The sequence below is a fragment of the Lolium perenne genome, chromosome 4 (genome assembly GCF_019359855.2).
Source record: "Lolium perenne isolate Kyuss_39 chromosome 4, Kyuss_2.0, whole genome shotgun sequence".
Lineage (NCBI taxonomy): Eukaryota > Viridiplantae > Streptophyta > Magnoliopsida > Poales > Poaceae > Lolium > Lolium perenne.
In genome coordinates, this window is record NC_067247.2 from 170,074,363 (window position 1) to 170,146,451 (window position 72,089).

The 72,089-nt window shown below is 43.8% G+C and overlaps 1 protein-coding gene and 2 long non-coding RNA genes across 7 annotated transcripts; 1 reads left to right on the plus strand and 2 right to left on the minus strand.

The window, feature by feature from the left end:
• Nucleotides 1-2,236: 2,236 nt before the first annotated feature.
• On the minus strand, nucleotides 2,237-3,994 carry LOC127294732 (cytochrome P450 94C1-like). Its single transcript, XM_051324611.2, has one exon. The coding sequence runs from the start codon at nucleotides 3,927-3,929 to the stop codon at nucleotides 2,373-2,375; it is 1,557 nt and encodes a 518-aa protein (XP_051180571.1). The 5' UTR covers nucleotides 3,930-3,994; the 3' UTR covers nucleotides 2,237-2,372.
• Nucleotides 3,995-28,161: 24,167 nt separating this feature from the next.
• On the plus strand, nucleotides 28,162-34,719 carry LOC127294731 (uncharacterized). Of its 5 annotated transcripts, none has more exons than XR_011743040.1 (7): nucleotides 28,162-28,819; nucleotides 28,936-29,157; nucleotides 29,370-30,735; nucleotides 30,906-31,037; nucleotides 31,808-31,897; nucleotides 32,243-33,072; nucleotides 33,888-34,719. It is a non-coding gene; the product is annotated as an uncharacterized lncRNA (long non-coding RNA). The 5 variants fall into 5 exon arrangements; XR_011743039.1 differs by having other exon boundaries at nucleotides 28,168-28,819; nucleotides 29,370-29,524; nucleotides 30,614-30,735; nucleotides 31,808-33,072; nucleotides 33,888-34,714; XR_011743038.1 differs by having other exon boundaries at nucleotides 30,906-31,041; nucleotides 31,808-33,072.
• A 7,771-nt stretch (nucleotides 34,720-42,490) lies between these two features.
• LOC127294730 (uncharacterized) lies at nucleotides 42,491-45,910 on the minus strand. The gene is made up of 3 exons (XR_007846963.2): nucleotides 45,060-45,910; nucleotides 44,020-44,880; nucleotides 42,491-43,435 (listed from the first exon to the last, which is right to left on the minus strand). It is a non-coding gene; the product is annotated as an uncharacterized lncRNA (long non-coding RNA).
• Nucleotides 45,911-72,089: the final 26,179 nt, after the last annotated feature.

The window sequence follows — 72,089 nt, forward strand, 5'->3', positions numbered from 1 at the left end:
CCATATTATTGTGTTTCCACCAAAGTTTGTTTACAATAGTAAAAAAATTCTAAGAGGCTCAAGCAGATGCAAAATTTTCTAATCCTATAAAACAAACAACTCACGAAGTAAAAATACCAATCCTCTAAAATTTCTATAAAAATCCTTTTGAATCAAAATGCATTATGAACTTATGTTCGAGGGGTGAGGACTTCCGGAGATGTAGAGAATTGATGGGCGGTGTGGGTTGCAGGGTTGGTGTTGGATTTCAACCTCTTATTTTGGTATTTTCTTTTATCAATATTGCGTCAACATTTTGACATTGGAGTTGTTGTATCTAGAAGCTAGGTGACAAAAACGCCAATGATGACATTCACGAGAAGGCTTCAGTTGGTTGCACGCTTGGTAGTAGGATGGACTCCACCCCACGCTAGGCTTCCGTGGTGCTTCTCTCTCCATCATGACAAAAGGCGCCGAAATAAGAGCGGCAATTCCGATGCATGTGTCTTTTATTGGATACCCTAGGTTCCGTACAAGTGTTACGGCGATCGATGTGGTGACGTGTGTTAAAGTATGAGTCATCAATTGGCGAGACGATGGGTGATGACGATAGCAACTATAAGACGGTTTTGAGGGATGAATCTTCTCAACGTCAGCGTGTTTGTGTGTAACGTTGTGACCTAGTAAGCTGGTTGTGTCATGGCTTGGGACTAGCCGTCATAATTTGTGGGTGAGTATGTAATTTTGGTTTTCGTGGGGTTTTAGCAACTACGTGATTAAGATTTTTTTTGCTGCACAGCTCAATCTGTTGACATGCAGCTCGTTAGCCACACCTGCGTGATGACCGTGTCTTAACTCTTAAGGAGACACTAGCGCGCAACTAAGCCTGACGCCCTGACGTTCTGTAATCCTTATATTTAGCACATGATGCAAAATGCAATGCAAGAGCAAGCAGGGTCCATGCTTCCTTCTGCGCCGCCTCGCATACAGACTTGGTAGCTGCATGCGGGTCCCATCCCCAGTAGCAGCAACAGCTACCTTGTTCCTTCCCGGCAAAACAACCAGGCAGGCAGAGACCCTCTGGTCTGTTCGAAACTTCGAATCAATGTTTTATAGTTTTGTTCAGTTTTAAGTGGACTAATAATTAACTCAATTCTCAATTAGATGATGTAATTAAATTTTAGTTGGTCACGTTACAACTCATGACAAACGGAAATCACAAAACAAATCTAATCGGCAGATCATTTTTTTTTAGTTTAGTTGCATCTTCATTTACAGCTGATAAAAATCTCAGCTGCATCCTATGTATAACTAAAATAATAGATGCAATCTAACATGCAATTCTTACGTGCATGGTGTAGGATTTCACTAAAAGCTAACTTAGTTCTCAACTTAGCCAAGAACAGGCAAATCCGATGTTTTATTGCGCTCAGTTCAAAAGAAAAGTTTTATTGCGACTCAGTTTACTCGTCCAATGTACTCGCAGGCTGAAGCCGCCAGCTCATGTTTGCGTCTAGATTAACCACCAAATCACTTATGCATATCATACACATATGGCGATTTTTTTAAAGAAACATAGTACAAAGGCAGACGTTTACATACACGCGTATACACTCATCCGTATGAACGCACACACGCACACCCTACTTTTATGAGCACCTTCGAAAGACTAAGCTAGCGGATGGGATCTTGGAATTAACAAAGTCACCATAGGCGGCTCGCTGTCGACGGGAACATCGTCTCCCACTAAATGAATATACCGCATTTATGAGACACACATATGTCAAACATATGGTTTGAACTCTGGTGGGCTTGGGTACAACCACCTTCCTAACCATCTAACCTCAGATTGGTTCTCTGTGAATTGATTTGCAAGACCTAGCGACGAGAAGTATTGATAGTCGTAGCTGCTACATTGCCACTCGTGTCATCTGACACCAGTGATTTTGGAAGTAAATCTTTCACTAGCTACACCATTTTCTAGACAAGGAAGAAACAATCTTTGCAGTCATTGTTGGATTCCCTGGAGGCATGGAGCTAACTCAAGCTGTGTTTAAATTTCGGTTGATTCTTTGGAATGAGATCAAAATTCCAAATGCCATTGTGCTAAAATCTGCAGTTCTTCACCTCCTCATGCATGGTAGACCTGTTACAAAATGTAAAGTAGAGTAATTTCCGGTTTTCGAGTCTTAATTACCTGCATCAATTCGCACAGTAACTAATCTCACATTTTTTGGAATCAATTACGAGCAGAATATTATACGGAAGAAACTTCTATTCCTTTGGTTTATTGCCAGAAACAACTTCACTTTCCATTGATTTCTGCTCTTAGTTCCCCTATGTACAGTACAGGAACAGAGTCTCCCTACTACTCCTAGACGCGCCTAGCTAGACTAGACGCGCCTGACCCTCACCGGCAGCCCGCCGCTGATGGACGCCGTCAGCCCCGGCGCGAACCTGGGCGCGACGGCGCCGGCGCCATTTTCCCCGACAACCTCCACGTCGAACATCCTCACCACCGCCACGCTCACCGCCTTCATCTCCATCACGGCCAGCTCCTTTCCGAGGCACACGCGGAGCCCGGCCTGGAACACCGGGTACCTGTACAGGCTCTCCGGCGCGAATGCCCCGCCGGCACCAGTCAGCCACCGCTCCGGACGGAACTTGTCGTAGTCGGCGCCCCAAATGCGCGGCATGCGTCCCATGGCATAGGGGTGGTACATGACGCGCTGGCTTGCGGACACGTACGTGCCGTCCGGTAGCACGTCGGCGGCGGCGCAGAACTTGGAGTCGAACTGCACCGGCGGGAACAGCCGCATGTTCTCGTACAGCACCGCGTGGGTGTAGTTGAGGGACTTGAGGTGCTCGTACGTGGTTCTCGACGTCGGAGTCGTGTTGTCCCTGGCCGCGTCCTCCGCGCGCATGGCGGCCGCCACCGCGGGGTTCTTGGAGAGCAGCATAAAGATGGTGGTGAGCGCGGAGGCGACCGTGTCGCGGCCGGCGAGGAGGAAGCTGACGACGATGTCGCGGAGGTACTTGTCGTCCACGGCGCCGGCGCCGTGCGCCTCCGAGGCCATGAACCGGGACATGAGGTCGTGGCTGCCAGCGACGCCCAGCTTCCGGCGCTGCCTTATCATTGCCGCCGCGAGCTCGTCGACGAGGCGGATGGACTTCCTGAGCTCCCTCTCGGACCCGACGTTGAGCAGGCGCTTGACCTTCCAGACCAGCGGCGACGAGGCCGCGCCGCGCATGGCGGAGAGCCGCGACGCGGCGTCGAAGGCGGCGGCGAGCTTGGACATGGGCATGTCGAGCTCGAGGCAGCCCGGGTCGAGGCCGAAGGAGATCTTGCAGATGGTGTCGAAGGCGAAGCGGCGGAAGACGTCCTGGAGGTCGAGCACCCTGGCATTATCGGCGGCGTCGGCGAGCACGGGCAGGAGGCGCGCCTCGACCTCCCCGGCGACGATCCCGTAGGCGTAGGAGCGGACGGCGACGCTGCCGAGCTCGAGGCTGGCCATCTTGCGCTGGTGGCGCCAGGCGTCGCCGTCGACGTTGAAGATGCCGCCGCCGAGGAGGTCGCCGAGGACGGCGGCGAAGGGCTTGCCCTTGGGGTAGTTGTCGAAGCGGGTGCGGAGCATGTGCTCGACGTTGGCCGGGTTGGCGGTGACGGTGCAGCCGAGGACGTGGACGGTGACGGTGCCGGTGGGCGAGTCGCGGAGCAGGTGCGCGTACCAGTCACCGAGGTTGGTGAAGTCCCGCGCCCAGGAGCCGGTGAGGTAGGAGCGGCAGACGTGGCAGCTGCACCAGGGCCAGCGGCGCGCCAGCAGGAGCACCGCGCCGAGCGCCACCACGCAGAGGGAGAAGCCGAGGAACGCTAGCCCGGCGCACTGCGTGCACCATGGCAGCTCCTCCATGGCCGTGGGTGTGGCCGTGGACGAGGTGACGGCGTCCATGGCTCTCCCTTGAATTGGAGGAGGCCGGAGCAGGGGAAGACAACGGAAAATGAGCGATATCCTTGTTTTCGGGTGTGGGGGAGTCGAGGGAGGCGTGCGCGTATATAATGGGCGCGCGAGTGGACGGGGAAGTACTGGCACATGCCGCACGTGCGCCAAATCTTAAACTACGCATTTCTCGCCATTTAATTTTGAGTGTAGACAGCGCATGCCCTCCCGTCATTGAGCATGGCGCCGCGTCAGTATGGCGCCCAAGTCCAAACTTAGGGCGAATTACTATCCACGGTTATTACCACCTGTTTTATTACTAGTAGAAAAAATAGGCACTTATCAAATGAACAAATATAGTTACTACTCCTTATAAGTGGTACAATGAGATTAGTTACTACTCCTTATAAGTGGTACAATGAGATTAAAGTTGATCCAAAAAAAACGAAAGTAAACCATTTTGTGCCAATGTTACACTTTTTAAGAACCCGGTAATGTCAATGTTACACTTTTTTTGCCGTCATAAGATATATACCGCTTTCCTTCTAATATCAAGGCATTCTATGGCGGCAATGGGAAGAGAAGATCAACAAATATATAGAGGAAGGGGGTCTCATCATGTTATGAGGCTTACGGAAAGATCAGTGCCAATTTGAGACTACTGAAGGAGAGACCTGCACGATCTTAGTGATGGAAATAGGAGAAAAGAAGTCGGAAGATCAAGGATGCCACCTAGAGGGGGTGGATAGGCGGTTTAAAGCCTTCTTATGTTGGAGGCTTGAGCAAGTGCGGAATAAAAGTAAAGTTTAACTTATCAAGAACAAAGCCTATAAACAAGGTTTGCCTATGTGCATCAACAACCTATGCTAACCAAGATAAGCAACAAGGTGATAGCAAGCTATAGAGCATGAACCACGAAGGCTATCACAAAGTAAAGTGCCTAAGTAAAGAAGCTCGGGTTGAGGAGTAACCGAGTCACACAGAGACGACGCTGTATCTAGAAGGTCAGACCCTTGCGGGTGCTACTCTCTGCTAGAGCGGTGTGGAGGCCCAAGGCACTCCAAATGCCACAATGGCGCACTGTATTCTCCTCGAGCCTTCCCAACAATAGAAAAAAAAAAGACTCAATCCACTAAGGGACCCTTAAGGGTGGTCATTGAACCCGTACAAGCTTGCGGTAAGCTCCACAACTTAATTGAAGACTCGCAAGTAAATGCCACGAAGGTCACAAAGCTTGAGGCGAACTCCACAATAATTGGACGCTCCCAAGTAATTTCCAAAGACTAAACTGCCACAAAATGCCACAACGCGACAAAGGACACAATCCGTTTAGGATCAAAGGATCCAAGAGGAACAAGCTCCGGGTACAAGCACCCGAAGAAAGTTAACTCACGAACTCTGACTTCCACATATCATCATGGAGAACTCAAACACATGCACCATATGCAATGGCAAGTCCTTCCCTCTCAAATTCCACCAAAGTGACAAAATCTATTGGAGAATCAGAGAGGAAGAACAAAGGAGGATAACTCCAAATTTCTCCGAGATATAGATCTAGAGGATTCCCTCATAAAGAGGGGATTGTGATTGTTAGTATAGTAGATCTAGATCTCCTCTCTCTTTTCCTCAAACGAGAGTAAAAATCATGGAGGGAATAGAGAGATTCCAAGCTAATGAAAGATCAATAATGGGGGCAAGGACGAGCTGTGCAAGACTAGGTACCATTGGGAAAGAAAACCCCTTAAATAGGTACCTCGAAAATCCAACTGTTAGGTGCAGAAATCATAGGACCGGAAGTTCTGTCCTTTTGGGGGTAGAAATCATAGTACCGGACAAGCCAAAAGGAAGTACAAAGGTCAAAAAGATGCAAGTGTTGGGCGTAAGGAGGATGGCACTACCGGTGGCCGGTACTGATGACCCACAAGTATAGGGGATCGCAGCAGTCTTCGCGGGTAGTATAACCCAATTTATTGATTCGACACAAGGGGAGACAAAGAACACTTGGAAGCCTTAACAGCGGAGTTGTCAATTCAGCTGCACCTGGAAACGGACTTGCTCGCAAGAGTTTATCAGTAGTAACAGTTTTATAGCGATAGCGATAGTGAAATAACAAGCAGAGTAACAAAGACAGTAGTGATTATAGTAAACAGCAGGATTAAAATACTGTAGGCACGGGGACGGATAACGGGCGTTGCATGGATGAGAGAAACTCATGTAACAATCATAGCAGGGCATTTGCAGATAATAATAAAACGGTGTCCAAGTACAAAGCAATCAATAGGCATGTGTTCCAATTATAGTCGTACGTGCTCGCAATGAGAAACTTGCACAACATCTTTTGTCCTACCAGCCGGTGGCAGCCGGGCCTCAAGGGAAACTACTGGATATTAAGGTACTCCTTTTAATAGAGTACCGGAGCAAAGCATTAACACTCCGTGAACACATGTGATCCTCACATCACTACCATCCCCTCCGGTTGTCCCGATTCTTGTCACTTCGGGGCCATTGGTTCCGGACAGCGACATGTGTATACAACTTGCAGGTAAGACCATAAACAATGAATATCATGATGAAATAATAACATGTTCAGATCTGAGATCATGGCACTCGGGCCCTAGTGACAAGCATTAAGCATAACAAGTTGCAACAATATCATCAAAGTACCAATTACGGACACTAGGCACTATGTCCTAACAATCTTATGCTATTACATGACCAATCTCATCCAATCCCTACCATCCCCTTCGGCCTACAGCGGGGGAATTACTCACACATGGATGGGGGAAACATGGCTGGTTGATGGAGAGGCGTCGGTGGTGATGATGGCGATGATCTCCTCCAATTCCCCGTCCCGGCGGAGTGCCAGAACGGAGACTTCTGGCTCCCGCGATGGAGTTTCGCGATGTGGCGGCGTTCTGGAGGCTTTCTGGCGACTTCGACTTCTCTCCGTGCGTTTTTAGGTCGAAGGCAATATATAGTCCGAAGGAGGGCGTCGGAGGCCGACCGAGGGGGCCACACCATAGGGCCGCGCGGGCCCCCCTAGGCCGCGCCGCCTTATGGTGTGGGGCCCTAGGGCCTCCACCTGACTTGTCCTTCTGGCTCCGTCAGTAATCTGGGAAAATAGGGCCTTCTGCATAAATTCCGAGGATTTTCCCGAAAGTTGGATTTCTGCACAAAAACGAGACACCAGAACAGTTCTGCTGAAAACAGCGTTAGTCCGTGTTAGTTGTATCCAAAATACACAAATTAGAGGCAAAACAATAGCAAAAGTGTTCGAGAAAGTAGATACGTTTTGGACGTATCAACTCCCCCCAAGCTTAGCTTATTGCTTGTCCTCAAGCAATTCATTTAACAACTGAGCGATAAAAGAACTTTCACGAACACATTTGCTCATATGATGTAGATATTCTCATGCTATGGCTAATACTTAAGCAGTTGATAATGAGATACATGCAAATAAGATCATCTAACAGCTATGTCAATCATGGAGAGGTACCAACAATTAATAATAAGCACCATGAATCATGTATATAAGCAGGATTGCAATGTTCATAAGAGAGTATGATAAAGTGGTATCTCGCTTGCCCGTATTTGATCAGCAAAACATAAATGCCCAGGCACCTCTGGAGTTCATAGAAAGACTAGAAGTAGTGATTGTCAAAGATAAAAGCATCAAAGTTATACCACAATCAATCATATTTTGAGACAAGCATATTATACTAAGAATGACAGTTGTGCTCTCAAGATAGTGCTCAAAGAAAGAATGGAGACACAACACAAAAGTAAAAGATTGACCCTTCGCAGAGGGAAGCAGGGATTAACATGCGCTAGAGCTTTTCATTTTTTTAAACAGGAGTAAAATTATTTTGAGAGGTGTTTGTTGTTGTCAACGAATGGTAATGGGTACACTAACTACCTCGCCAACCGGACTCCCAAGAGCGGCTCCCATGAATTATTTTTATGTTTATGCGGCACTCCTTCCAACCTTTCTTTCACAAACCATGGCTAACCGAATCCTCGGGTGCCTACCAACAATCACATACCATGAAGGAGTGCCTTTTTATTTTAGTTTTATTATGATGACACTCCCCCCAACCTTTGCTTACACAAGCCATGGCTAACCGAATCCTTCGGGTGCCATCCAACAATCACATACCATGGAGGAGTGTCTATTTAGATTAATTAATTCGGGACTGGGAATCCCATTGCCAGCTCTTTTTGCAAAATTATTGGATAAGCGGATGTGCCACTAGTCCATATGAGAGTCCGTCAAAAGTAAATGACAAGGTTGAAAGCTAAACACCACATACTTCCTCATGAGCTATGAAACATTAACACAAATTGAGAAGCATTTTGAAGGTTTTAAAGGTAGCGCATGAGAATTTACTTGGAATGGTTTGAAATGCCATGCATAGGTATTTATGGTGGACACTTTGGAACAACTTGGTTTTCAGGTGTTTGGAAGCACGAGCAGCATTCCCGCTCAGTACAAGTGAAGGCTAGCAAAAGACTAGGGAGCGACAAATCAAGAGAGCAGTAACTGTCATAATCATGCTTGCGGTAAAATAAATTAACGGAGGCATAAAAGTGATACAAGAACTCTGAAACAATATAAATCATCGGGGCTTAATTGACTTTTGTTCAGTCATATGCATGCGTGAGCATGTGCCAAGTCGATATAAATGAATTATTCAGAGGAGGATACCACAATGCCATACTTACTTATGAATAAAACAATGCAAGCAAACATCCATGACATGCTACTCATATTAATAAATTGGAGCTAAACATGAGAGATCATGAACTACTAGACTTTCTCAAATAACATATACCTCACATGAACCAACTAAGCATGCTCACATGGATGAGTATATGTACAAAAATGAAAACAAATAGAGTTCATACCAGCCTCTCACCACAATCCAATTGTCGTAGATCGTCATTATTGCCTTTCACTTGTGCAGCTTGGATAATATAAAATGAAAACCACGCTCCAGCCACCGAAGACCATTGAACTCATAATGAACTTTACAAACCAAAGAAGAACAGCAAATATTTTTGGTGTTTTCGAGTTTGAGAACAAGAACAAAAGGAAACAAGCAAACAAAGCAAAATCTTTTTGGGTTTTCTTATAGCAAACTAGCAATAGCAAATAAAGCGAAACAAATGCAAGAAACCAAAGCAAACAAATGATGAAGAGAAACAACAGAAATATTTTTGGTCTTTTTGTGTTTTGGGAAAGAAACAAAGCAAAAACAAGAATTGACAAACTAGAAGACTCACATAAACACAAAGCAGCAGAAATTCGTCAAACTTGACAGCAGTACAGTACCTGATTTTTAATAAATTCTTCCACTGCTCAAATCGAAAAGTGTTCAACTAATGAAAGTTAGATAACAACCTGGGGAACATGCACAAAAATCATCTTCCTCTCATTAGAAAACCACTCAACCCAACAAAACAAGTATATACAAGTATCCAGCAATCATAATATGCAAAGAATGAGTGATGCCGGTATACCTCCCCCCAAGCTTAGGCTTTTGGCCTAAGTGGAGTTCAACCCCAACGAGGGTCGCTGTTCCTCGCCGGTGGATAATTCATGGCGTAGTCATAGTAAAGTTCTTGTGCAGAAGAAAAGCGTGGAGGCTCCACATGCCCAACATGTTGATGCAAGGAACTTGCTGCATCGGATGATGAGTCGAGGTGTTCCTCGTCCCCCTCCGTGTTGTCTCTTGCATGATGGCCTCCTCCCTCTATGTGTGCATTCAGTGCACCTTCTGTGACCGACCAATCCTCCCTGGAATCAAGGTTAAATAGAACAGGCGCAGGCAATCTTACTAGGTTCTCAGTTTTCTTAGTTATTCTCCAGACTTTCTTATAAAATGTCATCTTGTAAAACAGGTTACCCAAATTAGGTGAATCAGAAACAAATTCATGTTTAATCATAGAGGCTATGTCAAGTTTTTCTATGGAAAGTGGAATATCAAGATGATGAGGTTCTACATTATGCAAAGCTAGTAAACGAGAGGCGATGAGACCTCCACAAATTCCACCCTTCTCACGGCTAGTAGTAAGTCTATAAGCTATCAATGCTCCCAAATTATAAGTCCTACTACCTTGCAGTGCCGCAGCTAGAAAAGCCAAATCCGGGATAGATAGTTTACCACCAATCTTTCTAGTAAGAACGCATTTAGTAACGAAATAAGCAAAGTAGCGGATAGCTGGGAGCTGAATGCTAGTGATTTTACCACTATCCTCTGAGTAACTCCTTCCATAGCAAATCATCTCGAAGAGGCTTAAGAGTTCTCGCGGCGATCCCCTTATCTTCTCGCATGATCCCCATTGCGGTACTCTAATTGCTGCACAAAAATCACTGAATGGCAAGTTGACAGCTTTATTATAAATTTTATACTGAACCGTGGGGTTAGATCGCGACCAATTGAACTTAAAGTCCTGCACAACAGACATAGTTAATTTTGCATATTGGCTTGGTTCTCCATCAACAAAATCACTCAGCCCTGCACGAGAAATTAGACTCTGAACATCTTCCAGTATTCCTGCGCTTCTCATGAAATCTGCGCACGGGTAGTAGGAGGGGTATACTCCCTCTTCACGGTTCACTCTCATGACTTGTTGCACCTCCAATTCTTGTTGGTTTAGTTGATATCTATTCCATTCCATTTTCTGAAATTTTTAACCAACAATATAAAATTTGATTTGATGACATATAATCAAGGGGAACTACTATAGGAACTTGCTAGAGTACTAGTCATGCATCAAAACTAGTTTATACAACTTAGAACAAGCATGCAAGCTCACTAAACATGTTACCTAAAGCAGCAAAATATTCAAGATATACTCAACCAAACAAAATTCTACTTGGATAATCAGAGGAGTCACATACCGGAGAGCAAATGTGCCAAATTTCAGACAGAAATCTGGGCTGAGCAAAGAGATCGAAAAATCCTGAGCTCTTGAGCAAAAACGCGAGTGAGAGAAAGCTGGTTCGAGTTTTTTTCGGGAGAGAGAAGATTCTGGGAGAAAGAGATGAAGTAGTGGGGCAAGGAGGGGCCCACACCACAGGGTGGCGCGCCCCCCTCCTTGGCCGCGCCGGCTGGTGGTGTGGCACCCTGGGGTGCCCCACAGGTCATCCTCTGGTGCTCCCAGGTGCCTCTTCGAAAAATAGGACCAACGGTATAATTTTTGTGAATTTTTGAAAACTTTAAAAAATGCACATTTCTGGGTATTAAGTTTATTATTACTGGCCAGCAAATTTTTTGAAAACTCTAATTAACTAAGGAACTTTGCAAATCAAAAGTGCTACAGCAAATAAGAAAAGTGGAGTGAGAAAGAGATGTTGTTTACCTCCTCTATGCATATAAAAGGTATTCGTTAACAAGGTTGATCAAGTCTTGCCACCGAATAATTTTTACATAACATGAGAAGAAATAAACCTCAAATCAATCATGTTACCTTGAATTGTATTGATATGGATCCAATCATAAGATTTTGATAACCTTCTTTAGGCTCATATATAGGACAATCGATAGTTCCAACTTTGATAGTTCTGACATTAGAAATAGTATTGACTCCACATACTTTATCGATCTTCTTGGGGAAATAGACGGTATGCTCCTTATCATCAACATTAAAAGTAACCTTTCCTTTATTGCAATCAATAACAGCCCCTGCGGTGTTAAGAAAAGGTCTCCCAAGAATAATAGACATATTATCATCTTCAGGCATTTCCAACACAACAAAATCAGTTAATATCAAGCAGTTATTAGTAACTTGAACAGGAACATCCTCACATATACCAACAGGAATAGCAGTAGATTTATCAGCCATTTGCAAAGATATATCAGTAGGTATCAACTTATCTAAATAAAGCCTCTTATAAAGAGAAAAAGGCATAACACTAACACCGGCTCCCAAGTCACATAGAGCAGTTTTAACATAATTATTCTTAATAGAACAAGGAATAGTAGGTATACCTGGGTCGCCCAACTTCTTCGGCACTTTGCCATTGAAAGAGTAATTAGCAAGCATAGTGGAAATTTCCTCATTGGGGATTTTCCTTTTGTTAGTAACAATATCTTTCATATACTTTGAATAAGGAGGCAATTTAATAGCATCAGTCAAAGGGATTTGCCAGAATAAAGGTTTCATCCAATCGCAAAATTTATTATAGTGTTCTTCTTCCTTTGATTTTAATTTCTTAGCAGGAAAAGGCATTTGCTTTTGCACCCAAGGTTCTCTTTCATTACCATGTTTCTTAGCAATAAAATCTTCTTTATTATACTTTTTATTTTTAGCATGCTTTTCAGGTTCATCTTCTACCTCTTCTTTATCAGAAGCATCATTCTTATCATTATCATTATCATTATCATTATTATGTTCATTACCACTTTCAGTTTCAGCATCAGAAATAGAAATACTATTAGGATCATTAACAGGCTCAGAGGATTCTACAACATTTTTATGTTTCTTCTTCTTCTTTTTCTTAGAATGAGCACTAGGTTCAATGCGTTGAGAATCTTGTTCAATTCTTTTGGGATGCCCTTCAGGATATAGAGGATCCTGGGTAGAGACACCACCTCTAGTTGTTACTTCATAAGCATGTTTCTCTTTAGAATTATTATTTAGCAAGTCATTTTGCACTTTAGTGAGTTGATCAATTTGAGTTTGAATCATTTGAAAATGTTTAACAAGCATCTTAACATCATTGGAGGTTCTCTCCACAATATCATGCAAATTGCTAATAGCTTGAGAATTTTCCATTAGATGATTCTCTACTCTCATATTAAAATTCTCTTGCTTAACAATATAATTATCAAAATCATCTAAGCATTGTGCAGGAGGTTTCGAATACGGAATATCTTCCCTAGTAAAGCGTTGAAGGGAGTTTACCTCAATCATGGGTGAAGGGGGAATTATCTCACATATATCTTCTATAGGAGGTAGATTCTTCACATCTTCGGATTTAATACCTTTCTCCTTGAGAGACTTCTTAGCTTCCCGCATATCTTCATCATTCAATTCAATTAAACCCCTCTTCTTCAATATTGGCGTTGGAGTTGGTTTAGGTGTATCCCAATCATCATGATTCCGGCTTATTCTAGCCAATAAATCTTGACTTAAATCTGGAGTTCTTTTCCTGAAAATACAACCAGCACAACTATCCAAATATGCTCTAGATTCAATGGTTAGTCCACTATAAAATATATCAAGTAGATCATTCTTTTCTAAATCATGTCCAGGTCGAGCTCTGATAAGAGAATAAAATCTTGCCCATGCCGCAGGCAATTTCTCTTCATCTCCCTGATCAAATCTGTAAATTCTCCTCAGAAGCGACATGTTGAGCACTAGCAGGAAAGTATTCTCGAAAGAAAACATCACGCAAATCAGATGGACTTTTAATAGAACCAGGAGGCAAATTATTATACCAAGTTTTAGCATCATCCTTTAATGAGAAAGGAAAATTTTTAATGACAAAGTAAGTACGCATCTTGATATCATCAGAAAACAAGCTACTCATAGAAGAAAGTTCATTCATGTGTTCTACAGCACTTTCTTTTTCAGTACCACAAAAGGGTGCTTTCTCTACAATAGCTATATGAGATAGATCAAGAGAAAAATCATAACCTTTATCCTTAATGCATATAGGAGATGTGGCAAATTCAGGATCAGGAGATAGCTTATGTCTAACAGTATATTGTGCGAGAAACTTTTTAATGTTTCTTGCATCAGTAATAGAATTGCATTTATCAATAAAATCATCATTAAGCTCCACATAACCTTCATCAGGATCATCACTAGAATAATCAAGTTCAGGTGAATTAACAGGTGTAGTGGCATTTTCATTAGGAGTTTCAGCATTTTCAGTTTGTCTAGACCTAGCAATTGTAGCATCTAGAAAGGATCCCAACGAACCACTATCATCAAGCACAGCAGAAACATTATCAATATGATGAGAGTTTTCAGATTCAGCAGACGTACCACCAAGCGAAGCTTGTGGCGGTGAAACAAGTTGACTTATCACAGATGGTGAATCAAGTGTAGCAGAGGTACTCAGAGTTGTACCTTTTCTTGTAGTGGATGGTAATATGGCGACTTTAGACTCGCGAGCTTTACCCATGATGGAGAATTTGCAGCGAACAATATCAATCCAAGTGAAATTCCAAATAAAGCTATGCTCCCCGGTAACGGCGCCAGAAAACAGTCTTGATGACCCACAAGTATAGGGGATCGCAGCAGTCTTCGCGGGAAGTATAACCCAATTTATTGATTCGACACAAGGGGAGACAAAGAACACTTGGAAGCCTTAACAGCGGAGTTGTCAATTCAGCTGCACCTGGAAACAGACTTGCTCGCAAGAGTTTATCAGTAGTAACAGTTTTATAGCAGTAGATAGTGAAATAACAAAGAAAGAGAGTAACAAAGACAGCAGTAGTGATTATAGTAAACAGCAGGATTAAAATACTGTAGGCACTGGGACGGATAACGGGCGTTGCATGGATGAGAGAAACTCATGTAACAATCATAGCAAGGCATTTGCAGATAATAATAAAACGGTGTCCAAGTACAAAGCAATCAATAGGCATGTGTTCCAATTATAGTCGTACGTGCTCGCAATGAGAAACTTGCACAACATCTTTTGTCCTACCAGCCGGTGGCAGCCGGGCCTCAAGGGAAACTACTGGATATTAAGGTACTCCTTTTAATAGAGTACCGGAGCAAAGCATTAACACTCCGTGAACACATGTGATCCTCACATCACTACCATCCCCTCCGGTTGTCCCGATTCTTGTCACTTCGGGGCCATTGGTTCCGGACAGCGACATGTGTATACAACTTGCAGGTAAGACCATAAACAATGAATATCATGATGAAATAATAACATGTTCAGATCTGAGATCATGGCACTCGGGCCCTAGTGACAAGCATTAAGCATAACAAGTTGCAACAATATCATCAAAGTACCAATTACGGACACTAGGCACTGATACGTCTCCGACGTATCGATAATTTCTTATGTTCCATGCCACATTATTGATGATATCTACATGTTTTATGCACACTTTATGTCATATTTCTGCGTTTTCCGGAACTAACCTATTGACGAGATGCCGAAAGGCCAGTTGCTATTTTCTGCTGTTTTTGGTTTCAGAAATCCTAGTAAGGAAATATTTTCGGAATCGGACGAAATCAACTCCGGAGATCTTATAATTTCAGGAAGCTTCCAGAGCACCGGAGAAAAGTCAGAGGGGAGCCAGGGGGGCCCACCCCACAGGGTGGCGCGGCCCAAGGGGGGGGCGCGCCCCCCTATCATCTGGGCACCCCGTGGCCCCTCCGACTCCGCCTCTCGGCCTATTTAATCGTCGCTGACCTAAAAACCTCGACCAGTTTGACGAAAACAGAGAAAACCATCCAGAGCCGCCGCCATCGCGAAAGTCCAATTCGTGGGATAGAACTCTCTGTTCCGGCACCCTGCCGGGACGGGGAATTGCCCCCGGAGTCATCTCCACCGCCGTCTCCACCAACATCTTCACCGCCATCGCTGTCTCCATGATGAGGAGGGAGTAATTCACCCCCAGGGCTGAGGGCTCCGCTGTAGCTATGTGGTTCATCTCTCTCTCTTTGTGATCAAGTTGAATATCATCTATGTGCTACTCTAGTGATGTTATTAAAGTAGTGTATTCCTCCTGCACGGTGTAATGTGGACAGTGTGTGCATCGTGTAGTACTTGGTTTATGCTATGATTGTGATCTCTTGTAGATTATGAAGTTAACTATTACTATGATGGTATTGATGCGATCTATTCCTCCTTTCATAGTGTGATGGTAGAAGTGTGCATGCTATGTTAGTACTTGGTTTGGTTGTGTTGATCTATCTTGCACTCTAAGGTTATTTAAATATGAACATTGAATATTGTGGAGCTTGTTAACTCCGGCATTGAGGGTTCGTGTAATCCTACACAATGGTGTTCATCATCCAACAAGAGGGTGTAGAGTAGTCCTATTATGTGACCATTGTTGAGAGTGTCCACTAGTGAAAGCAGGATCCCTGGGCCTTGCTTCCAAGCATCGAATCTCCGTTTGTTTACTGTTTTGTTGAATGTTTACTCGCTGCCATATTTTACTCGGATTTCTATTATCACTCATACTCATCCATATTATTTGTATCTCACTATCTCTTCGCCGAACTAGTGCACCTATTGTATTAGGTGTGTTGGGGACACAAGAGACTTTTGCTTTGTGGCTGCAGGGTTGCTTGAGAGGGATATCTTTGACCTCTTCCTCCCTGAGATCGATAAACCTTGGGTGATCCACTTAAGGGAAATTTGCTGCTGTTCTACAAACCTCTGCTCTTGGAGGCCCAACACTGTCTACAAGAATAGAAGCTCCCGTAGACATCAAGCACTTTTCTGGCGCCGTTGCCGGGGAGGAAAGGTAAAAGGCACTCATACTCCGGCCTGTGTAACAGTACTTTTCTGGCGCCATTGTGTTTGTGCTCGAAGCTATTTCCTTTAGATCCTGCAATTGCATCTTTTTGTTTCTTGTTTTACACTAGTTAGGCATAATGGACAACAATGAGCTTCTTATTTTATTTCCTGAGTTAAGACATGAATTGTGTGATGCGAAAATTAAAGAACCTATGGAACCTCATTTGCATGCTAGTAGCAATGTTATTGGTATGATTGCAATCACTGCTAATGCTATGGATAAGTCTAAGCTTGGGGAAGCTAGTTTAAATAAAAATAATCCTTTTTGCTCCTCAGCTTTGGAAGAAATATTTTGCTCTGATAATGCTTTATCTCCCATATGCAATAACTCTAATGATGCTTCTGATATTTTAAATCCACCTGCTGAAAGGATTCCGTATAAAATACCTATGAAAATTATTGAACGTGTTATTGATAACCGCTATAAAGGGGATGGAACTGTCCATCCTGGATATCATTTACTGTTTTTGCATGAATTATGCGGGTTATTCAAGTGTGCAGGTATCTCTACGGATGAAGTGAGGAAGAAGCTATTCTCTTTTTCGCTGTCTGGTAAAGCGGCACACTGGTATAAATTGTTAAAGAATAGTCATTCTCTTGGTTGGGAGGAAATTGTACCTCTCTTTTATTCTAAATTTTATCCTCCTCATGAAGTGCATATTGATAGGAATTACATTTATAATTTTTATCCTCGTGATGGAGAGAGTATTTCTCAAGCGTGGGGGAGATTGAAGTCACTAATGCTCAAATGTCCCATTCATGAGCTTCCCCGTAATGTTATTGTTAACAATTTTTATGCGAGGCTTTCAGGACAACACAAGGACTATCTGGATGCCTGTTCGGAGGGATCTTTCACAAGCAAGGAGGTTGAAGCTAGGTGGGATCTTCTTGATCGGATTAAGGAGAATGCTGAAGGATGGGAGAACAATGAAGGTAAAGAGTCAGGTATAAATTATGATTATGAATGCATTGAAGCTTTTATGGATACCGATAAATTTCGAAATATGAGTGCTACTTATGGTCTTGACTCTCAAGTTGCTGCAAATCTTTATAAATCCTTTGCTTCTCATTTTGAATTGCCTAAGAAGAATTTTGATAAGTATCATGAACCTTTTAAAGAGGCTTGCATGAAGAATGAAATTGTTGTTAATTATTGCAATAATCATGCTCAAACTCCTAAGAGTTCTATTTCCTATAAGCATGTTAATTTTTGTGGAATGCATAGACCATGTGGAATTAATCAAATCGAAGATGAATATTGTATCCATCATATTAATGAAAAAACTAGAAAGTGGGCTAGGACTCTAGATGATCTTGGTAAAAAAGTTTGTGCCCTCTATCCTTTTATTTGTGAAGTTTGCCATGAAGTGGGTCATTTCAATTTTCAATGCTCCTCCAATGATAATTTGAACCCAATGAGTGCTGCAAATTTGTATTGTGATAATGAAATTACTCCTAATCAGCATGATGAACTCACTTTATTTTTGTGTTGTGAAGAGTTATCAAGGAAAATTTCTTTGTTAGATATTAATGATCTTGATATTGATGATGTCCTGCATGGGTGTTTTTCTTATTGCATTGATAATAGCCATACAAATACTTACATACAAAATATTTTAGAAGATGACACCTTGCCAAAATATGATAGGACCGCTGTGTGTTTTCAACTAATTAATGAAAAGGAGGGATCCTCCCAAGTTTCTTCTATTGTTTCTGAAAGTAAATCAGGTTATGCGGGCAAGCCACCCCTCAAGCCTCTTCATCCTAAAGAAGGGAACAAGGAGAAGGAAGAGAAGAAGGGAACGAAGAAGAAGAAGAAGAAGAAGGAGGTAACGGCATATTCCCGCGTGAATGAGATAACACTAGGTAACCGTAAGTATGTTGCTCCTAATGATTATTGTGATAATGAATCTGAATACGATGATCTTCCTATGCCCTTTACATACATTAGTGATCATGATTTGAATGAGCACACTACTTTTGATATTGCAAATCTCTGGGAAACTAATTCTGAAAATGATGATGATAATAATTGCCATAGTGTCAGTGCTATCCATGCTTCCTCCCATAATGATATAGAAAGCTCTAAGCTTGGGGAAGAGGTGTTTGAAAATCCTTTTGCTACTGATCATTATGTGTTAGATACATCTCCTTCTAATAACAATGATGGTATGGACACAGACAAACCGACTGTGAAAGATAACTATTCTATTTCTTATGATAACACTGTGCCTCCGACCTTTGATGATTATTATAAAGAATGCTATGATATAGGTTATAACTATCCTTATGAAACTTGTCATAGTCATGATTGGATTACCAAAAACAATTCCCTTAATATGCAACTTGTTTACCATGTTCAAATTCTTGATAATAATCTTGCTCCAATTACTGTTAATGAGAAGAACTCTTCTTATGCCAACATTAATGATACTTCTATGCATATGAACCATGATAAGAATGTTTTAAGTGATGGGTATATTGTGGATTTCATCAATGATGCTACTGAAAGTTATTATGAGAGAGGGAAACATGGTTATATGCATCTTAATAATATTAAGTTTCCCCTCTTTATGTTGAGAATCTTGAAGTTACTCGTGTTTTATCCTCTTATGCTTGTCACTTTATTCTTCATGAATTCATTTGTGTACAAGATTCCTCTGCATAGGAAGCATGTTAGGCTTAAATGCGTTTTGAATTTGCCTCTTGAAGCTCTCTTTTGCTTCAAATACTATTTCTTGCGAGTGCATCATTAAAACTGCTGAGCCCATCTTAATGGCTATAAAGAAAGAACTTCTTGGGAGATAACCCATGTGTTTATTTTGCTACAGTAATTTTGTTTTATATTTGTGTCTTGGAAGTTGTTACTACTGTAGCAACCTCTCCTTATCTTATTTTATTGCATTGTTGTGCCAAGTAAAGTCGTTGATAGTAAGGTTCATACTAGATTTGGATTACTGCGCAGAAACAGATTTCTTTGCTGTCACGAATCTGGGCAAAATTCTCTGTAGGTAACTCACAAAATTATGCCAATTTACGTGAGTGATCCTCAGATATGTACGCAACTTTCATTAAATTTGAGCATTTTCATTTGAGCAAGTCTGGTGCCTCGATAAAATTCGTCTTTACGGACTGTTCTGTTTTGACAGATTCTGCCTTTTATTTCGCATTGCCTCTTTTGCTATGTTGGATGGATTTCCTTTTTCCATTAACTTCCAGTAGCTTTGGGCAATGTCCAGAAGTGTTAAGAATGATTGTGTCACCTCTGAACATGTGAATTTTTGATTGTGCACTAACCCTCTAATGAGTTTGTTTCGAGTTTGGTGTGGAGGAAGTTTTCAAGGGTCAAGAGAGGAGGATGATATACTACGATCAAGGAGAGTGAAAGCTCTAAGCTTGGGGATGTCCCGGTGGTTCACCCCTGCATATATCAAGAAGACTCAAGCGTCTAAGCTTGGGGATGCCCAAGGCATCCCCTTCTTCATCGATAAATTATCAGGTTCCTTCTCTTGAAACTATATTTTTATTCGGTCACATCTTATGTACTTTACTTGGAGCGTCTGTGTGCTTTTGTTTTTGTTTTTATTTGAATAAATGATTGTTTGGGAGAGAGACACACTCCGCTGGTTCGTATGAACACATGTGTTCTTAGCTTTTAATGTTCATGGCGAAGGTTGAAACTGCTTCGTTAATTGTTATATGGTTGGAAACGGAAAATGCTACATGTAGTAATTGGTATGATGTCTTGAATAACTTGATACTTGGCAATTGTTGTGCTCTTGTTTAAGCTCTTGCATCATATACTTTGCACCTATTAGTGAAGAAATACATAGAGCTTGTTAAAATTTGGATTGCATGAGTGGTTTCTCTAGAGTCTAGATATTTTCTAGTGAGGTGTTTGAACAACAAGGAAGACGATGTATAGTCTTATAATGCTTGTAATATGTCTTTTATGTAAGTTTTGATGTACTAGTTTATGCTTGTGTTTGCTTCAAACAACCTTGCTAGCCTAAGCCTTGTATCGAGAGGGATTACTTCTCATGCATCCGAAACCCTTGAGCCAACCACTATGCCATTCGAGTCCACCATACCTACCTACTACATGGTATTTCTCCGCCATTCCAAAGTAAATTGCTTGAAGTGCTACCTTTAAATTTCTATCCTCTACCTTTACAATATATAGCTCATGGGACAAATAGCCTAAAAACTATTGTGGTATTGAATATGTACTTATGCACTTTATCTCTTATTAAGTTGCTTGTTGTGCGATAACCATGTTCCCGGGGACGCCATCAACTACTCTTTGTTGAATATCATGTGAGTTGCTATGCATGTTCGTCTTGTCTGAAGTAAGGGAGATTTACCACCTAATGGTTAGAGCATGCATGTTGTTAGAGAAGAACATTGGGCCGCTAACTAAAGCCATGATCCATGGTGGAAGTTTCAGTTTTGGACATATATCCTCAATCTCATATGAGAAAATTAATTGTTGCTACATGCTTATGCATTAAAGAGGAGTCCATTATCTGTTGTCTATGTTGTCCCGGTATGGATGTCTAAGTTGAGAATAATCAATAGCGAGAAATCCAATGCGAGTTTTCTCCTTAGACCTTTGTACAGGCGGCATAGAGGTACCCCTTTGTGACACTTGGTTAAAACATGTGCATTGCGATAATCCCGGTAATCCAAGCTAATTAGGACAAGGTGCGGGCACTATTAGTATACTATGCATGAGGTTTGCAACTTGTAAGATATAATTTACATAACACATATGCTTTATTACTACCGTTGACAAATTGTTTCTTGTTTTCAAAATCAAAGCTCTAGCACAAATATAGCAATCGATGCTTTCCTCTTTGAAGGACCTTTCTTTTACTTTTATTGTTGAGTCAGTTCACATATCTCTCTCCACCTCAAGAAGCAAACACTTGTGTGAACTGTGCATTGATCCCTACATACTTGCATATTGCACTTGTTATATTACTTTGCATTGACAATTATCCATGAGATATACATGTTACAAGTTGAAAGCAACCGCTGAAACTTCATCTTCCTTTGTGTTTCTTCAATGCCTCTACTATGAATTATTGCTTTATGAGTTAACTCTTATGCAAGACTTATTGATGCTTGTCTTGAAAGTACTATTCATGAAAAGTCTTTGCTATATGATTCAGTTGTTTACTCATGTCATTTACATTGTTTTGATCGCTGCATTCATTACATATGCTTACAATAGTATGATCAAGGATATGATGGCATGTCACTCCAGAAATTATCTTTGTTTATCGTTTACCTGCTCGGGAAGAGCAGAAACTAAGCTTGGGGATGCTGATACGTCTCCGACGTATCGATAATTTCTTATGTTCCATGCCACATTATTGATGATATCTACATGTTTTATGCACACTTTATGTCATATTTATGCGTTTTCCGGAACTAACCTATTGACGAGATGCCGAAAGGCCAGTTGCTGTTTTCTGCTGTTTTTGGTTTCAGAAATCCTAGTAAGGAAATATTTTCGGAATCAGACGAAATCAACTCCGGAGATCTTATAATTTCAGGAAGCTTCCAGAGCACCGGAGAAAAGTCAGAGGGGAGCCAGGGGGGCCCCACCCCACAGGGCGGCGCGGCCCAAGGGGGGGGCGCGCCCCCTATCATCTGGGCACCCCGTGGCCCCTCCGACTCCGCCTCTCGGCCTATTTAATTGTCCCTGACCTAAAAACCTCGACCAGTTCGACGAAAACAGAGAAAACCATCCAGAGCCGCCGCCATCGCGAAAGTCCAATTCGGGGGACAGAACTCTCTGTTCCGGCACCCTGCCGGGACGGGGAATTGCCCCCGGAGTCATCTCCACCGCCATCTCCACCGCCATATTCACCGCCATCGCTGTCTCCATGATGAGGAGGGAGTAATTCACTCCCGGGGCTGAGGGCTCCGCTGTAGCTATGTGGTTCATCTCTCTCTCTTTGTGATCAAGTTGAATATCATCTATGTGCTACTCTAGTGATGTTATTAAAGTAGTGTATTCCTCCTGCACGGTGTAATGTGGACAGTGTGTGCATCGTGTAGTACTTGGTTTATGCTATGATTGTGATCTCTTGTAGATTATGAAGTTAACTATTACTATGATGGTATTGATGCGATCTATTCCTCCTTTCATAGTGTGATGGTAGAAGTGTGCACGCTATGTTAGTACTTGGTTTGGTTGTGTTGATCTATCTTGCACTCTAAGGTTATTTAAATATGAACATTGAATATTGTGGAGCTTGTTAACTCCAGCATTGAGGGTTCGTGTAATCCTACACAATGGTGTTCATCATCCAACAAGAGGGTGTAGAGTAGTCCTATTATGTGACCATTGTTGAGAGTGTCCACTAGTGAAAGCAGGATCCCTGGGCCTTGCTTCCAAGCATCGAATCTCCGTTTGTTTACTGTTTTGTTGAATGTTTACTCACTGCCATATTTTACTCGGATTGCTATTATCACTCATACTCATCCATATTATTTGTATCTCACTATCTCTTCGCCGAACTAGTGCACCTATTGTATTAGGTGTGTTGGGGACACAAGAGACTTCTTGCTTTGTGGCTGCAGGGTTGCTTGAGAGGGATATCTTTGACCTCTTCCTCCCTGAGATCGATAAACCTTGGGTGATCCACTTAAGGGAAATTTGCTGCTGTTCTACAAACCTCTGCTCTTGGAGGCCCAACACTGTCTACAAGAATAGAAGCTCCCGTAGACATCAGGCACTATGCCCTAACAATCTTATGCTATTACATGACCAATCTCATCCAATCCCTACCATCCCCTTCGGCCTACAGCGGGGGAATTACTCACACATGGATGGGGGAAACATGGCTGGTTGATGGAGAGGCGTCGGTGGTGATGATGGCGATGATCTCCTCCAATTCCCCGTCCCGGCGGAGTGCCAGAACGGAGACTTCTGGCTCCCGCGACGGAGTTTCGCGATGTGGCGGCGTTCTGGAGGCTTTCTGGCGACTTCGACTTCTCTCCGTGCGTTTTTAGGTCGAAGGCAATATATAGTCCGAAGGAGGACGTCGGAGGCCGACCGAGGGGGCCACACCATAGGGCCGCGCGGGCCCCCCTAGGCCGCGCCGCCTTATGGTGTGGGGCCCTCGGGCCTCCACCTGACTTGTCCTTCTGGCTCCGTCAGTATTCTGGGAAAATAGGGCCTTCTGCATAAATTCCGAGGATTTTCCCGAAAGTTGGATTTCTGCACAAAAACGAGACACCAGAACAGTTCTGCTGAAAACAGCGTTAGTCCGTGTTAGTTGTATCCAAAATACACAAATTAGAGGCAAAACAATAGCAAAAGTGTTCGGGAAAGTAGATACATTTTGGACGTATCAGGTACTACTGGCCAACTTTCGGAAAATTCCAAAATGCTCCCAGCACCCTTTCGGTAACCCCAAAATGTACTTACGGAACTTGATCGGAAGTAGGGTGGTACTACCGAGTACTGACCATACAAGTTGTCCAAAACACTATTTACGAAAGTGAAACCAATTTTGTTGCAAAGATAACGACAAGAACTACCCCACAAAAAGTGGGATAGAGTTTTTCATGAACTCTCCATTTTCAATGAACTAGAGCTTGTCATGAGTAGAAACACAAGCTTTAAAACATCACATGGATAAGAACCAAGAATAGCCAAGAAAGATGATGCAAGGAATGCAAGGGTTTGAGCTCTCTCTCTGAACAATACGATCAAGTTACTCATTCGAGAGCCCTTTTGATAGTACGGCCAACTATCCTAAAACCTAGTTTGCCAAAAACAATGAGACTGGTAAAAGAGGAAGCCTATCAAGAACAAACCTTGACCTTGTGCATTCCACTTGATCTAGATGATTAAGATATTGGCCCTTTCAATATGGAACATCTTTATTGATTGTGCTTGCTTGATGAAGTCTTGCGGATTTCTCCCCCATAATCCATCATGGAAGAGCTTCTTTTTAGGCATATGATCATGTATCCATGATCACCATATGGATGTCAAACTCTGCATTCATACATGTTCTTCAATGCACGCCATTTCTTCTTTCTTCATATTGTCGATGTTTTGAAGATGCACATGACATCTCCCTCTGTCTTCTTCTCCTTCATAGGCTCAACTTCTCATCACCAATCTTCGGATCATTCCTTCAATAACGCCATGTTCATCACTTTATCTTCTTCCATCCTTGAAGCTAACATATGGTTCAAGGAATGGCTGTGGACAAAACCTAGAAGTGAAACTCAATGCAAAAGTTAGTCCATAGAGATTATCATAATTTACTAAAAGCACACATGGGGGCTCCATGATCTTTCAGAAGCACAATACTTCTTGGCATGGTTCACATTGCATGAAGGTGACTTCACATAATTGGAGGGACCCAGGAATATCTGAGAGTGAGAAGTATATTTTTTGCCCTTTGAAGGCTAAAAAGATGCTAGACAACTTTAAAGAATCTCCAAGGTGCAGCCAATATATACAATTATGAAAGCTAGGATGAGAAAAAAAAAGACATGGTAGTATTAACTTAGAAATGGCTATTTTTTATTCATCTAGATATAGCAAAACCGATGTCGATTGCTCGGTAGATAAGATATTTGTGCAGTATATCTTAGCGTACACTCTTATGTCTTGTGGAGTAAAAGTCCTCCCCTTTATTTCTTTATTTCACCTCTTGAATCTAGGATGTTGCCTCTCTTGAATTTCGCATCCCTCATCTCTTGCTCATCTTCATTAAATAAAACTCTTCTCCTGCTCCTTTTTTCTACCTTGTTGACGACACATACATCTTACTAGCATTGGCCCCCAAGATAAATCTAAGGCGTTGGCACCCCGATAAAGCAATTAATCTAAGCCGGTGCCCATTGGCGTTGTCGCTTATTAGCCCTCAGGGTGATGGTCATATATAGTTACTTTGTTGGATTGTCACTCCACTCTCCTTTTCTCTTTCTCATTCTCTCCCCGCCTTCCCCCTCCTCTCTTTTTCCGTAAAATACCCTCCTCCTCTTAGATCATGACAGATGCCTCGGTCATCCGTGGCGAGTTGGTTTTGCCGGTAGGACTAGGAAGCTAACAGGCTTTAGATTTTCTCTTGTAAGATATATTGTTAGACTAATGAAATTCCCATACACTTTTTTTTGCGGGAAAAAAATTCGCATACACTTATCAATTCATTCCACAAGGGAACCGGTCATAGAGAATGTTTCTTTTTTCTGCAAGTGCGGTTGTAGCCTAACGCTGCCTAGAAAGCTTGCGTGTGTCAATGCGGACTTCAGGCCTTAAAATCTGATATGAAAATATTTCTTTCTTAAACGTTGTACACGGACAAATAAGGGGTGCCAACGCGGCTCCCTCCGATTCATAATAGTACAAATTTATATTAAATCTTCGATATTTATTATAAATCGAATGGAGTACTTAGTAACAACCAGTTCACAGGAGTACATACGTAATTGATGTTGACACGAGTTAGATTCCACCAATTAGCACTGGGTTAGATATGGTCGGTTATGCGGCATACGGTTTCAACGCATGACACCTTGCATTTTTGTAATCTTTTGAAATACTAGGCATGATGCGTTTGCTTTTACACATCAGAGATAATTGCTCGCTCTGAAGAAACACATGGCATATGCCAGGTCAAATAAAATTAGCCATGTAAGTTCCATGCTCCAATTAATTAATAGTACTGTATAACTTTTTTATGGAAATTAATACTACAACGTCAGTGGAAGGACAACGCAAAAAGGTCAAATAAAACGGACCATGTCAACAAATAATCCAGTATTCTCTTGCACTGAAAGAAAATGCAGCAGTAGGTATACACAACGTGCGTGGAACATACATCCAGAAACGTTTTGATCCACAACATGGTTCCTAGGGCAAGGAAATGTCCTAATTAAGATGCAAATGACCTTTTCTTTTTGCTGTCAATTGAGCAAGATGGACAGAAAGCTTCAAACTTCCAACTAAATAAATGGAATCGTGGACTTTAAGCTTGATCACTGATGTTGAATTATTCTCACGACAATATTCAACGACCCAATTAAATGTTTATTATATACTATACGCGTCCTTTATGATGACAGAGTATATATGCCGAGGGAAAACAAATACTGACCGATTATTCTCTGTCAATAAACAATTCCTAAATATTTTGCTCGTGCTGAAATGGCACGAGGAGAAAAGGAAGTACAATACTTCCTTGTATGCTGTACTCCTCAACTTCCTAGGTATAGATAGGATAGCTTATGCATTTCTTCTGTAGCTGCTACAGCAGACTGGAACTGCCTGTTCCGAGGATATCCAACTGTTCTTGCAGCCTGTCATGACCCATGAGGGCATCTCCAGCGTCCGTTTGCGCTGCGCGGATAAAAAACGCTCTCCAGCGGGAAGACGCAAAACGTCCGCAGTGTCCGTCCTGACGCAAACATGGACCAAATATGCGCCAGGAATGCGTCTCTGCGGACGCGTCCGCGCGTCCGTTTGTGTCCGGTTGGGCTGCATGCAGCCCTCTCTCCTCCTTTAATCACGCATGCGTTCATTCCTAACCACACAAACAGAATATTTTCCTCTCTCTTCTCTCTAATCACGCATGCGGTTAAATAAATGTGTCTGCCACGGAGAAGGGCAGACGACGCGACATCTGACGTTTTTTGTCCGTGCCCGACGCAAACGGACATAAATATGCGTCGCCCCGCTGAAGATGCCCTAATGCAATACAGAAATTCCATGTTGCTGTGGCAGATCACTGTGCCCAAGATAGTTTACATGTCCTGCGCTTCATCGCTATCGTGTCTTGACTTCAGCCGTGTGGTTCTCAAAATTTCCCCATTGAAAAAACAGAGCATGGACCATCACTGCGCGCAGGAACCGGACGGATCAAACCAAATCGCTCCAGGAGCAGATGGATCAAACCAAATCAAGAGCAAATCTCTGCTAGTTGATGTATACAAATGACGCAAACCCAAGCTCCTTTTGTGCCCCACTCGATCGCCAGTGCACATCTCTGCAACATATAGATAGAACGATCTCAGGCATGCAAAGTGATTGCAAGACAGAACAACTACTACGACAAGAAGATGAAAGGCAGATAGATCACAAGAACATCATGCATAGAGGCTCGTGCATACGACAACAAGATGAAAAAGGCCGAGATCACAAGAACAGATCGCAGTTACCAATCTTGAACTTTCTGACCGTGGTCTGAAAAGATTGCTGCATTTTGCCTTGAGTAGTGGAGGAGGAGATTCGTTTTCCCCAAGTGACTGGACACGCCCAGATACAGGCGCCACTTTACAGCAACTGCTTGATCGCTTGCACATATTTTAATAGCCCCGCCAGTTCCAAGAAGACGATTAGGCACGTTGCCCAAATCTGTGTCAGCAGCAACAGCATCGAGCACTAGTCAAAATAAGATCGGATATATAAGAGTATCAAAAAATCTAAAGGTATAAACGATGCCCCCCATAGGGGGCTTCACAGCGATTCCAGCTTTTAAACCGTCGGATTTTTACTGTTCCTGGTCAACACTCGATCTCAGCCGTCCGTTTCTGGCAGCAGCGCACTAGCAAAAGCCATGAACTGGCCGTTTTCTACCCGCGTCTGGCTGCATTTGGGTCCTACCGTCGGTCGGGCCCACGCGTCAGTCTCTGTGGGTCATTTATGGGTCGCGCTCGCCTCGCCTTTCCTTCGGTGGGAACCCTAGCTGCCGCACACCCAATCCCCGTGTCCGTCCTCTCTCCCCAATCGTCGCCTCGCCTCGCTCATGCCTCTTCCTCTTTGCCCATTTCTCCTCCCCCGCTCGCCGTCCTCGCGCCGCCTCTCCTCCATGGCCGCCATGGCGCCGTTGTATCTCCTCCTCGGGCCAGCAGGAGCGAGTTTTACATGGAGGTCGCGAGCTCGCCGCCTGTCGGTCCAGCTTGAGCCGGCCCTCCCTCGACCCCGCACAGGCGGCGGCCGTCCGTGCGCACGACAGCCTCTTCCTCCAACGGCCGTCGACCTCCCTCTCTCCCCGACCTGCACCTCCACGCTCCTCCCCCGCTCGTCGTCCTCCCGCCGCGCCACTGCCTCCGAAGAAATTGCTGTGTGCAAGGCACAGATGGAGTGGCACGCTCGTCATCTTCATGGGAACACCACTTCTCCTCTTCTTCCTCTGCTCTGGAGCAGTCGGCCGCACGGTAGCCGCCACGAGCTTCTACCGCGCTTCGTCGTCCTCCGCCTCGATCTGGAACACCGACGGCCGGGTGAGACCACCACCTCACACAATCTCTGTCTCAAACCAAATCTGGCGGCAGTGGAAAATCATGGCATGGTAGGCGGCCGTGGTGTGGGATTGAGGTCAACAATGGCGGCAGCAGCTGGCGGACGACGGAGGCTGTATCGGTTTGTTGCCTCCTCTTCTCTCTCCTACCGGCCTAGCACCAGACCCCATCTCACGCGTTCTTGCTCTTTTTTTTTTCCAGTGATCTCACGCGTTCTTGCTGGTCTTTCTTTGCTAGCTAACAGATGCAGAAGATATGTGGAGGCGGTACGGTCGCCCGATCTGCTTATGGCGAAGAAGATCAAGGGGCGGGCCAGCTAGGAGGTGGACAAATGCGAGGCCCCCACGGCTGTATGCTCATCGGCCTGGCGGCATCACCATGAGGACAGATGCGTAGAGGTTGATGTGCAGCCAGGCCACCGTGCTGGCACATCCATCCTCACTGCCCAGGCCAGATAAGGTGCTCTTGGCTTTTCCTCTTCCTCTTCTCCCTTTTTGCTCACATTTTTTCTCTCCCCATCCAATCCTTAGGGATTGATATGTTTTCCCACTGCATATGTTGAGGCTGATTTGGTTTGGATCAATTTTTCATGGCTTCACATTATTTGCGCTTTTCAGGTGTTCGATGAATTGTTTACATGGGATAATAGGTTTTCTCTGGTTATGTTGCAGGCTGAGAGTTCCCACCCAGGCTAGCAGGAACTTAATCTTACTCGAGACGTCAGTCTTGCTATTCCATGGATGAACTCAGTTCCTAATGGTGCTAAATATACCATTCTTTCTACTATGTAGTTTGCAACTTATTTTCGCTCCACTGCCTCATCAAGGTAATACACTAGAGTAAACTGCAGGAAGTGCTGGTTGATATTTTCTATAAAAGTTTACTGGTTAATAATAGCTACAATGGAGTGGAGGAATAAGCTTCATAGTATGAAGAAAAATTGCTATTGTAGATGCCAGCGCTGCTCCTGGCCAGATTGTCCATTATATGGAGCGTAGGAGAGATTAAATAGATTGTAGGTATGGTGTCAGTACCAAATAAATCCTTGAAGTAGTCTGCGAGCATGCATTTTGAAATTTTGGATCAAATTGACTTTCATGTTTCGAGGAGGTTATACAGATCTTTTCTATTTTACTACTCCATGTTAGGAACGGCATTTTTTTTTACATTTCTGCATGGATAGGATTTATATGTTTTCCATTGTTTCTCCTGGATACATGCTCAATCTCTAATACTGCACGATCTAATCATCCTGCCTTCCAGAGTTCAGCAAAATTATGATCCCTAGACTTGAAATATTTGCCTATAAACTTGATGTTTAAGTTAATTCCTTGTAGAGTTCATATCTTTTCTTCAAAGCTTTTCAGTGATTTAAAAGTGGTGGTGCTGAAATAATTAAGCTAGCTTCATAGAGTACTTGAGTGACACAGGTTTTTATTTACATATGGTTTCTTTCTTGTACAGAAAAACTTATCCAAGTCCACATTATTTTGCTGAACCATCAAAATAATCTGTAATTGTAACCACAAATTCCATTTTGCTACATTCATTTATAATAGTATGTATGCTCGTTCCTTATATGATGCAAAAAAAAAAACTACCTGGAAATCAGCGCCATATGTGCCAGAACACCCAAGCTGTGATTCTGTCATAACAATTAATTGTGCAACATTTATATTTTTTTTTGCAGATGTTTTAATCTGTACTCCAACTGGTTAGTCCTCATCTTGCTTACTGCTATTGCTAACTATGTATAACAGGCATTACATGTATACAATTCGGCGAACTAACTTGCATGTATAGTTTGATTTTTTGCCATGTGTACACATTAAGTTAATCCAGTATCTAATTCCTTTTTATTAGAGAACAACTTGAGTGTGTCCTAATTTTTTAGTCCTCTTCTTTCTTGTTCCAGGGAACAACCAGAAAGTGCAGGTTTTTATGCAGCATATAATTGACAAGTACTGTGAAAATGTCGTCGCAAGGGCATGGGGTCAATAATTGTCTTCCAGCATGACTTAAAAAAGTCTTAATGTGGTAGTCTCCTGCCCCCCTGCAACTTTCTTGCTGATGGATTACTACTACTATACGTGCAATATATCTTTTAGCTCTTTTAGGTTATTTGTTTTTTCTATGCCAGATTAATGATTGTTGTCACACATGTTATGTGTCGGGAACTAATGGTTTTATTCTTGGTTGTCGTATAGATCATAGGTTATGTTCGAGCGTCACTAAATTGATGCCTCAAGCGCCAGGTGAATAGCTTGCTTGGAGCTCGAGGATGATCATCAGCAGCCTGGAATGTGTACTATGGATGTTGGATCAGTTACATGTCATACGTGAGTATGTTCAAACAGCTCAACGTAATAATCTGAATTTTTATGGCACTAACTCAAGTATGGTAAACTGATGTTCATTCCTGGTGTATTTGACAAATTTAGCAACATACAACTTTAAGAGGGCTGCCTGAAAAACACATGAGTAGCTTGCCACAGTTGCCATGTTATATGCTCCTCTTCACAACTTGATTAGAAAGATTCAGAATCAACCATGTTATCTATCAGATCATTTCTTTCTGAGTGGTGATAATACTAGCTTGTTTTAATGGCTGAAATGCTTAAAGCCTTTGTCCTACACTCGCTGTAGTTCTTTGACAAATTTAGCAACCTGCATCTGTAAGTTTAAAATGCAGAGAAGTGTATCAACAGATATGAGAAGGCTTATGATCACATTTAGGTAGTTTTACTCTGATTCAGCTAATGTTGCTATCCTAGCTATTTCCATTTATATTCTTTGGGTGGCAAACACATACCGATTTCTAGACTAGATAAAGTGTTTGGTCTACTATACTGGCAAATGATAGGCTATGCCTATGAATGTTTATTAGTCATAATGATTTATGGAGAAGATCTGTTTCTATTGTAGTCCCTTCCTCTAACAGTGTGTCTCTGGAAGTAGGTTATTGTGCATAAAAAGTATTGTTCACCTGTTACTTTTCGTGACTTCTTTGTTTGCATAGAATCTGTATCTGTTTCTTGTGTTGTTTTTCTTGTTCAAGGCGTCTTTAAAAAACTCACTCCTATACCACATGTTGTTGATGGTTCGCTAGGTTGCCCCACTACAGCCTGCAGGAGCATCACACGTCAGGCCAAAAGTCAGGTCTTTTGTCTACTCTTCGTCCCGTCATTGCTTCCATAGGGTAGGCCATCGTGTCCGGTATCTCTATCCACCTTGGCAGGTTCTCCATTGATATGTTCGTTCGATTAATTTTCTGTCTCTTTGGGGTTACAAGAGGTCATGTTAGGCGTGTACAAAACCTAATGTTAAGAGTACACTAATGAGATCGCTAAAATATGACCACTATGATTTATTTGGTTGTGTATATGTGTTGCCTGCACTTCTTCTCCAGCTCACAGGAGGATATTTTCTGAAATCTGTATGCTGTTTCATTTAGATTGCATCTTCTAAACATAGTTGAAGCCTTTGAGTTAAACTAATATGCTCATGACAGGCATATTATTGTGTTTTGTTTGATTTATGCTAGGTTCATTCATGAGATCCAGTTCACAAGGTACGTTGCCTAAACAAATATATGGTGACCATGGCTGTGTGGGGAATCTGAACAAATATTTCTCTGCTTCACACCTTTGTTTCTGTAATAAAAATAACTTTTGTGTAGCAAGTATATTTTCCTTGCATATTGTTTAGATAGTCCTGACCACTGACTGTGCAATTGACCACTTACACAAGTTAGGTTGTTCAGTAAAAAATGTAGCGATGCCCTTGCAGCCAAATATTTATTTCAGTAAATGATGCCTAATTTATGATGTTTATGTTTTGTAGAAGGAATATAGATGGGTAATTGACATGTGTTTTGGATCTTGATTCCTGTATACTACTGCCTACCAATGTGCTTGTCTTTGTTTGCTATAATATCGTTTCTTTTTACTGTAACTACAAGGGAATTTATAGGTGTGTTTGATGTTCTATCTTGGATTATAATTAGGTGAGTAGCTTCAGATGGCATGTTTTTCAATCTTTTGTTTTCTAAATATTACATGGCTGGTCAATTGTTCATGTGCACACAACAGGGTCTTCCGGGCCAAGCTTTTTGATTAGTTTCTAATCGTTTTTGCACATGTGCTACGTTTTTTGATAGTTTTATGGTTTGACCCGCCAATGATCTTTGTTAGCAGCCGATAAAAGACCACAATTTGTTTCCTTATAAACATTGTTTTGCTGTCTAAAATTCAGCCTTCTTGGTACATTGGCTGGCGATGCAAGTCTCGTGTAAAATGTTTGTAGGTTCTGACCGCTGCCACAGAAAGCTCAGGCTAATGGACCGCCCAAGGAGGCAGCGTAAATCTGGAGCAGGTATAATGTCTCAAATGTTTACAGGAAATAAATGTTAGGCATATAATCTTTATCTTCTGCTTGTTATTTTGGAAACGTATGTTATTTCAGAACCATATGATCCATGTAACTCTGTTGGTTACCCGCTATGTACTCTACGTCTGCTTCCAGCTGGGTTTAGTACTTGTGTTCAAAACATCCCCCATATCCAGGTCACACTTTGTTTAGTGCCTTTTCTCTGCTAACCAAAACTACTCTTGCTTAATTACAAATTTATAAGCTGAATGGAATGAAAACGGCTCATGGTTTCTTGGAAAATTACTTTGAATATTCTTATGCTTTTTGTTTTTCTAAACGTGAGTATTTACTTAATCCTCTAGAACTGCCTGCAACTCAGCCTGGTCCATCTAGCTAAGAAACACCCACCTGCACCTGATTGTTCAACTATGTGCTGAAGAACAACTCCTGGCATGCCATTAGCCCTTCTACTATGTATATCAAAGGACATGTTCAATATGCTACTGTTCAATAGGCAACTATGTGCTCAGGAACAACCCCTGGCATGCCATTTCGTCTTTTTTTTAGATAACAGGCAAGATATTGCCCGACTTTAAAATAATAAAGCCATACAGTTTTAAGAATACGATTACACACTGCTGGGCATACATCTTCGTCAAACTAAGGAATAGAACAACCGAGTTTAACAAAGCATAGGGTCGGCTCTCCATTTCGTCTTTCACTAGATTGAAGGGCATGTTTCGTATGATCACTGTTTTCTCACATTCTATGCTCCAAATTTTAAGTCGATGTGCTGATGTGTTTCTTCGTTCTTGCAGCTTTGTGCGACTCCCATGGCTAAAGAGAAAGAAATCACTATTACAAATGTAAATCTCCTCCATTTTTCATACATATCTTAGCTTTACATTTACCAAAAGGTTTACTCCTATTTGCAACAAAAAAAACATAAGTGCGCTGGTGCAAAATTACTCGCTCCATTTGATGCATCTGGTCCTACCCTGATATTATGAGGTATTGTGAAGAAGGTTGGCTAAACTTGAAACCTGAACATGCAATGAATTACTACAGCATCGCTTCCCACCTGGTCCATTCAAAGTTGTACTTACCCACCTGTGCACACTGATTTTCCTACAATACTTGCATGCAATGATTTGTTAATTATTTATGCTATAATGATGAAATCTGTTTCACAGGCATGGATACATAGCCTTCTGTTGCTCTACATGTGAATATAATCCATCAGAACTACTTCCTTGGCCAATATCATTTGTTGCCTGCAGGACTGTGTTATTAAACTTGAATAAAATTCCCATATTGTACCTATGAATTCCATTAGCTATGTTATGTAATAGACTTTCAACATTAAACTTATATGCCCTCCATGAGACGTATTCACAGGATTGTGTCAAATAACCTAACCCCAAAATTGAGATACATGCTATCAACAGGATTGTGTCAAATAACCTAACCCCAAAATTGAGATACATGCGGTCAACGTTTCATTGATTTTTATTATCTTTATACATGTTAGGACTACATTTCGTATCATATGTAGATGTTGCTTTTGCTATTTTTTACTTGTGTTACTCTTCACATAACAAGCAGGTGTTACGTGCTATAAATGTATTCCCTATTGTCCTACTTATATATAAGTTTTTTGTTGCTCCGTTTGTAGTTTCGTGTGATTTGTCGTAATTTCATCTTAGCAACACTTTTGTTAAACTTAAAAAATATATTGTCATATTCAGTTAAATTTTATCACCCTTACAAAAAATGAACATCGGCATGAGCTCCACGGGGTCGTGCGCCAAGGCGCACATCTAAATCTAGTAATGTTTAAGTATTGGCTTGCTTCCCACAGGCCACAGCTGTGTTTCTCTAATCCCATCAGCGGTTCATTGCAACAGTTGTATATACATGTCGGAGCAGCAGCGGGTTTGCGTATGTGGTGACCGAGCTGCGAGTGACGCGGCCGGCAGTCGGCAGAGGGGGAGAAGCTATTAAACTAAGAGCCCAACTAAGGAAACATACGCAGCTCTCCTATGAATTTCTCATGTATGCACATAATATATTGAGAGATGCAGAGAGGTACATGAATGGGTGGCTTTCAGCGTTGTCAGCTGTGCGACTGAAATCACAACTTGCAGTGCTACCATCAACAGGCACTGCACTTGACGTTAATTTTGTGTGCATAGCAACTTGTCGATGCCACGGCCTTTCCAGCTGCCTTTCGGTGTGAGAGCATCACTCGTCTCCCTGACGAGGTCCCAGGACCGCGTTTTGTCATCCGGACGGCGAAATTCGGTCCAGTCGCGCCTCCGGTTTCTCGATTTCGTCCGGATTTGGGCCTAAATTCATCCGGCGATCCCACGCCATCCCCGGCCCCCCCGGGAGCGCTCGGGGAGTCCGGACGAAACGAAAACGCGGGAAACGCCGAGGAAACTTCCCGCGCGTCTGGTGGCCCCAACTTGTCGGCGAGGGACACCGATCGTCGTCCTCATCGCATCGTCTTTCGCGCACTGTAAAAGCCTTCCACGCGGCGAGTTAATGTCGTCGCATCGTCTTCCGCGCACGCATCGTCTTCCATGCGGCATTAATCGCCGGCGCCCGCCGCGCCTATATAAGCCGCTCCACTCGCCGCGACGTCCCTGCTCCACTCTTCCTCCATTCTCCCTCCACTCACCCTCCACCGATGGCGTTCTACGACGACGACGGCGCAGCCAACAACGGCTTCCCCCGCCGATCGCTCCACGCGTGGGAGGGGCACCTCCTCCACCAAGCGGAGTACCCCTGCCCGCCGGACACAAGGCCCCCCGGCGGCGGGTGGCGGCTAAGCGCTGGTGGCGTGCCAATCCCGCCGCCGCCCCAGGGCCACGCCCTCGACGTCGCCATCGAGGAGGCGCGGATGGCGATGACGGAGGAAGAACGCGCCGACCCGCGCCACCACCCCGAGAACTACACTCGGTGGAACTCTTTCTTTCTCCGGCGGTGGGAGCGCGAACTGGCGTCCTACGACGGCCCGCCACCTCCGCCTCCGCGCAACAACGCCGCGGGTCGCCGGCGTTGGTGGAGCGCCCCGAATAGGACGCTCCATAACGTCCTCGAGCACATCGAGGGCGGCAACTCGCCGAGGCTCACGATGCCCCCTCCATCGAGGGCATCGACCAGCCGCCAACGGGGAAACAGGTGGCAGCCACGGCGCATGGCTGCCAGTTCCTCGTCGTCCGGTTCGGCGGCGAGGTCGATCTCCAGGTCGGCGCCATCCTTGGCGCCGGTGAAAAAGGAGCCGGATTCCCCGCCGAGCCACCGCACGCGCGGCGGCGGCATCGTCATCCGCGAGCCATCGACGGCACAAGGACGGCGCCGCCCCAAGCGCGAACATGACACCTCCGGCGAGCGGAAGCGAAAACCGGCGAAGGTGAAGGTGGAGGAGGCCGAAAGCGCCGAGGACGCCGCCATCCTCGAGGCCGTCATCGCGAGGTCCCTCCAGGACCTCGTCCCCGCCGACAACGCCATGCCGCTCGACCAGGCCTGCGCCTGGTCGAGGGAGCAGTGGGAGAAGGAGGAGGCGGAGCGGCAGGCGAGGCTCCTCCAGGACGTCGCTCGCTACCGGCGGCCTGCGACTCCTCCATCCGGCGCCGCCGTCCTCGTCGTCGACCTCGAAGCCTCCGACGATGACTACAAGCCATCGCCGTCCCCGCCTCGCACCAGTGGCCGGTGGGGAGACGCCGGCCAAGGCAGCAGCCAGGCGGCTTCGGCGCCGCCGCAGTTCGACGACGACGATGGCGGCGACTACACGGTGTTCTACCGCCATTTCGGCATGTAGAGCGCCGTGTTTTTATATTTACAGTTGTATTCCCCTAGCCGAATTCGAAATATAGTCGAATTCGGTCTCTATGTATGAACTTCGCCCTCTATATAGTAAATATCATTAAATTTAGTCTAAATTCGACCGTTTTATGCCGTAGTTTGTCAAGTTTCCGTTTTTCAAATTTAGATCGCCGTCTTCGCCTGAGATCGCGGCTGGGAAACTACTCCTCCCCACGCCAAATTTACGTCCAATCCAGACGTAAATTTCCCCGGATTTCGGCGTGGGGAGGGCAAACGAGTGGAGATGCTCTGAGGACATGCTTTCATACCACCCCTTCTAAGTGCCATACCTACCTACGGTGTGTGCTACAGGTTTGCAGTTAGTTGCTTTCAGGTTTCAGGGTAGCTTCGCTACAGGCCTGATGGGACACCCTCCTGTACTTGTTATGCTAAACCATCAAAATCAATCTTTGTAAGATTAATAAGATTGTGCCCAGGCTAGTCAAAGCATGATTGCAATGCCTAAAAGTGCTGATTTAATTCACAGTTTGAACTTTGTTAGAAATGCTACTTGAAGGCCACTTGGATTACTGTTGATGTCGAATGAAATGTGTAACTTCAAATTAACACAAGTTTTTTTCAAGTCGCCGGTATGGTATCTAGTTAATATGCAGACACAAAAAATACAACCCTAACGTGACAAGTGCATTCTTCAAAACATGGATAAGTTACCATGTAAGGTAGACCATTTGTACAATAAAGGGCTATAGTTTCCCTCTACCACAGTTAACACTAAAACAGTTAAGAAAATATTTCCCCTTAATGCTACAAAGAATGGGAACAATGGTGCGTATCTGACAGGTTAATATGTGTGCAAAGATGCCAATCGCAAAATTTCCGATACAAGAACTATCAATTTTACAACTTTTTAACTATTTACCAAGAGAAGACCTAGGGTGTGTTTGGTTGATGCCCACACTAGCCCTACCAAACATTTGGTAAGAGTTGGCTTGCCAATTTTTTGGTCAAGGAATCCTCAGCCCACATTCGGCCAAATATTTGGCAAGATTCTGTGAGTGGGGGAGATGGATATCCATGGGCAGCCAAAATTTTGGCTACAAACCAAACAATGACCAAAATCTGAAGGATACCCAATTTTTTGGCAGGGCTACTTGGGGAACCAAACCAAACACACCCCTACATATTACTGCCAATGGCACAGCCCCAAATTTCTATATCCGTTCACTTCTTGACATGCTAGGTACTCTCTCCACAAAACAAATAAATGTCGTTTGGACATGTCGTAAGTAACAAAAATCTGATATGGAGGGAGTATATGGAATGCATGGTCAACAGAATTTCCTTCATGCCTCATCAAAGAAAATTAATCGGAGCATAATAAATGAACGGAGCATTTTTGTGAGATGGAAAGTCATCCCTACTTCCCAATATACAAACACTTATTCACTTGTAATCTTGGATGTGTTGCTATTAAAGTAATGCTATTAACATTGAAAATGATTGATGCTCTACGCTATGCTCAGCCTAGCCAGGCATAACTACCATAGGATCATAGGAACGTATATGAAGCAGCCCTACCGAGTCTGATTCTGTAATTTCTTTAGATGGAGCTGGCATGATTGATTTCTTGTACCTGGACTGATAAGAAATTAGAGGGATGCTAATTCTGGGTGAATATATGCGCACGTTTTAACCCAATAGGACTTGAACCATTTTATGAATTCATACTTTCGCTTATGCGCATTGCTCTGCCAGAGAACATATCTATACGAGAACGGAACCAAGGAACAGCCGTGACAAAGTTTGAAGTATCAAGAGGGGGACCTGTCTGTGCTTAATATCTGTTTGGAAAGCACCCAGCTTTGCTCAGAGAATGTTGTCTCGGGCTCCATCTGTCATCCGCTGAATTATTTTTACCAGGATACACTGCAAGAAGTGAGAAAGGGAAATAAGGAAAAAAAAAGGACTATAAGAGAAATACGAATACAGGATAAATTTCTAGCATGGACTACTTATGCAAACAAGGCCAATACGAACAACTTTCTCAATGACTTGTCTATGCACCCAAAACAACATTTTTGTCGAGTACTGAATTGCATGGTGCACTTGGCTCTAGCGAATCCCTTAAGCAAGGCATTAAGTGTGCAACAATCTGCACAGATACCTTTCTGATGCATTTCACAATAGAATATTATCGCCTCCACCCAATGGAAAGTACCGCTGATCCCATTTCCATCATGTCATGAAAATGGTGATAAGCGAAGTCAGTTATCCTCATCCTGCACAGATATATCAGCAAATGTTGTGTTGCTTCATTATGTTGTTTGAAGGATTTTTGGCCGCCCGAATACGCATGAGTATACAGCTCTGGTGGTTCGAAAGGACCTAGCATATACATGAACTGAGTCGTCACGTGTACATGTATTCGTACGTATTTCATCGGCCAGGTCCACCTGGGAGCCACGGAATCCAGTTTAGGCTGATGGACTCGTATATTGGGTGGACTCAGCAGCTTCTCGTGCACGCACCTGATCGATCGGCCGGATGGACTCGAGCATGTACGTGACAACTTGGGTTAAGGGGAGTCTCAACGACGCAATACTTTTTCTTGTTCTGTTGTATCAGGTACATGGAGTTTCTAGAAGCAAAGCAGATAAAATTTTAAATAGCTGACGTGCAGCCTACGGATGAGATCAGGGGAATCGATCGGGATGTTTGTTCCGTAAAACAGGGCCACGATCCTTATCTCGTGCCGGCCGGCCGCCTATATATAGAGGCAAGACTCAGACGGCAGAGGACAGAACAAAAGAATACAGAGAAGGGAGGCACGGAGGAGTTGGCCAAGGAGATCGCATCCAGCTCTCAGCCATAGCCAGCTCTCGCACGGCAACCCATCCATCCAGCACTCGGAGCAAGACGTACAGGTTCAAGGAGGAGGACGCACGACCATGGAGGCGAAGCTGAGCTTTGCTAATGGTGAGATTCACGGCTGACATAGCCGACCACTCTTTTTCTTTCTCTCTACAGCACATGTCGCCCGTCGTCGATCTTGGTGACGAAGTACAAGCGTCGGAGCTGCCGGCGCGCAGCCTGCCGCCATCTCCACCACCGCGGACCAGAGCAGGGAGGACGACGCTAAGATGCCACGGGAGTGTGGACCCTCGAGAGTCTGGATGACGACGCTAAGGTGCCACGGGAGCGCGGCCCCTCGAAGCGAACTCCATGGAGCTCACGTGACTGCAGCGGCCATGGTGTTTAGGCGCTCAGCGTGTTGCTCTGGAGCCAAGGCGGCGACGTCGAGGCGCTCCGGGCACGCAGCCCTTTGCCGCCGACTTCATTGGCCCTTGCCGCGGCCACAACGTCCATACCATGATGTACAGGTTCAGCTTCGGCCAGCAGGGGTCAGCTCGACGTACACCTTCAAGTCCTCGGCATCCTGGATTCGACGAATAGCTCAGCGTCGGCGTGCATGCGCAGCTTGGAACACGGCATGCAGGCGGACAGGTGCAGCTCGGCGGTGGCGTACAGGAGCAGCCAGGCGGACAGGTACAGCCCGGCGCACAGGTGCGGCTTCCGGCGGAGGGACGCTGTGCAGCCCGGCGTACAGGTGTAGCTCCCGGCGGACGGTGGCAGCCTGGCCTGGCGTACAAGCGCTTCGCCCGGCCTGGAGTACGGGTGCTACTGGTGGACAAACACAGCCCCAGCGCGGCGTACAGAGCAGCTTGATCATGGACATAAGTCCACGTACAGGTTCATTGGTGGGCAGGTTCTCCCCGACGGAGATGCGAAGGAGTTGGCGCAGTGGCCGAGTTGCTATCGGCATCTCGTGTTGCTGCTGACGCCATACTCTTATCGGTGAACTAATCAGAATAAAGGAAGAGACGAGATAAACACGTGTATGCATGGTTTGGCATGTGCACACTCAGCTAAGCCAAACACACGATCGTGAATACGCCATGCACGTCCCATGCACCTGGGCGATACGTGCGTGGCCAACTCGAGACTGGCCGCTAGGCTCGCGACGTGCAGGTTCCTCACGACGTACAGGTTGTCGCCGCTGGACGGCGCCCCGACACGACTCTACCGTGGCCTCGTGAGACGGCACCCAAGCTGCGCCGACTGCCGTGTACTCGGCGTCGGGCCCAGTCACGGCGCCGACCACACCGGTCATGCCGACATGAGCGTGTGTTGGTTTTACACCGACGCCAGTCTCCCGATAAGTTACTCCCGTGAGGCATACCCCTTGCGCACCCCGACGATGCCGCTAAGTCGTCGAGATGTCCTAGCTAAACGGACTGCATCATGCTACTTCAACAACAATCATCATCGCCGCTCAAGACCGACGAGGCGCGACGGCGAGGGCGGGCGAGGCCGCAGCATAGGCCACGCTTACCGCGGCGCGTGTACCGACGAGGACACGGGCTCTGCCGCTGCCCACACACATTCTTCACCACTATCATGCATGCAGGACGTGAAGCGAAGACGACGAAGACGACCACACGGCTTAATCGGAGGTGTCTCGTGGCGTAACCCGCGGGAGTAATTAACCGGGAGCCTTCCGAGGCCCCGGGAATCAGGAGACTGCAATCGCCCTAGTCAGGCTGGCCGCGCTAGTAGGCCACGGAGCGCAACACATAAATGGGAATTGTATTTGTTATCTCAAAGATTAATGAAATACTGTTCCCGCATCTTTTTGGTTACTTTGTGTATCATTATACACTGGCACGCCCGCATCTTTTTCCTCTACCGATCCCCGGTGCGCATGAGAGAAACCACGCCCTTCCGCCCTACTCGCGGGAGTCGTGTTGTACGTTTTTCTCGTGTCAAACATATGTTCAATGCCTTGCTCCAGCATCTTTCGAAACCAACAGTATGCTGAATAAAGATCTCGTATTCTACACTATGTCTGAATAAAAACAGTATAGCCCACTGCTGAGGGTGCAAAACCACCTGAGAGGCTGAGGCCATGCCAGAAAAAAACATATCTTGCTTCTCTTAGTCGTACCCTCACAATGCGAGTGCATCTTAGCCAGGGATCATCTCTTCTGACTGCTCTTTGTAAATCTGCTCAGCCAGAATCCAAAGATCAACATGCAGACGTAGCTTGGAATGTTGGACCTCCATCGGCCTTTCCTTCGATGCCAATGCTGAAACAAATTCGATTGTGTCAGAGGCCAAGTTAGGTTTCAACAAACCTTTAGTCATGGAAGTCTTGGTCGCTGCACATTGGAACATCTTGAAAAAAGAATACTGTTGGGGCCTTCCCTGTAGTTTTCAGTTTAAGAAAGTGCATGAATCAAGCAAGTGTACGTGACAGTCATGCTGTAACCCATCACTTACCATCTTCATCCACAAACATCATTCAGGTTACCAGTCTTCCAAGCAAATCTCTCCAACTTGATTTATACAAATGACACAAACACATGCTACTTTTTCTGCCTGGCGTTCGATCAAGGAGCTCCACTCGACCGCTGAGTGCACATCTCTGCAACATGAGTAGATAGAACGATCTCAAGATTGTTATGGTGTGCACAGTGACAGCGAGACAGAACAACTACTGTACCTTGCTGAGAACACCATGCGTCCATGCGTGCAGGCTCGTGCATACGACAACAAGATGAAAAAGGCTGAGAGATCATAGGAACATATCTCAATTGCCATGCTCGAGCTTTCTGACCGTGGTGTGAAAAGATGGCTGCATTTTGCCTTGAGCAGTGGAGGAGGTGATTCTTTTTCCTCAAGTGACTGGATACGCAGAGATACAGGTGACACTTTCCAGCAACTGCTTGATCGCTTGCACATATTTTTAGTTTAGTACTGCCAAAGTGCCAGTTCCAAGAAGACGATTAATTAGGCACGTTGTGCAAAATCAGTGTCAGCCGCAGGGCATCGAGGAGTACTAGTCAAACAATACTGTACCAGCTAATGAAGATCAGATAAGAGTATCAGGTATAATGTTTAAGTATTGGTTTTCTTTCCTGGTTTGTGTTTCTCTAATCCCATCGCAGGTCCACTGCAGTAGTTATATACATGTGTGTTGGAGCAGCAGCGGGTTTGCGAGGGTGATGACTGAGTTGCGGGTGACGCAGCGACAGTCGGCAAACGAGGAGAAGCTATTAAATTATGATGAGTCCCACTAACCTTTGCAATGAACCTGTGATACGCGGTATCCTTTCTTCTTCGCTTAAGAAAAGGTATCCAGCTCCTCAAATGTATTTCTCATTTGTGCACATAGTATATTGAGAGATGCAGACAAGCACATGAATCAGCCGCTTTCAGCATTGTCATCTGTACAACTGAAATCAATACTTTGCAGCACTGTAGTGCTGCCATCAACAAGCACTGCCACGGGCTTTCCAACTGCCCTTCAGTGTGAGAGCAAGCTTTCATACCAGCGCTTCAAACTTCTAAGTGCCTTACCTGCTGTGTATGATACAGGTTTGCAGTTGCAGTTGCTTTCCAGGTTTCAGGGTAGCTTCGCTACAGGCCTCATGGGAATAGTATAGTGAGAATTGATCTATCACCTACCCGCAGACTGCAGTTGCTATGTTAAATCATCAAAATCAGTCTTTGTGAGATGAATACGATTGAGCCCTAGTGCAGTCAAAAGATGATGGCAATGCCTAAATTTTTTGATATAATTCACATATTGAGCCTTTGTTAGAAGTATTTCTTGAAGGACACTTGATTACATACGTTGTCAAAAAATATGTGTAACTTTAAATTAACACATCCAGTCTTTTAAGTCGCCAGTATAGCATCTAGTTAATATGGAGATGTACAGTACAATCCTAACATAATACATGCATTCTTCAAAACATGAACAAGTTAGCATACAATTTAGACCCGTTGTTAAAAAATGAAGGGCTACAGTTTCCCTCTACCACAGTTAACACTAAGAAAAAAATTCCTTAATGATACAAAGAATATCTGACAGGGTACATGGCAAGATTCCTATCAGAAAAATTGCTGATATAACCGATTTTACAGAAACTTGGTACATTTTTACAAAGAGAAAACCTACATATTACTATCGACAGCCCAGTCCCAAATTCCTAAATCCATTCACATGTTGACAACCTATGTATATGGAAAGTAAATGGAGCGCAACAGTATTACCATGAGCATTTTTGTCAGATGGAAAGTGATCACCAATTCCCAAATATACAATCGTTGAAAACATATATATACGAGAGCAGATCCAAGGAACAATCATGACGAAATTCGAAGCATGAGAAGGAGGATCAGTCTGCGCTCAATAACTGGTTGGAAAGCATGCTCAGAGAATTATGTCTCGAGCTCCATTTGTCATCCGCTAATTGAAAAACTGAACATAGGATAATTTTCTTGCAGGGACTTGTGCCAAGCAAGGCCAATACGATCATCTTTCTCCAAGACTTATCTATGCAACCATAACAACATTCTCCTAGCACTGAATTTCATGGTACACTTGGCTTCGTCAGATCCCTTAAGAAGGCATTATACGTGCAGTAATCTGCACAGATACCTCTCTGATGCATTTCACTATACAATATTATCACCTCCACCCAATTACATTCTTTATAGTTTCCATCTATCAGGCAAGTGTAAGTCTATTTGTCTGGCACCGATCCCCTATTCATCACCTCATGAAAATGTTGATATGCCAAGCTAGTTCTCCCCATCCCGCAGAGTGCATATCTGAGCACATGATGTGCTACTTCATAAGGTTCAGGCAGCTCCTTGCTCTAGCCTCTAGCATCTTCATTAATCGACAGTATGCTGAATAAAGACCTCTTCTACAGTATGTGTGAATGAAGTCATAAACACAGTATAGGTGACCGCTGAGGCCATCAAAGATGTTCCTTGCTTCTCTTAGGCTTCCCCTCTCACAATGTGCATTAATCATGGAAGTGTATGTGGCACTGTCAGGCTATAAGCAACCACTGACCATCTTCATCCACAACAGATAGGCATGCTTCAGGTTACCAGTCCTGCATCCTGTAAGAACATTTGTATGTGACTGTATCAGAATAAATTCCTCTCAACTGAAAAGCCTAAGAAATAGCGCCTAGAGTCAGCTGTTAACTAAATGCTTGTATTGTAGGCAAAGCAATATGGGCCCGAACATTTGGTCAGCATTTCATCAAAGAATCCCTATGCAATAGAAGGTTCCTCACCTTACATGACCCATTGATGAGAATTGTATATGTACAAAAACCAGGCGCACAACCATGATCTGCTTTGGCATCTGAGTATCTCCTCGTTGATGAATCTAGGCCCCTCTAATTTACCAAATCTGTAATGACCGTCTACAAGAATGTTATAAACTAATGTTTCTGATTAACCCTGCACGACTCAGAAGAACCAGAGTGCCTTCTTCACTAATCAAACTCCCTGCCTTACAATATCCAATGCAGAACTGTATGTAATCAAATCCGGCAGCAATCCCACTGCCATCATTCCTGCCCTCAAATAGCCATTACCATGGGAATGAGGCCCACATTCCCCATCTCCAACTGCAATGCTCCAGCCTTTCTGTCAAAACCTCTTGCAAGCAAACCTGTTGCCCATGACCGAAAGGGGCCACGCCCATCGAATAAGAATGCAGAAAGGCACGGCGTCGAGCAGGTGGTGGGCGCGGGGTCGTGAGGTTGGCATTTGGTCGAGAACTTGGTGGACAGGGTCGTGAGGGTTGAGGGAGAAGGGGCAAGCCGAACCCCAAGAAGGAGGGACATGGGGGGAGCAGGCCGACGCGTAAGGGGACGAGGCCAAGATTGGGGCCAATGCTCCTGCGGTTTCTAAGGATTGGGAGGAATGCGTTGCGTTGCGTTCCTTGTGCTGCGGTAGTGCAGCTGGGGGAATCGCCAGCTAGGGGCTGGGTCACTGGACCATTGGAGATAGCTGCTATGGCAGCGGCTGGAGCTTGAGATTTGCAGAGAGTAGCACGGATCATCAACGTAATTGTCCACCCTGCGGCGGCGGCGCCTCGCAAATTCGCAATGAACGATGGCGTGGCTCAAGGTAGCATCATGCTGCTACAATTCAATCAGCTTACTGATGAATATATTGAATTAATCCAAACTATAAACCATAACTACATAGACGGCAGATGAACTAATCATGCAGATCAACACAATAGACGAACATATAGCATCTACACAAGATAAACCTATCGCATCTATTCCAAACAGCAGTAGTAGAAATTCTAGTAAGATCTGAAACGAGGAGGACAGAAACGTGTACCGTCCAGCGTTGACGGCAGCAGCAGTGGCGGCGATGTTGGCGGCAGCAACATTCTGGTTGTCGCCAATGTTGAGGTTGCTGAAGAGGTTGTCGATGTCCAGGAAGAAGTTGACGTTTGGAAAGTCGTCGTCGGACGACGTCGTGTTGCCAGTAGTCGCGCGTAATTGCTCCCCAAAAACCTGATTGCCCCTCACCCGTACAGGTCTACGAGAGACAGGTTCCAGAGGCTTACTGTTCTGCCGGTCGGTGCATGCTGAAGAACGGGATGAGGAAGATGAAGGCGGCGACGCAATGAACTGGAAAGAGGCGGTCGCATATGGTGTCTCGTGCAGGGTAGGGTTTGCGTCCGCGCAACCCACGTACGAGTCCACGATCCAGAAAAACCGGAACGAATTAACGTGTCCGTTAATGACTCGTAATTGATTACACAATTAATTTTCCGAATAGCAAAAAGATAAGCTCGGCGAGGCGGGCGGCGGAGGAGGAGGAGTGCACGAGGGCTCTCTCTTCTCACTCACTTACTAGGACTAGAACAGCCCACTTTATATATCACTTCAATTCTCTCCCAACTAGCAATGTGGGAGTAAACTTTAGTCCCACCCCTTACCATTCTCACATGGGCTAAGAGAATTTCAGAATTTGTATTGAGATATGGACTAAGGTCCAAGGCAAAATTCGAGCACTTAGGGCATCTCCAGCAGGGCGATGCAAATGAGGCACGCAAAAAACGTCCATATTTTGACCATATTTTGACCGTTTACGTTGCGTTCGTAAATACTAAATTAAAACCGTCTGTTTGCGTCGGAGTGCCTCCAGCGATGTTCTTTTTGCGTCTAGAAGTATGACTAGTGGAACCAGAAAAGTAGTACAAGCAAGCAAAGAGATACAGTTCATGCTGCGCACGTAAGTAGTACTAGGTAGTACCTAGTAGAGATACATATCATTGCCGATTTGCCGGCGCTGGCCCTGCAACCGTTGCGCTGTCGGCGACGGCGACCTCCGACCGGGTCACGCCTTGGAGGCGGAGGCGAGGGAGACATGCGCTGGCCGCTGGCTAGGAGCGGCAGCGGAGCAGTCTCGCCTAGCCTGTCTGGGCTTGCCAGACGCCCAACGGACTACGGCCAAGAGCGCTCGCCGTCGACCTCGGAAGCGCTTTGAATCCTGGTAGTGCATCACCTCCCCTCCGCGTCGAGCCCAACCCTGACGCCCTCAACCGCGACGTGCTCCCGTTCCAGCTCTGTCGTGGCCTCGCCAATACCCGTCATCTTAGTCGGCGCGCTCCCGACCGTCGCCGCCGTGTCTATGGCGAATTCCGACGAGCTCGTCGCGGACCTCCTCGACCTCCTCCCGCTCACGTACTCCTACGGGAGCGGCAACGTCCTCCTCCTCAACGAGGAGTTCTACCATGCCTTCAAGGCTTCAACGAGGAGTTGTACCTGGGCGGCTTCGACGGCGACCAATCGGGCGGCAACAGGTTGCGAGCCTCCTTGGCGGCACGTCGCGCTCCACGCAAGCGACTATGGTGGGCGCGCTCCATGCAGGTTCGTCAAGCCAAGGGCGTGCGCGCGCGGCGTCGACCATCTCGTGGGCGACGGCTTGCCGCCAAAGCGCGTCACCGGGTAGCGCTACCGAGCTTGCCGCAACGGTGACCGTGGATGGCTGTGAACTCGCTGAGGTCCATGAAGCCGTCGCGCTCTGCGTCCAGCTCCACCAGGGTGGTCCGGCCGATCGACGAGGATAGGTGCCGCCAGCGGAGGTCGCCTACCACCGACACCAGCCCAGGAAGCGAAGCATGTGGATAGCTGCCTAGGATTTGGGGAGAGACAGAAGAAAAAGTGAGACGGGAGAGAGAGGAAAGTGAGGTAGGTGGGGAGAAGAGTGACTGACATATGGACCAATTTAGCACACAGCCGCATGCGGATATAAAGCGGTTACGCGGTCAGTTCCCTCGACACAAACCTGACGCGGACAAAAATATCGGAATGCGTCTCCCCACTAAAGGAGGGTCCAGACGCAAACAACGCAAAAAATCAAAAAACCAGAAATTCGTCTAGCCGCTCACATGTGAGCGTTTCTAGAGTTAAAGCCATGTCGCCTCATGCACATGACTTACTGCTCAGAGCATGGAAGAAATACCAGGAATACACATCGACTGAAAAAGAATACACGCTTATGGGTTAATACATTGCTAATCTTCAACCATGGGATGGGCACGATATCATCCTTGCCCGCTGCGGGGTTCTGACATTTTGCTCTTTCTGTTTGCTAAAATGCCGCAAACACACGAATCACTAAAGAGCAGAACTGAGAATTCTATTTTTCAAAATGGGGAAATATCGTTCCAGCTTCTGCATTTAAAGGATGCACATAGTTTTTTTATTAGATTATTCACAACACCTTACAAGAGCAATACAAAAGATCAAACTTAAAGCCACCTCGCTAAACCTATAGAGGGATGAAGGGGGTGACAATTCACCAACTCATATCATCTAAAAACCAAATGTCTTCTCAGGCCGCACAATAGCAGATGAGAAGCACATCCAGTCAAGCAAACTCTCAGCATACACCAATGCACACGCCATGGAAGTTGCTATCGTCGTCTTCCTCGACTCCAGCTTCAAGAGAGATCATCGCATTGACAATACCAGATGTAAGAGCAAGATCCATATCCCGTGTTTTGTGTGTTTGATAACAACACTCGAACAATTCTAACCATGTACAAAGTTTGTCATTGATAGGTTTGCAGGTTGCACGGTACCCTCGCCGAACACATTATGATCAGAAGACCGAAGCGTAGTTCTTAGGCTTTCTGGTTTTGTGTGTGTGTCGCGAGGTAACATGGTAGGAGAGGAAAAGAGGAAAAAGCTGTTTTAGCCATAGCGGTACTACCGGTACCTGGAGCGGTAGTACCACTACCCCTACTGGTACCGCCCGAGATACCGCTCTGAGGATTGCAGGCGAAATGTCCCACATAACAGGTTACGGTACCTTGAGCGGTAGTACCGCTTGAGAGCGGTAGTACCGCCCACGGTACCTCTCAAGTACCGTAATGCGTTACGGTCGTACCGCTGTGGTACCGCTTCGGTACCGCTTCGAGTCCAGTAAGGTCTGGACCCTGTTGCGGTACCTCGAGCGGTACCGCAAGCGGTAGTACCGCGATGTGTCCACGTGGACAAGTTCTGTGGGGATTCGAACTCAGAGCGGTAGTACCGCTTCCCAGAAGCGGTAGTACCGCTTAGGCAAAAACAGCATCCAACGGTTGGATTTGGAGGGACCTATATAAAGGCCCCTTCTTCTCCAGCCCGACCTGGCTCTTCTCTCTCTCTCCTCCATTTTTGCTGAGCTCAAAATTGAGGGGATCTCCTCATCCACCCAACCAATCTTGCTCATACTTTGAGAGGTGGTGGAGGAGACCCCGATCTATCATTCTACCGAGAGAAAGTTCACCAATTCGTGGTACTCCTTAGTGGATCTTGGTGGTAGGGTTCCTTTGGTGGAGCATTGGAAGGGTTCCTTTGGTGGAGCATTGGAAGGGTTTGATACGCGTACAGCACGCGTCCGTTGGGAACCCCAAGAGGAAGGTGTGATGCGTACAGCGGCAAGTTTTCCCTCAGTATGAAACCAAGGTTTATCGAACCAGTAGGAGCCAAGAAGCACGTTGAAGGTTGATGGCGGCGATATGTAGTGCGGCGCAACACCAGGGATTCCGACGCCAACGTGGAACCTGCACAACACAAACCAAGTACTTTGTCCCAACGAAACAGTGAGGTTGTCAATCTCACCGGCTTGCTGTAACAAAGGATTAGATGTATAGTGTGGATGATGATTGTTTGCAGAGAACAGTAGAACAATTGCAGTAGATTGTATTTCAGATGTAAAGAATTGGACCGGGGTCCACAGTTCACTAGTGGTGTCTCTCCCATAAGATAAATAGCATGTTGGGTGAACAAATTACAGTTGGGCAATTGACAAATAGAGAGGGCATGACCATGCACATACATATTATGATGAGTATTGTGAGATTTAATTGGGCATTACGACAAAGTACATAGACCGCTATCCAGCATGCATCTATGCCTAAAAAGTCCACCTTCAAAGTTATCATCCGAACCCCTTCGGTATTAAGTTGAAAACAACAGACAATTGCATTAAGTATGGTGCGTAGTGTAATCAATAACTACATCCTCGGACATAGCATCAATGTTTTATCCCTAGTGGCAACAGTACATCCATAACCTTAGAGGTTTCTGTCACTCCCCCAGATTCACGGAGACATGAACCCACTATCGAGCATAAATACTCCCTCTTGGAGTTAAGAGTAAAAACTTGGCCAGAGCCTCTACTAATAACGGAGAGCATGCAAGATCATAAACAACACATAGATATAAATTGATAATCAACATAACATAGTATTCTCCATCCATCGGATCCCAACAAACACAACATATAGCATTACAGATAGATGATCTTGATCATGTTAGGCATCTCACAAGATCCGACAATGAAGCACAATGAGGAGAAGACAACCATCTAGCTACTGCTATGGACCCATAGTCCAGGGGTGAACTACTCACTCATCACTCCGGAGGCGACCATGGCGGTGTAGAGTCCTCCGGGAGATGAATCCCCTCTCCGGCAGGGTGCCGGAGGCGATCTCCTGAATCCCCCGAGATGGGATTGGCGGCGGCGGCGTCTCTGGAAGGTTTTCCGTATCGTGGCTCTCGGTACTGGGGGTTTCGCGATGAAGGCTATTTGTAGGCGGAAGGGCAGGTCAAGGGGCGTCACGAGGGGCCCAGGAGACAGGCCGGCGCGGCCAAGGCTTGGGCCGCGCCGCCCTACCTTCTGGCCGCCTCGTGGCCCCACTTCGTTGACTCTTCGGTCTTCTGGAAGCTTCGTGTGAAAATAGGCCCCTGGGCGTTGATTTCGTCCAATTCCGAGAATATTTCCTTACTAGGATTTCTGAAACCAAAAACAGCAGTAAAACAAAGAATCGGCTCTTCGGCATCTTGTTAATAGGTTAGTTCTAGAAAATGCATAAATATGACATAAAGTATGCATAAAACATGTAGATATCATCAATAATGTGGCATGGAACATAAGAAATTATCGATACGTCGGAGACGTATCAGCATCCCCAAGCTTAGTTCCTGCTCGTCCCGAGCAGGTAAACGATAACAAAGATAATTTTTGGAGTGACATGCCATCATAACCTTGATCATACTATTGTAAAGCATATGTAATGAATGTAGCGATCAAAACAATGTAAATGACATGAGTAAACAATTGAATCATATAGCAAAGACTTTTCATGAATAGTACTTCAAGACAAGCATCAATAAGTCTTGCATAAGAGTTAACTCATAAAGCAATAATTCATAGTAAAGGTATTGAATCAACACAAAGGAAGATGAAGTTTCAGCGGTTGCTTTCAACTTATAACATGTATATCTCATGGATATTGTCAATGTAAAGTAATATAACAAGTGCAATATGCAAGTATGTAGGAATCAATGCACAGTTCACACAAGTGTTTGCTTCTTGAGGTGGAGAGAAATAGGTGAACTGACTCAACATAAAAGTAAAAGAATGGTCCTTCAAAGAGGAAAGCATCGATTGCTATATTTGTGCTAGAGCTTTTATTTTGAAAACATATAGAGATCATAAAAGTAAAGTTTTGAGAAGTGTTTGTTGTTGTCAACGAATGGTAGTGGGCACTCTAACCCCCTTGCCAGACAAACCTTCAAAGAGCGGCTCCCATTTTATTTTTATTTTTGTGTGGCACTCCTTCCAACCTTTCTTTCACAAACCATGGCTAACCGAATCCTCGGGTGCCTGCCAACAATCTCATACCATGAAGGAGTGCCTTTTTATTTTTAGTTTTATTATGATGACACTCCTCCCCACCTTTGCTTTCTCAAGCCATGGCTAACCGAATCCTTCGGGTGCCGTCCAACAATCACATACCATGGAGGAGTGTCTATTTTTATTAATTAATTTGGGACTGGGAATCCCATTGCCAGCTCTTTTTGCAAAATTATTGGATAAGCGGATGAAGCCACTAGTCCATTGGTGAAAGTTGCCCAACAAGATTGAAAGATAAACACCACATACTTCCTCATGAGCTATAAAACATTGACACAAATCAGAGGTGATAAATTTTGAATTGTTTAAAGGTAGCACTCAATCAATTTACTTTGGAATGGCGGAGAAATACCATGTAGTAGGTAGGTATGGTGGACACAAATGGCATAGTAGTTGGCTCAAGTATTTGGATGCATGAGAAGTATTCCCTCTCGATACAAGGTTTAGGCTAGCAAGGCTATTTGAAACAAACACAAGGATGAAGCGTTGCAGCAAAACTCACATAAAAGACATATTGTAAACATTATAAGACTCTACACCGTCTTCCTTGTTGTTCAAACTCAATACTAGAAATTATCTAGACCTTAGAGAGACCAAATATGCAAACCAAATTTTAGCATGCTCTATGTATTTCTTCATTAATGGGTGCAAAGTATATGATGCAAGAGCTTAAACATGAGCACAACAATTGCCAAGTATCACATTATCCAAGACATTTTAGCAATTACTACATGTATCATTTTCCAATTCCAACCATATAACAATTTAACGAAGAAGAAACTTCGCCATGAATACTATGAGTAAAGCCTAAGGACATACTTGTCCATATGCAACAGCGGAGCGTGTCTCTCTCCCACACAAAGAATGCTAGGATCCATTTTATTCAAACAAAACAAAAACAAAAACAAACCGACGCTCCAAGCAAAGCACATAAGATGTGACGGAATAAAAATATAGTTTCACTAGAGGAACCTGATAATGTTGTCGATGAAGAAGGGGATGCCTTGGGCATCCCCAAGCTTAGACGCTTGAGTCTTCTTGATATATGCAGGGGTGAACCACCGGGGCATCCCCAAGCTTAGAGCTTTCACTCTCCTTGATCATGTTGTATCATCTCCCTCTCTTGATCCTTGAAAACTTCCTCCACACCAAACTCAAAACAACTCATTAGAGAGTTAGTGCACAATCAAAATATACATGTTCAGAGGTGACATAATCATTCTTAACACTTCTGGACATTGCACAAAGCTACTGAAAGTCAATGGAATTGAAAAATCCATCAAGCATATCAAAACAGGCAATGCGAAATAAAAGGCAGAATCTGTCAAAACAGAACAGTTCGTAATGACGAATTTTATTGAGGCACCAGACTTGCTCAAATGAAAATGCTCAAATTGAATGAAAGTTGCGTACATATCTGAGGATCACTCACGTAAATTGGCATAATTTTCTGAGTTACCTACAGAGAATTTTGCCCAGATTCGTGACAGCAAAGAAATCTGTTTCTGCGCAGTAATCCAAATCTAGTATGAACCTTACTATCAACGACTTTACTTGGCACAACAATGCACAAAACTAAGATAAGGAGAGGTTGCTACAGTAGTAAACAACTTCCAAGACAGAAATATAAAATAAAAGTATTGTAGTAAAAAAAACATGGGTTGTCTCCCATTAGCGCTTTTCTTTAACGCCTTTCAGCTAGGCGCAGAAAGTGTGTATCAAGTATTATCAAAAGATGGTGCATCTACAGCGGGGTTTGGAGTTTTCTCAACCATGCATAGTATATTGGATACATAAGTTTCAGCGGCTCCCTTTTCATTAGTCTTGGGCTTGCTACTCTCATCAAACAAATTTTCAGGAACAAGCCAAGCATAATTATTTTCTAGTGCTTCATTAATCGCTAGGAGCTTACATGGTATTGGTGCTTTGATCTCCCCACCATCATTAATATTATTAGTGTACCTTACTCTCTCCATGTCCATCCTTTCAAGGAAACTAACAAAATTGGTATAAGAACCAAGCATCTTATATTTAATAAAGACCTTTCTAGCCTCTCTTGCTATACCACCAAATTCTCTAAGAAGGGTTTCTAAAACAAAATCTTTCTTTTCCCCTTCTTCCATATCACTGAGTGTAAGAAACATGTGTTGGATTATAGGATTGAGATTAACAAATTTAGTTTCCAACATGCGAACTAAAGCAGCAGCAGCAATTTCATAAGTAGGAGCAAGTTCTACCAAGTGTCTATCTTCAAAATCTTCAACGGTACTAACATGATTGAAAAATTCTTCTATATTATTTCTCCCAATTATAGACCCACGTCCTACCGGCATGTTTTTTACGGTAAAATTAAAAGGAAACATGTTGAAATAAGTAAAGCAAATATAAGCAACTAATTTTTTTTGTGTTTTTGATATAGCAAACAAGATAGTAAATAAAGTAAAACTAGCAACTAATTTTTTTGTGTTTTGATTTAGTGCAGCAAACAAAATAGTAAATAAAGTAAAGCAAGACAAAAACAAAGTAGAGAGATTGCGATGTGGAGACTCCCCTTGCAGCGTGTCTTGATCTCCCCGGCAACGGCGCCAGAAAAAGAGCTTGATACGCGTACAACACGCATCCGTTGGGAACCCCAAGAGGAAGGTGTGATGCGTACAGCGGAAAGTTTTCCCTCAGTATGAAACCAAGGTTTATCGAACCAGTAGGAGCCAAGAAGCACGTTGAAGGTTGATGGCGGCGAGATGTAGTGCGGCGCAACACCAGGGATTCCGGCGCCAACGTGGAACCTGCACAACACAAACCAAGTACTTTGTCCCAACGAAACAGTGAGGTTGTCAATCTCACCGGCTTGCTGTAACAAAGGATTAGATGTATAGTATGGATGATGATTGTTTGCAGAGAACAGTAGAACAATTGCAGTAGATTGTATTTCAGATGTAAAGAATTGGACCGGGGTCCACAGTTCACTAGTGGTGTCTCTCCCATAAGATAAATAGCATGTTGGGTGAACAAATTACAGTTGGGCAATTGACAAATAGAGAGGGCATGACCATGCACATACATATTATGATGAGTATTGTGAGATTTAATTGGGCATTACGACAAAGTACATAGACCGCTATCCAGCATGCATCTATGCCTAAAAAGTCCACCTTCAGGTTATCATCCGAACCCGTTCCAGTATTAAGTTGAAAACAACAGACAATTGCATTAAGTATGGTGCGTAATGTAATCAATAACTACATCCTCGGACATAGCATCAATGTTTTATCCCTAGTGGCAACAGTACATCCATAACCTTAGAGGTTTCTGTCACTCCCCCAGATTCACGGAGACATGAACCCACTATCGAGCATAAATACTCCCTCTTGGAGTTAAGAGTAAAAACTTGGCCAGAGCCTCTACTAATAACGGAGAGCATGCAAGATCATAAACAACACATAGATATAAATTGATAATCAACATAACATAGTATTCTCTATCCATCGGATCCCAACAAACACAACATATAGCATTACAGATAGATGATCTTGATCATGTTAGGCAGCTCACAAGATCCGACAATGAAGCACAATGAGGAGAAGACAACCATCTAGCTACTGCTATGGACCCATAGTCCAGGGGTGAACTACTCACTCATCACTCCGGAGGCGACCATGGCGGTGTAGAGTCCTCCGGGAGATGAATCCCCTCTCCGGCAGGGTGCCGGAGGCGATCTCCTGAATCCCCCAAGATGGGATTGGCGGCGGCGGCGTCTCTGGAAGGTTTTCTGTATCGTGGCTCTCGGTACTGGGGGTTTCGCGACGAAGGCTATTTGTAGGCGGAAGGGCAGGTCAAGGGGCGTCACGAGGGGCCCAGGAGACAGGCCGGCGCGGCCAAGGCTTGGGCCGCGCCGCCCTACCTTCTGGCCGCCTCGTGGCCCCACTTCATTGACTCTTCGGTCTTCTGGAAGCTTCGTGTGAAAATAGGCCCCTGGGCGTTGATTTCGTCCAATTCCGAGAATATTTCCTTACTAGGATTTCTGAAACCAAAAACAGCAGAAAACAGCAACTGGCTCTTCGGCATCTTGTTAATAGGTTAGTTCCAGAAAATGCATAAATATGACATAAAGTATGCATAAAACATGTAGATATCATCTGGCATGAAACATAAGAAATTATCGATACGTCGGAGACGTATCAGGGTTCCTTTGGTGGAGCATTGGAGAAGGGTTCCTATGGTAGAGCATTGGAGATGTGCGGCTATGGAAGCTAGCTTGGTGATGTACTAGCTCCATAGGGTGTTGGGAGCATCCTTGTGTGTGGAGCTCACCCCAACCTTGTGAAGGAATCACCGCCTCGACCGGTGCCTTAGTGGAAGAGGGAGAGCACCTCCGTGGAGCTCTCTCGAGGAAGAAGGTGAGGCCTTCCTTCGTGGTGTGGCCGTCTAGTCTCTTGTGTGAGACTAGCACCTCCTCAACGCAGACGTACTTCCTATTGTGGAAGGAACTGCGGTAAACAAACCTCGCCTCGCCTCCGCGCCCTCCGGTTGTCTCGCTCCTTACTCTTACTATCTTGTTGATTCCTTTACTTGTTGCACTTGTCCTAGCATCTTTGTAGGAACACCACTATTGCTAAAGTTATCACCTTTACCTTCCGTTGCGCTAAAATTGAAAAAGGTTAAAACTTGTCGTAGCGCCATTCACCCCCCTCTTGTTCGCTACGATCCATTCAAGTGGTATCAGAGCAAGGTTTTCTTGCTAGGGCTTTACCGCCTAAGAAATGGCCGAACAAGAGGTGGTTGTGAATGGAGTCCTTCCCCGTGAGCAATCATCTCAATCATCAAGTGCCGATAATACTCCGGCTACTTTGGATGACCTCAAGAAATTGGAGTCATCCATTGTATCTCAATTGAAGGCTATGATGATGGAGTTGATTACTCCAAAACCAAACCCCATCATAGATACTAAGAGAGGTGTCAATGTTTCCCCATCACAAGTTAACACTTTTCCATGTGTTGAGATTGTTGAGCAATCAACAAATTCACATCGGGAAAAGGATCTTGAGGATGTTGACACCTCATCAAAAGGGAAGGATGAATTTTCGGTTGCGGGACAATTAAGAGATGATCATGCGGTGTCTCAACCAAGTGATTATGCCATAAATGTCCCAATACCCATGCCTTGCATTTTGACTCATGGTCTACCACCATTACTTGAATCTAGGAGCTTTGGTGATTGGAAACTCTTAATGCGTTCTCATGTGCGCAGCGCCTCTACCGAGCTTTGGCGTATCATTGAAGAAGGATATTCACCACAAGACCCAATGAACTTGACAAGAAGGGAAGTGGTGGACCACCAACTCAACGCCATCGCCATCGACATGATTCACTTGGCCATTACTCCCAAGGACCGCGCTCATATCCGCTCGCTCAAGACCACCAAGGAAGCTTGGGACGAACTTGACAAGCTCTTCCTTGGAAATGGGAGCATCCAATGCTCTCATTTTAGTGAAGAGATGGCCAACGACTTTGTCATGATAGAGGGAGAATCGCCCGAAGAGATGTACCGGCGCCTTATTGCTCTCGCCATGCAAATGCAAGATCTTGGAGCGACATTTGTGGATGACCTTTGGATCAAGAAAAAGTTCTACAATGCTCTCCTTCCTTGGAATGGAAACAGGAAACGAAACTCAAGATCAAGAAACTCTTGCTACAATTGTCGCGACAAGAGTCACTTTGTTGGGGATTGTATCTACGAGAGAAGGGACTTAAATGGTGGATACCTCATTCGTAAGAGCAAGTTTAGACCTCTCCCTAAAGGGCTCTCCAAGCTATCCCCCAACAACGACGTCACCAAGATCTCCTCCATCGAGAAGCCTAGAACTAACATGCTTGGAGATGAAGACCATATGGTGGAAAATGAAGGGCTTGAAAAGAAGAAGGAATTGGAGCTTATCTCTCTCACCCAAGCTTATGAGGAAGAAGTGTGCATGCGTATGACTCTTGAAGCTAGTGCTCTTATTCTTGAAGACTTCAACAATTCTCTCATCTCCCAACTCGTCAAGGACCGAGATTATGCTCTTGGTTGGTTGGACAAGCTCAAGACAAAGAAGGATTATCTTGAAGAAGATCATGAATGGTCAATTGAGGATGTTGCAACCTTTGCCAAGAAGAAAGAAGATGAAGGTCCTAATTCATGTTGTGACAAGCTCCTTGACGAAGTTTGCTTCTTGAGAAAACACAATGCAAAATTCTTGGATGTCATCTCAACTCAAGAGGAGGCCTTAGATGAATACTATCGCTTGAGTAAAGAGAAGGTGCAATGTTGTGATCATGAAGAATAGATTGCCACTCTAAAGAAACACAAGGCCAAGCTAGTCGAAGTGAATGAGAGGCAAAATGAATCCTTGTTGGAATGGATCCGTTTGAGCAAAGAAAAAGTCACTTGTTGTAACCATGAGGATGAAATCGCTTATCTTAAGAGAAGCAAGGACAAACTTATGGTGATCAAGCTTATGCAAGATGAAGCCATAGAAGAATACAAACGCTCAAGCAAGGATTACATTTGTCTTAATCACGGGGACGACATTGCCACTTTAGAGAGACACACGCATTCACTCTTGAGAAGGAATTCTCTTCTTGAGGAAGCTCTATTGGATCGAGAAGATGAAGCTAACAACTTGAGGTCCGAGATTGAGAGTCTCCAAATCCAAATCCAATTCTTGGAAGGAGTCATTGAAGCCCACGAGGACTTACGCAATGAAGGAGAAGTGGCAATTATGCCAAAGAAGATTGAGAAAGGAAGAAGGATCAATGAAGCAAAGAATATGAAGATAGGGCCCATTGAAAAATGGGCTCCTATTTCCAACTCTTGATCCATGAAGGGCCTTGCTTTCGGAGATTCTTCTTGGGTGGTTAATCTTGAAGCCACAAGTCTTATGTCCGGAAGCAAGGAATTCATTGTCGTCATCAAGTCCTTATATCTATCTTTCTCATGACGACAACACGAACAAGCTTAAAGGTATTGAAGCCTTGACAAGGTGGTGATCAAGTCCTACCTTGTCAAGACTCTTACATATGTACTCTTTGTTCATTGCTCTACACTCTTGGGTCTTTGTACCTACTATTATGAACATGTAGTGGTCCTCTTGAGGAGCTAGTCTCTTCAAGAGGCCACGGCCTAGGACTAATGGAATTTGCTTCTTTGTGTAGAGAGTGTGTTTTGTAGGAATTGTGTTGAAGGAAATGAACCATGATGAAGTTTCTCAAACAATTTCAATACAAGTTCTATGACATAATCCTTGCAAGAAGAAGCAACAATGGAACAGAGTTTGTGCTCAAGATCTTGGATATCTTCATTGGCAAAGAAGGAATCCACCTTTTGCTCCTAGCCATACTCTTACCCTAACCTCATAGGATTGCCGGAAGTGAGAGACAAACCTAAGAAGACACTCAAGCATGATGATGGAGTATGAGTCTATTGTGAGGTTTGTGGTATTGAGTGATGAGACATTTCGATGGATATGATAGTTCTTTGGCGGAGGTGAAGTGCTTCTTGTGAGAAAGGAGATGCAATTCCCCCGATTACCATAGGAAGGATGAGTGTTGGCACTCGCCGATCTCAAAAGCTACCTTCTATGAGTACCGGGGAAGGACGAAGTTCCACCTATGTGGAGCCATCTACACCACAAGGCCAAGTCTTTTCCATTGGACAACCAAGTGCTAGGTCACCTATTCCACAACCTCAAGTTCGGCATCAACAACAATGAGGTCAAGGCGAGGACCCAAATCATGATGAAGATCAAGGAACTTCACAAGAACCTATCCTTTTGATCTATTCTCGCCGGGGTGCTAAAGCGTCAAGACTCTTTCATAATTCAAGCAAAGTACAAGACATACTCAAGAGCAAGATATGATGGGATCCAACGGTATAGCAATCCCAAGCATTAATTCTTCCAAAATGTGCCCAACAAGACAATGGACTCTCTCTCTATCGATAATCGTCAAGGTTTGCCTCTCTACCTTTGTGCTTCTCATCCGGACATTATGTCATAAGTGGATACCTATACCACTCTTGTGCCATACGTCTAGATGTAAAGCACGCATGAACATAGGGGGAGTGCGGTTTAAATTTATTGAGCTATCCCTCCCCCCATGATGCACAAAGAAACCCAAAGCATATGCCATTCGTCAATCAAGTGACTATGAGCTTCATGTTGAGTTGTAGTCGTGAGTCCTAGGTCTCTACGCGACCTCACACTACCAAACTCTTACACGGTGGCTTCGGCCACCTAACCTCCTCCTCGAGGAGTTTGTGTTCCTTTTTGTTTTCTTTTCTCTTTGTTTCTTCTCGGGAGATTCACCCAAGCTTGGCTTTTCTTGATTTGACTCTTGCAAGCTTGGTTGAGTAGTACCTTAACAGTTCCGTCATCTAATCCTAAGCCATCATCTATCTCTTGAGCCAACTCAGTCTTAAAGCACAAGTCTACACCAAAATCTGAGAGTCTTTGAGTTTGGAAGCCGGTACTACCGCTTCTCAGGCCGGTACTACCGCTCTGGGGCAGTTATCTGACGAAACTGAACATTATCCCCAGACCGGTACTACCGCCCTAAGTACCGGTATGTACTGGTAAGCGGTACTACCGCTTTTACGAGCGGTACTACCGCTTGCATCTTTTGACTAGAGGTACCGGGCAGGTCGTTTTTCCAAAAACCACCACAAACCCCCTGCCCACCTCGAAGCAAAGGAGCTCCCAACCTCAAGACCTCAAGGAGACCGGCCCCGATCCCCTCCTCCAGCCGCCGCCGGCCAAATCTCCTCCGTGGAGAAGCTTCCCCACCTCCTTCTCCGCCATGTCCTCCGGTATGAACCCTAATCTCTCTCTCTAGGGTGTGTTGGACTCCCTAGATGCATAGGCTAGGGTTTGATGGAGATTTATGGTGGAGAAGCCTTCTTGGAAGCTCTACATGTGCAGGGATACTAGCTAGCAACAATGTGTGACACTAGATCGATTTTGCCATGGAACTCGATCTCGATCTGAATGTGCTGAGCTTAAGCGGTAGTACCGCTCATCCTCGAACGGTACTACCGGTCAAAGCGGCACTACCGGATCAGAATTGCGGTACTACCGCTCTGTCTAGGGTCACCAATGTTGCTTGTTAGTGTCCTCTTTGATCCTTAATTTCACGGCTTGTGCACTTATCCCCTATTCCCTCCCAAACCTTTGCTATTCACAGGAGCACCTAAGACCCGTGGTGGCAAGGTCAAGCCATCCTCTCATCGTCATCGCGATGAAGACAAGCAAGAGGAGATCATACCGATAAGGACCACCAAGCGACAGAGGGAAGCTACAGCGGGGGCAAGGGGCCCTCAAAGATCAATGCTTGATATCAAAAAGGGCCAGTTCATGGAAGTGCGAGGGGCTAATCCTTATTTGCTGCCGAGGAATGCTCGTCAATGCCCCCAATAACTATTTTCATCATGTCAATCAAGAGAGGATCTACAATGAGGTCTATGGGGCCAAAGAGTTCAAGTGTTGCCCCAATACTCCATCAGCATGGACAAGCTGAACTCCGACCTCGACTACTTTGGCGAAGCACTAGAGATATGTGATGAACAAGGACTTATACCTCTGATGACCTTCTCTCATGATTTCTCCAAGGAGGTAATCTGCCAATTCTATGCCACGGTTGTCTTTCTTGAGGATGAAGGAGGCTATCGCACCTTAAAGTGGATGACAAAGGAGCATGTGATGGAGGCCTCATGGCAAGACTTTGCTAGAAGCATTGGTTATGAGCTCCCCGAAGACGACTCAAACACCTTCCGGATTCATCTCCAAGCCAAGCCAATGGCCAAGGAGAAAATGGCCGATCTCTACATTCGAGGGAGGATGTTGTGTGGAAGCACCAAAGGCCTTCTACCTGTCTACGACATCATGAACCGCATCTACCGCAGCACCATCAACCCCAAGCATACCAACCATGATGAGGTGCATGGGTTCCTTGTGAATCTCCTTGTGCGCACTCATGAGTTGAGGGGCCGCGGCAAGCAACTGGACGTTATGGATTACATTTGGCATGAGATGCGTGATTGTGCTTTCCTTCGCAAGCTTCTTCAGTACGCTCCTTATCTCATGAGGCTCATTTGTCTCAAGTGGGATCAAGAGGGCCGTGGAGATCTTCTTCAACAATGCCGCCCCAACGTCACCATCCACAAGGAGAAGAGCCCGCTTGTTAAGGACCATGACCTTCCAAGGTTTGGCAAGGGAGCTCCCAAGGACAAGGATGAAGACGAGGCCGATAGCGAAGACTCCGACTATGTGCCCAACTCCGTCAAGACCAAGGGCCTCTTCGCCAAGCTCACCGCTCACCTCAAGAAATCCTTTTGCTTCAAAAGGGATCTTGAAGATAGGATGTATCAAGCTCATCACGACAACAAGAAGATCCACCAACGCCAAAAGGCGATGATGAGGCACATGCAACTTCCGGTCTCCGAGGGCTCCGAGGACAACATCACTCCCCCCGGTGAGTGGAAGTCGAAGCTCGTTTGGTCAAGCTCCGAGGAATCCATCCCCAAGCCACCTCATGGCAAGGGCCTTGCCCAAGAAGAAGATGATGATGAAGGCGAGTATGAAGAGGAGGAGGACGTCGAGGATGAGGGTGATGAGAACGAGGATGACGATGACGAGTGATTCCCTTGGGGCGTTAGTATGCTCCTTCTCCCTTTTTGGTGTCTCGATGCCAAAGGGGGAGAAGTTGATCTATTAGGACGGGAATTTGCATGGGGATGCCAAGGGCTTGGTGGCTTCATTTTGGTTCTTTCGGCCTTGGCATCAAACCTTTCCCCTAGTTATTCAGAACTTTATTCGTATGTGTGTTTGCTACTCTATTTGTGGATCTCCCGATCCCCCCGTTTGTATTAAGACTTAATCGTTCGTAGCTTAATAGTCTCCATTATTTATCCTTTGATTGGCTACATCATTCCTATGGAGGCTCTTATTATTATGAGTTTGGGTTTTCTCAAGGCAAAGGTATGAAAAGGTTCACCCAAACTCTCCTATATGCAAATATACTTGCCTCCATAGTGTACTTGTGCTACATGATCTTGACATATATTCTTCTTAGCACTTGTGCTTGGTTTGTAGAATCTAGGGGGAGTTTCTCTCTAGGATGTGTGTATGTGTATACCAATGCATATTCTAAATATGCACACATCTAGGGGGAGCTTCATCTACCTTTGCAAACCAAATACCGTATCATAATATCCTATGAATTATTGCAAATTCGTGTGTTGTCATCAAACACCAAAAAGGGGGAGATTGTAAGAGCAAGATCCATATCCCGTGTTTTGTGTGTTTGATAACAACACTCGAACAATTCTAACCGTGCACAAAGTTTGTCATTGATAGGTTTGCAGGTTGGACGGTATCCTCGCCGAACACATTATGATCAGAAGACCGAAGTGTAGTTCTTAGTCTTTCTGGTTTTGTGTGTGTGTCGCGAGGTATGTGGTGACCCGGCATACCACTGCATGGTGTAGTATGCAAGTCTGATACAACACCAATGAAACACCGTTCCACTAGTATTATATCGCTCAGAGTGGTACAACAGAAACATATGCGGGTCCAAGGCATGTCTATAGAATTACAACATCGACTACATACATAAGATCATCACAGCCTCCTACTTTACAATGAGGTAAAACTGCAAATAAACTCCAGAAGAATGACTCGTAGTCTAGTCTTATCACGAACTCTATTTGTAGAGTATTTCACTAACTACAGAGGCTAAGAATAGACTCTAGCTAAATAGGAGCTAGGTTTAGGAAGCTAGTTCCCTTCTATGGCTAAACTAGGTTTTCTCCTTGTTGGATGTGGTATTCGACTCCTACGACGGGTTCTGTCTCTTGAAGTAGTTGTTGACTCCTCGGCCTTCGAGTTGCACTGTAGATCCTCCTTCGATGCCTCCATATCTAAGCAGGGGATTTAAGAGTGGGATGAGTACGAGCGTACTCAACAAGTTCATTATAGGAAAGAGGTGTTTAATGCACTAGCTACGACATTAGACCAGAAAGTCTAATACCAATGCAGGTTTTTATAATAATTTCTTCAAAAGGTTGCTTTCATTCAGAAGAACTATGTCTGTCAGCCTTCACCGGTTTACTAGAACTTCATGGAGCTCCTTTCCGGCAGCGTTCGCAGTTCCATATCCCGGAACAGGGAGTGACTGGTCACGGTTCTTTACACTCTGCAGAGGTGTGTTGCTTTACCCATAAGAGATCTTAACCTTGGTGCCAACCGAGTTGCAGGCTCGTCCACACTTCCTTTGGTGTGAGGCCTGGTATAAGGTCTAGCCAATCATGTTCCTCCGCTACCTCGAACACCCACCCGTTGTTGCAAACTCCGACCCTGGGTCCACGCCGGCCCCATTATTCCCATAGATTTCAGGGTGGACTCCGACCACGACGTCAATGCAGGGCTCTACCATACATTCCTACGCCGGCAGTTGCAACCCATCATAGACCTCATTACCGTTGGGACTTCTACGGGTTCCCACCCCTGCATCAAGTCTCGCAAGATCATGTGCACCCGGTAATGAGCATCCGTTGATGAACGAGAGGTGGAAACACTTTTGACTACTCCGTCCCACTCCGGATCTTATGGTTAACACGGTTATTACGGCACAAGAATCACTTGCGACATTTGTTGTTTAATCCTAGATGGATATAAACCCTTGCAATGGAACCTCCACCATATCAACACAATCCATGGTTCCATTGCCAACCACATAGTCATATTCATAGTTATGAAAATAGTGGTTTTGGTTTTTATGCAATAGTGATAACCATAGTACTTTGTAAGTAATTTGATAGAAATACTCAAATGACATGAGCAAGTGATGAACTTGCCTTTCTTGACTGCAAGATTATGCATGCAAGGTCTTCGATACGCAATAACTCCAAATTCTGAAATAGCATCACCGTCCGGTAAGGACGATGTTTAAAAGATTGGCAATGATGCAATAATGCATAAGAATGAGATGCAATCGCTCTAAGTGTGTCCTAACCCCGATGATTTAGGATTAGTGAGTGGTAATGATTGGTTTAGGGTGTGTTGCACTTTTAGAGTGATTCACATACAAGGTTCTTATTCAGGTGTGATTACTTGGTATTATAAACAGGTAGATAGTAAGGCATAGTAATCAATTGAGCACACAAAGAATGATGATTGGCATAACGTTAACAAGTAAAGGATAGTGGTCAATTTTAGTACTATATGGCATGGTTATTGATTACTTGTTATATTCTTCAAAGGAATAACTTTTGAAGAACATGTTCTTTAATAAAGAATAAGTATGGCAATTGGGTTTGTGGGTTGCTATAGTTTATTCTGGTTCCAAGTAGTTTCTGGAGTAAATATGAGATGGATCACAACCTAGTTGGATTCATCAACACCAAGGACTTGTATGGTATTAGTGAAGCATGAGTATCTTAGGAATTTAATTGCATATGGGTGCTATCAAGGTTGGTATACCTTGTTGTACTAGCTAGCTAGGGTTTATATGTCCTATTAGGTAGGGTTGAGGATACTCTCTATTTTCTTCAAAAGAATAACTTTTGAAGAACATACTTCTTAAATACTAAGAAGTATAATAATTAGGTTGAGGTTGTTTAGGTTTGCTATTTAATTCCCTAAGTAAAGATTGGTTGGTTCCTAAATAGGAGGTTTGATAATTAGCTAACACTAGTAGGGTTTAGTGGGTATGGTGTGTGATGCACAATTAATGGGCATGTTTGTTATTATGGTTCATCACAGGGTTGTGATGCTAGATATGGATAATTAAGGTTGTTGCCTCTAAGGATAGGAACTATGGTTGGTTCTATTTGATCATCTAGGTTTGATTAAGATGAATATATGGGATACTAATTAGTCGTGATAGGGTTCCCATATTTTATGTGGATTTGAACTAGTATTTAGTTGTTAGATATGAATCTATGATTACTAATGAAGTAACATGATCACATGTTACTTAGGGTTTTAGGTTTGGAAACAATTTTAGGGTTCATATGAAGTAATGGATTTGGGGGTTCCTAATTGAATTAGGGTTTTGCTATTTACCATATAATTCTATGATTAATAACTTCAATTTAAAGTTGAAGTTATTAATAACTTGGGAATAAAAATAATATTGAATTTGGCATTTTATTATTTTTAAACAATTAATAATTAAGGTAATTATTAATTAGGGTTTAAATCTCTCTAATAATGATTTAATCAAAATAACAAATAAAGAAAATTAGTCTTAATGTTTTCTTTATTTATTTACTGGTTTTTATTTACTTTTGGAAATTTTTACTAATTATTGAATTTAAGTGAATTTAGAATTAAAATTAAAAGCTTAATTAACAAGTATTAAATAATTGAATTTTTATTAAAAATAAAAATTTCATATTATATTTTTATTGGATAGAATTTACTTTTCTAAGAATTTTGATGTATCATTTATATTTTTCTGAGCTATATTGAATTTTATATGAATTTGCAAAGTTGCAAGTATTTTCTGGAATTAAAATTAACTAAGAATGCTAAAGCTACCCGGTTAGTTCTACCCGCAGACATAGACATGTGGGGTATGGTCCAGATCAGCTACCTCGTTGGCAGTTGACCAGGTCAAACCAGCTATGGGGTCCCACCGCCACGCTGGTCTCGTCGACGGCTCAACGCCGGCGAGCCAGTGCACGGTGGCTACGCCGTTTTATGGCCTCCTGGGATGTGCAGTTAGCCCCTAACGCATCGCCGCGACACGCTGAGATGGATGGTGGTGGTGATCTTGTCAGAGGGCTACCGGAACATCGCCGGAGATCACCACCTGCGGCGGTGGGCTCCGGCCATCGATCGACTATGGGCTACAGGGGTCTAAAAGACGCGGAATTAAGCTCTAAACGATGGCAATCTCACCTTGAGGCTGGCAGTAGGCTCGACGAGGAGGATTATTGACGGAGGAGACCACACAATCGCCGATTCCGATGAGCTACTGTGAAGGGGAAACTTCAAAATTGGCTCGATTCGGAGGTTCCCCGGATGCGTAGCTTGGCCAGAGTAGAGAAGACGTCGAGGCGCACCTCCTCGACCTAAGTCTGGGCTCCGGGATGGCTCCAGTCGTCGGTTTCTTGCTCGACTCCGGCGGCCAGCAAATGGGGATTGTGAAAGATTGAGAGGGTTTGGGGAAGGATGGAGTGGCTTCGCAGAACAACGAGTTCACGAAGATCATTCTGGCCTATTTATAGCTCTCGGTGTTCGTTGAGATGGCGATACGACGGCGGCGACTAGCCGGGATGCTCGGCTATGTTGCTGCTTGTTTTGGGCACGAATCTTAACAACGCCGGATAAGGTGGACGCGATGGAGATTACGGTCAGCTTTGGCTTGGTCTCTGGCGTCCGGGCATCCATATCCTCGACGAGGAGGTGGCCAGGTGCTGTCGCGGTGGCGTCCATGCGTGCCGAGGTTGAAGACGACCAGGTGAGGTGAATTCGGTATTTGGGACTGGGCTGGCTTGTGGGTGGACTGGGTCGTGTTGGGCTGCACTCGGTGGGCTTGCTGCTGAGCTTGTGCCACGGGCTGCACGGTGGGCTGTGTGGCCAGGTGAGTCTGGTAACCCTCTTTCTATTTCTCTTTTATTTCTTCTTTGTAATTTCTGTTTTCAAATTTCTATTTTGAATTCAGATTTGAATTCAATTTCTCTATCTTGCAGGTATTGCAAATTTAATTCCTACAAGGATTAGTCCAGGGTGCTACAAATTCTTGAGTGGTGTAGTTGCAATTTTAATATGATACTAAAACATTTGTTTATTAATTAGTATTAGTATGTGGTTTAAATTTCCATATGGACATGAATTTGAATAATAACTTTGAAAATATTCAAATTATTTTCTAAATGATATTTTAATGTCACCTTGACATACTTAGAGTTAATAATACTCTTATCATGGTTTAGTTTTGATATATGGAAATAAGGGTTGATAGCCACCCATATAGTTTCATTTATAAGATTTAGCACTAGGTTCATCTTATGTTCCATAGTTAAACATAGGATTTAATTAGAGTGCACTTATAGGGTTGTATTGCTATTTATCTAATGATACATGGATTGGAACTTATTTGTAGCTTAGGTTTTCGTTGTGATCACCCAAATGATACTCAAACTAGGTTTGAGATTTAATTCTAGGGTGTAGAGATGAGATGACACCATATTGCATGTGATAGGGTTTAATCTCCCCTAACCATGATAAGGTGGTTACTTGCTTAATATTTCATGTGCTTCTCTAATTACTAAGGATTTGGGAATTGGTTTTATCTTCTACCAATTAACTTCTATAGTATTCTCAATTCTACCATTAAAGTAACTACATTAGTTATAGTTCTTTTTTATAGTTAACTTTGGTCATATGGAGGTATGGTTTCTCACCAAATAAAGTGTAGAGTTTAACTCTAAGGTTTTCTTAGGTTCTTTAATTTGATGAATGAATGAAAAATGGATGGGGTAAGATTCTACTTATGATCACCAAGTGATTCACAAGTTGGGATTGAGATATAAGTCTAGGGTTGCTTATTAGTGATCTCCCTATGATTTCATGTGGTGAATAATATCTACTAATCATATAAGTGTTAGCAGTTGGATTATTCTCCTATTTCTCTAAAGCATGGTTTTGGATTAGGCATGATCCATTTGTTCTTAATATCCTTACCTCAAGTTCTTAGGGTTTATGATCATCACTCAATTATAATGATCAAGGTTTGGCTTCCTAAGGTACCTCTCATTAAATAGGTTTCTCACTTCAATGATCAAGCATTGTCTTGATCAATTAATGTATAGTACTTCTATTTTACTTTCTAGGATGAAACTTCTATGGTTGCCTCATTAGTTTATATCCCAGGAGAATGCCTGAGATATTCTGTTAGGGTTCTACTCAAACAATGATGATATGGTCATCTGGTTATAAGAATAGTTCTCTCCCTCAAATCCAGGTGCTGCCTCAACTATCTTGAGTGTAACTCTATAGCTTGAGTTCTCTCATACAGGAATGGTTTATTCTAGGGTTTATGGTGTACTCCTAATATTTATTTAGGTTGCTGAGCTAAAGATTCAATTGTCTAACTTAGTTGGATTATTCCACTCCTTATTTCACTAATTCATGGATATAGTCTTATTCCACTTGGTATTTGGTTATCTCACCACTCCAAGATGAAATGGTTTACAACCCAATACTTTAGTTCAAAGATTGTCCTTTTTTCATTAATAGGTAAAGCTAGAGTTGATATGAATGGTCTCTCTCACTTGGGAAGGACTTCAATACTAACCTAAGGTTATTCTCCAAAGATAATTATGTGGTCACCAATATCTATGGTTAATATAAATGGTTCTCTCTCTAGGAATGGTCTGGAATAATATCATAGGGTTCTTCTTCAAAGTGATGTTTGGAATACATGGATGTATATCCAAGGTTTAACTCCAGGTTTATTATTGCTTTTCTAATAAATAATATAGATCTCTCACCTCTCTGGGTTTGATGTATAATAATTTGAGATAGAGAAGAATTATATTCTTTAGTTGGATCTCCTTGTCTTGTTTCCAAGATTAAAGTAGAATGGGTATCATAGGGTTTATGGTAAGATCAAGGATTAGTTTAAGGCATGGAAAAGCTAAGTCAATAATAGTTTCTCCATTTTATTGTTACTTGATTTGCAGTTGAATTGATGTTCATATGCTATGACAAGGATTACCATATTATAATCTTTTATAAGATCAAGAAATTTATCATTGAGTAAAGTGTTGTTGTGTTGATTATTAGTTCCATTTGATCTAACCCCTTAGATCAATTCATCTCTACCCAAAACAAGGTTTAAGCAAAGTCACATTGAGGTTTATAGCGCTTGACTTGATGAGCTACTTCAATTCCACCAAGGTCAAGTGAAACTTCAGTTACTGTGACTGTTTTACTTTAAAGCGCGAAAATTCCCCAGATTTTCTATGCATGAATGCAATGCACACATCTGTTTTCTCTATTTTTGTAACCCCATTACCTGGGATATTACAGTCTCTACCCCTTAAACTAAACTTCGTCCTCGAAGTTTGATCTCTCTCACGTTTCCGAAGTGTGGATCTGACTTGTGCAGACTACGACTTTTCTCGAACTCCGTATGGATCTCACTAGATATAATTGAATATATCCCTTGTCCAGATTCTTCCTGGAATCCATTAGAGTTTGTCTCTGAACCATGGTTCTTACTTTGATTCATTGATTTCTTCCAACTCTATAAGCTTGTTTCCTTTCTCATTGAAGATTCAATGATTGAGACTTCTTCTTGTCCTGACAGTCTTAATTGAGGACTAATTGGATAACATTCTCCTATTTGATAAAATAGGTCTTTGTTTTCCCTTACTACCAAAACTGCAATGATGGTACTAAGTAAGGTACTTAACATGGAATGGTTGTGATGGTTTATTTCCTCTAAGAATGGATTAGACTCATTTAGTCCATCCAATCATGGTTTATAGTTGATACCTATAACTATTTTGGGTTATTTAGGTTCCATGAAAGGAATCTTTCAAATAGGCTTTAGTTTTGGTATGGTCAATCTCCTTCGGTCTTTGGCCTTCTTGAGCTATATTTGGTCTACGGTATTTTCTTCGTCCAACTTCATTTACCTAAATTTACTTGGGCTGTCGTACTTCTGAGTAAATATTACTCACTTTATCAAGTTATAGTCCACTTCTTACTTCCTCGAGGTATGAACCTCGGCTTTTGGTCTGACATCCTTCTGAAAGTAGTGTTCAACAATCTTATGAAAATAAGATCGAACTTCCTCTCAGTTCAGACCTTCATCAACTATCTTGCTCAAAATATTGAGTTATTATACAACCAACTCAATCTTTACTCTACCCCTTAGAGTTTTCTTATGGTTTTCAACTCCTTTTCTTCCAACCATTGGATTGATGGTTAGAATATTGGTCTAGGTGTAGCTTTGGTTTGTACTTCTTCTAAGGTCTCATGAAGAATGTTTGTGGTATATCCACTCAGTTGTGGACATCCAATGTGAATCCTTCGACTAAATGATTATAGGTCATTGTTAATTGTCTAATAAAATTTTATTTGTTCACAACTTCTTGGTACAAATAATCAAATGGTGGACTACTTGATTCCAATTGTGGCTATTTGTTATCTAAAATGGATTCTATTCTAGGTTCTGATCAACTGAACGAGACATCTTCTGCTCTATCTCACAGTATTGATCCTATACCAATTGTGGTCTTCTGATATCAACTATGGTCTTCTTATATCTGCTATGATTTCATAGGTCATCTTCCTTTCTTCAGGGTTTATTTTGCAAGAGAACCACTATGAGTATAGTATCCAAAGTGATTTCCCATGCATTCACTCTTCTATATTAATTATGGATCTGCTTGAGCTTCACCATAATCACCAGATTTCTCACCTTCATGCTTCTTATGTACTAAAGTACTCCTCTGTTGAGGTAAAGCATGAGTTTTGATTGGTACTTTCTTTTGAATATTGTGGTTGCTTCCCACAACTTTGTTTCCTTTATCTGGTGAACCTTCACCTTGTCTTCAGAATCTCCAGAATTCGTCACTTCCTCACACGAATACCATTACCCTCTAGATCTATAGCATCAAGTAAAGGCTTGATATTGCAACATGCACTTGCATATCAAAGTCAAACTTCATGTGTGGATCTAGTCAAACAATGAAAATTCCAATAAAATCCAAGAAGGTTCAGCTTTGTGTTTATAATACACACCATCATAAGCCTGAATATAATAGTTGAGTAAGACATCTCTAAACATCAGGCTGAGATGTGTAGTATATAACACCACATAAGATAGGTTTATTTCGTGATACTTAGCACGAATATATGGGATTCTACTATTTATCTCAACATTTACCGTAATTGCACAATTGCAATGAGATAAACTTGAAACAAAGTGGTTTGGGATGGTTAAGGTTAACCTAATTTTCTTTGAAAGCACTAACTTAGCTTCCATTATGTTTGAGGACTACTACACATGGTATATCTGGATTCTAACATAGCTACTCTAAATTCACA

Excerpts from the sequence above, each read along its gene's own strand:
- LOC127294732 (XM_051324611.2), bottom strand. The coding sequence starts at position 3,929 with ATGGACGCCGTCACCTCGTCCACGGCCACACCCACGGCCATGGAGGAG.